Raw genomic sequence first — 71,821 nt, forward strand, 5'->3', positions numbered from 1 at the left:
TCTCAGGCTTTGATTGTTACATGTAGGCCCAAAAGTTTATGGATAAAGTGTAGGCCTTTGTTAGAAATCCTTGTACGGCACAACATCCCCCCCTTTGATCTGAAGAGTGGGGGTGACGGTCACAGTCTTTGGATCAACGTAGGGCCGGACGGTTCCTAAATTGGATGTTAATTGAGTTCACAGTCCATGTGTTCCTGGGAACCAAAAGATGATTAGTCCGTACAGTTCATAGAGCATTGAGGACTTTAGCATCTGGGCAATTACTTGAGGCTATCTCTGGGCAGACTTCTTACTAACTCTAAACATTTCTTACAACCAAAAGAAAAGAAAGAAAGGAGAGAAAAAAAACATCACTTCAAAACTTCACAATGAACCACATTCTTTGCTGCTTTTCAGCTTATCTTCACAACATCGGAATAGTTGGAAAAGGAAGGAGAAGGAAAGGAAGCAGGAAGTGGTCAGGGGTTAGTGACCTACTCTTGGAGAGGGCTGGAGCTAACCCGTGATGTGGATACAGACTGGTGTGCAAATCGTGGTTGAACAACTCGGAGGGTGTCCAGTCTGGTCTGTAGTGTTTGTATGTGTCTGTACATGATGTGTGCAATAATTGCGGTGATGACCCAGCCACTAAGGAGGAGCCCGAGGGCAACCAGGCTGACGTGGTGTTCTTGGTAAGATGACGGCCTGCTTAGGCGACTATTAAATGTGGTGGCCAGTCCAGTTGGTTTTAGACTAAGCTGTACCAATTTAGTCCCTTCAGCCAGAAGCTGCTGTTGAAGGGTGTCATCTATAGTGAGGTTGTGCCCTTGGAAGGCGTCCATAACCTCAATCTCCACTTTGTGTCTGTCGGGGTTGAGGTGATGGAGGACAACTTCCTTGATGTGCACGGTGGCTCCCTGAGGAACCGTCAAGAACACTGTCTGATTGGGTAGGGTTAGTTGAGTGGCTGTGTCATGGCGGTCGTAGGACATTAAGGCTTCGGTGGCGGGTGTGCTCACGAGCCATCGATTACCAGCTCGTTCTACTTTTGTCCCTGTCTGTTCGTCTTTGACCAACATTTTAGCTTGGCACTTTTGTTCGGGGGATGACATCTCTGACAAAAGGGTTGCCTGGGCAAACCCAGTGGGTGTCTTTTGTTTTAGTGCACATGTCTAGGTTTGGGATGAGGTAGAGTGAGGGGTGATCGTCATGATATGCGAGTGAGGTAGGTGTCTTTAAATGAATATGAGTGTTGCCCTTCCAGAAACTGACATTCAATACTGACTTAAGTCTGTATATGTTCTGTCTTTCTATGATGGGCAGGTTGAGGAGGAATCCGATTTCTAAGCTTTGAGGGTTTACAGAGATCGGGATGGCGCTGCCAAGATTATATGCCAGGTGTACCTGCGATGGACGCACAACAGTGGTGGTAGCAGATTTCAAGATCTGAGTCGCTAGGTCTATGGGGACCAGATAAGCTGGAATCCTTCCGCTGCTCAGGCTGTTAACTGAGGAGCTAATCTCCCTGAGGAGGTCCTGCATTAGATCTCTGACTACCTGCACATATGTTACATCCTCTCTAACAATTTCTGACAAGGTTCCCAAGGCATGCAAAGTGTTATTTAGGATGGTGGAGTGCAGATTGACAGTCACTACGGTGCCCTGGAGGGTTTTACCAAGTCCCTGCAATTGTTCCTGTTGGAGGCGAAGCCTCTGTTGGATTTCTGGCATCTCCTCATCGAGTTCGCCCATATGTTTCTGGAGTGCCCCAATGCTGATAGAGTTAGCAGCTGAGAGGCCAATGGAAAACAGGGACCCGACCGCTGACGCTGCGGCAAGCAGACCACCCAGGAACCGTTTCGGTCTTCTTTCACCATTAAGGTCTTTTTCAGTGACCAGGAACTTTTGCAGCTGTTCAAGGGTGTGGATGGTCATCTGCTTCGCGTGTTCGACGGTGTCATGGGTTTGGGTCCTGCTTAGCCTGCCCTCGGTCAACTGCGGGGGGAGGCGGATGTGTCTTCGATACACAATCCAGGGGTCCAGGCGTACGTAGATTCTCTAGGTGTAGAGATCGCAATGGGTGATCAAGAGCCCTGGGGTTTCTTGGAGGACGATAATGGTCGGTGGGCCGGGTTCGACTATCACCAAGGGTGTGGTGACATGTAGGTTGAGGAGGATGCCGAAAAGCCAAGGGAGGCCCATCTGTAACGAGACCAGAGTGTGATTACTGCCGGCGTGGGTGAGTTGGGCATGCAGTTAGTCTATGGAGCTACTGTGTAGGGTCTCCTTCCCTCTGGGGTGGAGCTGGCTCCGCTCTTTCAGGAAGAGTGAACGGCTCAAAGGGTTTGATTTGGTTCACGTGAACCCACTTATAAGCCGGTGTCTGACTGGTCTTTGAGGTCCGAATCCGATAGGCAACCGGAGAGAGTTTCCCCACTATCTCGAAGGGACCTGACCAGCGGGGTAGGAACTTCTTTGAAATGCCTACCGGTGTGGCGAACTTGAAAAGGAAGACTTTATCGCCCACCTGGTACTCGCGGTGGGATGCTTTCCTGTCATAGTAGGCCTTGGACCCTTTCACACTAGCCTCTAGATTTTCTTGGGCCCATGCAAACGTGGTCTGAAGGTGCTCGCGCAGATCTGTCATGTACTGATGTGCCGTGTAGGCGGTTGCGACACTGACATCTTCTGGGCGGTACAGAAGATGCAGTGGAAGGGTCATCTCTCTCCCAGTCATCATTTTGAAGGGCGTGACTCCGGTGGTGCAGTGTGGGGTGGACCGAATGGCCATCAGCACCAGCGGGAGCTTCATGTCCCAGTCCTTGCCACCGCTGCTCACATACTTCTTTAGCATGTTGACGATAGTGCGGTTGGCAAGTTCGACCTGACCAGATGACTGGGGATGATGCGGAATGTGGAAACTGACTTCCACTCCAAGAATTCCAAACATGGTGGTCATTACACTTGAAGTGAAATGGGTGCCTCGATCTGAATCTACCGATAGGGGTAACCCCCAGCGTCTGAACACGTGGTTCAGCAAAAGGACTGCGGTTTTTGCGGCTGTGTCGTTGGGCGCTGGAAGGCATTCGACCCACTTGGTAAAGGCACATGTGACGGTAAGGAGGTATTTGTTGCCACAAGAGGATTTGGGGACTGGTCCGATCCAGTCAATCTGGAGGTGGGACCATGGAAATGCAATTCCTCTGTTTTGAAGTGGGGCGCGGTTCAGCGGTTGAGACGGCTGGAACTGGCAGCAGGTCAGGCACCCCTTGACGTATGACTGGACATCGCGAGCCATTGTCGGCCAGTAGGCAACCTGCTGAAGGGTGTGGAGGGTTGCATTGTAGCCCCGGTGGCCACTAGTTGGAGAGTCGTGGGCGTGAGCCAGCATGACCCCCCTATGATCGGTTGGAACGACCCAGCGGGTCGGTCCTTGGCCATTGTGAGTGTGGACCAACAAACCTTTGTCAAACCTGAGATGTGGCAGCTCTTTGTGTAGAGCACGTAGCTCTTTGGACTCAATGGAGGAGGTCTGTAGCACACCCTGAGCAGGGGGGTTCAAGATGAGCTGCCGAATGGTTTGAATGGTCAGGTCTCATTCCTGCATGGTCACCAAGTCTGCATCACCGGGTTTACGGCCCAGGTGCAAGGTCTGCGTGCAGGTTTGGGGGTCTTCTCGTCTTTCTCTCGCCTGCCGGCGGGTGATGGCGTTCACCGCGCAGGTTTTGGCCGTCGGAAGCCATTCTTCTCTGAACTCCCAGGGTGTGCCCTGTTCAGCCCCTAGCTTAGCTAGGCGGTCGGCTTCATCGTTACCGTCCTTGGCAGGACCAGAGGTTTGGGAATGACCCTTGACTTTCTTCCAGTATACGGTCATTCCCCGGTCTGTGACGAGCCGGTCGCATGCCAGGAAGAGTTCAGAGTTCTTGACTTCCTTATTCCTGGCATTTCTCATGTTGTTTTCCTTCCACACAGGGAGATGAGAAACGAAGCTGTGCCGAGCATAGTTGGAGTCAGAGCAGATCACTAGTTGTTCCATAGCTGCCTTGGCGGCTTGTTGCAGCGCGATGAGCACTGCGGCAATCTCTGCATACTGGCTCGTCTTGGGACCCAGCCAGTAGTTGTTTGGTTCGTCAACCATGAAGTTGACCCAGACGATTCTGACCCCTGCCTGAAGTTGGTGCTCATGTTGGTACGCACAGCCATCAACATAGACCCTTGGGAGGTCTAAGCAGATGTTCTCATCATAATAGTGGTGGTTAGAAGGAAGCGACGGAGTAGTGACGAGTGGAGGCTGGAGGTTTGGCTGCCCTTGGCAGTCACAATGCTGGCAATCTGCCAAACCTTGGCTTAAAGCCATTTTGTGGTTCTGGGCGTATTTAACCTCAATGTCATAGCCTTGCAATGCCATCATCCAAGAGGCAATGCGGCTGTTTGATACCCGTCCTTCCCGCAGGCGTTGGCTGTTTAGGAAGGTGACAGGTTGGTGGGAAGTTTCAGTGAGCACCTTCTGGCCTCCAATGTAGCTACGGAAATGTTCCACAGCCCATACGGTGGCGAGGAGGGCCTTTTCGCAGTCAGAGAACTTCATCTCGACACTGCTCAGGGGTCGGCTCGCGTAGACGACAACCCATTTGTCTGTATCGTGCTTTTGTGCCAGAGCGGCACTGAGGCAGTGGAGGGAGAAGCTCGCCTCCAGATGAAACTCCTTGTCCTTGTCAGGATAGGCCAGACAGGGTGCGGCACAGAGTTTCTCTTTCATCTGCCGAAAGGACTGTTCTTGGGGTTCTCTCCACTCGAACAGCTTGTCCTTACGGAGGAGCTCTGTGAGTGGCCTAGCTATCTCCGCGTAGTCTTCGACAAACTGTCGGGAGTAGTTACAAACCCCCAGGAAGCTCCTGAGCTCCGACACATTTGTTGGGGCGGCTATGTTCTGAATGGCTCGAATTCTCCCGGATTGGGGCTCGATGCCGTTAGCGCCCACCGTGAGACCCACGTACTCTACCCTAGTGCGGCACCACTGGCCCTTGGCGAGCGCCAGTTTGGCTCCTGCAGTGGCGAGCTGGTTGAGCACGTGTCGGATCTTGGTCAGATGCTCCTCAAAGGTTCTGCTCCTCATGAGGATGTCGTCCACATAGATGAGGTTACCGCGAGCGGCGGCGTCGCTCATGGCTTTGTGGAGAAAAATGTTGAACTCGGCTGGGGAGTTCGAATACCCAAACAGGCAATGGTTCCAGGTGTACTGGCGGTTGCCGAAGGAAAACACCAGCTTGTACTGGTCGGCTGGGTCAACTCTCATGGTCCAGAAGCCATTTGCCACATCCACTGTGGAAAAGAAGCGAGCGGTTGTCACCTTGGCCAGCTCTTGGTCCAAGTGGATCATGGGCCAACGGGAAAGTGGGACCTGCTTGTTCAGCAGGCAGTAGTCAATGGTGAGCCGCCACTTGCCGGTTGGTTTCAACACCGGCCAGATTGGAGATTTGTACGTGGAATTGCATTCCTGGATGATTTGTTTCTCAAGCAGCTTATTGAGGATCTCCTGGATCGACTCATAAGCTGGGGATCTTATATTGACGTACAAACGTTGGAGGTGCATTCGGATCGGTTGGAATGCGGACTGTGTGGAAGTTCATGACTCCACAGTCATGAGAGTCTTTTGAGAAAATGTGCTGGAAGTCACGGAACAAATTCCGCAGCGCATCTCTCTGCTCGTCTGATGTCAGTGCGTCTGCCTTCGCGAGCTGTTGATCAATCTCTGACTCAAAGTTGTGGTCAGATGCCTCCGGTGGCGAGTGCACCGCGGCATCGCTCAAAGGTGCACCATCTAACTGAGTCACGAGGGCATACTTGACCAGATCACCTCCAGTACCCACGGATGCGCTGCAGATTGCTTCACTCTGCAGCGTCTCATGACGGGTGACAGCGATCATTTTGGTCGGGAATGTGAAGAAGGCGTCGCCTGGACTGTCATTAGTGATCAAGGATGGAGGCAGCTCTCCTATGACTGGTATCATCAGCTCAAAGTCATGGAAGGAGCTGTCGATCAACATCCCTAGCGGTTGTCGCGCAGTGACTCGAATCGGGCTGTTTGTTAGATTCTGGACCAGCAGGTAGGTTGAACAGTTGTTCAGTTCCAGAAGGGGTGTGCCATAGACTAACAAGTCCAGCTCACCGAAGCGGGGCAAGGGTTGAAAGAATGCCCGTGAACTAGGGATCTTCTGCCCCTTAAGGATCACCAGGCGAATGGGGGCACCCGCTGTGCATGCCGGGATAGTCAAATCGACTTCGCTGGCCACCTGACATGCTTGAGGTACAGTCTGCCCTGATGTCATGTACTCTAATTCAAGAGATGGAGGGTGTTTTTCGGCACTGGCCTGTGACCACAGGACTTGGTTCACTGTGTCCAGCTGGGCGCCAAGCCTGACCAGAAGGTCTGCCCCCACAAGGAATGATGGGAAGAGTTTGTAGGAGAAGGGTTGAGCAGGCACAGATCATTATAGAAGTCCTGACTGATGGCGGATTTCTCGGACCAGAGTGCCAGGAGGGCGTCAGGGGCTGAGATGCCATTGATTATCAGGGGACTGTACAAAGCTGGGTTTGTATTCTTTAACGCACAAAGAAATGATTCATGGCTGTGCAGAGAATCGCGGTTACCGGCCGGCGCTGGCTGAATGGTTGCCAGCAGTGGCGGAAGAAGGTCAGAACCAGGATCGGGCTCTGAAAGAGGCATGAGCTTCGGCCGGGGTCCGAAGGTTCCCCGGATGGCGGCGACATGTCCGCCTAAGGCTGACTGACTGAGTGGTTTGGGGGTGTCGACCTGAGCCCAAATGTGTCCACGGTGGCAGTCAATGAGCGGAGCGAGTCGATCTAGCAGGTCTTGACCAATGAGCAGCGGCTCCGTGTCAATGGTGCAGATGTGTAAGGGGTGGACAAGCGTCATCTCTTGGAACGTGAGGTCGACCCAGGCACGCCTAGTGATGGGTGAACTGTCTTGGGTGCAGCTGGTGATGCTCACATTACAGGCCTCGATCTGCAGGGGTTTGCCAAGGGTGGCCACTGCCCTGGCAACTTCTGAAAAGGTGTTGAAGTTTATCAGGCTGATTTCAGAGCCAGAATCAAGGAGGGCAAGGGCGTTGGTGCAACCCCCTACCACCACTTGGGTGTAGATACGTCGAGCATTACCTCTTCGGACCAGATCGCCCAAGAATGATAGGAAAGGAGGGCGTGGAGTGGTGTGTATGGTAGTTGATGGGAGTGCTTTCGGTTCCCCTGGCTCCGTACCCCAACCTACAAGGTAAACCTTGGCGGTAGAGGGTACAGTTGCCCAGCCTAGTCATGCTGACGGAGGGCCAGTGCCAGCTCCCTTCTGGGAGTCTGGTGGGCCTGGTGGACGGCGGGGTATGTCCAGCTGCTTCACTGCTTCTGACACGCATTTTCGGATCAAGTCCTCCATCTCAGGCTTCATGCCCTTCTCTCTGGAGGGGCTCGGGGTGCCATTACGCCACTTACCTCTTTGGTTTCCCTGCTTGGTGTTCTGTTCTAACCGGCCTCTCCCTCTATGCTGAGAGGTGTCTGGCCGTGACGCTCTCGTTTGGCTCTGGGGTTGGGGATGGCTGCCACCCCCCTGGTTTCGCCGCCCACCCTGTTGGGTAGGCGGTCGCTGCTTCGGGGGTCTACCTCTGACGTCCATTCTAGCATGAGAAACCTCGCTTCCTTCCAGTGCTAAGTCGGCGTCCTCCGAAGCTTGGATCCCCAGGACCCTGGCGTCGACCTCGCGACCTCTAGAGGGACGCATGTGCGTTTCCCATGCCAGCTGTGCATATTTCTTTATTTCTTGCATGGTGAGCCCACATGTTCTGCAGTGCATCGTGACGTCGTAACGCAGGCTCTCGTGGAGGTTGTGGAGGAACAAGGACTTGAAAGCATGATCTTCTTCCAGGCCTGGTGCGTTACGACCCCGGAAATAGGCAGTTCTCAGTCGCCTGAAGTATTCTCGAGGGGGCTCATGTTTCTTCTGCAAGATGGCAAAGGCGCCGAGGGTGGCAGAGGCTTCGTCGGTGTACAGCGAATACTCCTCGCGCAGCGCTTTCCGAAGCGTTGCATAGCGGTCTCGGGTGTTAGGTGGAAGCGTTTCCATGAACACATGGATGCTCCTTGCCGTGGTCTTCCAGACCAACTTAAGTTTTCCCTTGACGTGGCATCAGGTAAGTCAACAAGGAAGCGTTCGACTTCCCGGAAGTAGTCCTCGATGTTGGCGTCGGGGCTATTCGGGTCGAAGCACTCTATGTCCTTGGCAAGAGACTCAAGCTGTTGGGTACGCAGGCCCCGACTGTGGTACGACTGTTGACCGTCCGATTCTGAGCTTCCTGAGTCGCTCGGATCGCTGTAGCGATAAGCACGGCTCCTTCCCCGCGGCCGCGGGGAGGGGGTGCGGTCGACGTGCCGGCGTGGGTTTTTTTTGAAGTTATTAATTTGGTATTATTATGCGTGAATACTGTAATAAATCTGGTATCTTCAAAGCCTCACACGGGACACCAAATGTTGGGAAGAGGAGGAGCTAAATATGATCATTGGCAATAATTCATAATTATTAATTGTTTAATTAATTAATGACTAATTAATTATTAATTAATTAATTAATAACTAATCAATTATTACATAAGCATAATAATCAAATTAGCTTACAGTGGGGCACCACCGAGAAAACCCGGACCAATGATCAGACGTAAATTCAGTCTCAAGAGTGTTCACTTAGGAAGCTAATTCTAGGGAGATATCAGCAACTATAAGATGAACAGGAAGGAGTGGAGCTCAGGCACTGACTTTGTCAACCAGCTTCATCACAGTATACAATGAAAGACCAGAGCAACCTCTCTTTGCAGTATAACAGGGTATATTCACACTGATGACATTAATTTACAACCAACATCAACATTGCTCTATAAACCCTATCAACTATAAAACATTACCGAATCAACCAGCAAGCATCAAGAAGGGTGTGTGTGTGTGTGTGTGTGGGTGTGTATGAGGGTGTGGGAGAAAGTGGGTGAGTGAGCGAGAATGTGTGTGTGTGTGTATGTGTATGTATGTGTGTGTGTGAGAGAGGGCGTGGAAGAAAGTGGGTGAGTGAGCGAGAATGTGTGAGTGTGTGTGTGTGTGTGTGTGTGTGTGTGTGTGTGTGTGTGTGTGTGTCTGAGCGAGTGGGTGTGTGAGAGAGAGGGAGGTGTGTGAGCGTAGCAAGATGGCGGCTGTGACGCTGCAAGCTACGTTACGCAATGGTGGCTCGCCAAGAAAGCACGTGACTCAAGATAAAAGGAGGGGAACCGGTAGAGAGGGAAGTTCAAATTGCTCGGCTCCAAGTGTAGGTTAGTGGAAAAGAGGAAGAGAGAAAGGGGAGCACTCAGAAGTGTGGTCACGCAGGCGGTATTGAGATGCAGTAACCCGTCTGTGTTATGCAGAGACGCGCTCGGCTCAGCTGGTGAGCGGCGTGAATCTGGACATTGAACCAACACAGCCGAAGTACTGATCAATCCCGCGTGCGGGGCGACACAATAGCGGCCCGACAAGGTCGGATCACTACGTATTACAAGCAGACGCAAACGGGCAGAAGAATAACAGACAGCAGCAACACAAGCAATATTTTTACAATATCAATGCAGCCAAAATCGGACGCGGCAGTCCGTATCAACAAGCCCTTACAAAACTTAAAAAGAAAACACACACTAACTAATATCTGCCCAGAGCTAAAGCCTCTTACTGTTGCAGAAGGTGGAGTGATGTGTCGGTCGTTCCTCGTGCGTCCTTTGTTGCGGCAGAGGTGGTGGTTAGCGGCTCACAGCGGCTAACGGGTCCTCGGCGAGGGGGCGAGTCTCTGGCGAGGCGAGTTAATTCCGGCTCGTAGCGGGGAATCACTCGGGGAAAGAAGGGGGTCCTTGTCCTTCTTCTTGAAGCAGGCAGTCCTTGTTATCTACCAAAATTCGCATCCGTGGGCATCCGGGTGAGAGGGTCAATCCGTGGTCTCGTACCGGGCTACTCTGTGTTCCTCGGCGCACAGAGTGAGGGAGAGGAGAGGAGATCAGCTCGACCAGCGAGGGAAATCCGTAGGCCTAAAACGCGTCTAACTGTGCACAGTAATAACTCTTTCTAAAGCGTTCGCCGTGTGGGACGAGTTGCTAAGCTTTAGGAACAGTTGTGGGTACTTCTATTGGCTATGAGGATCGCAGCCAGAAGCGTTTCCCTCAGGCACGCTTTGTGATGATATACCCCGGCGTGACGTCATCGGTGCGGGGTTGGCCATGGCGGATTTCACCCAATGGGAGCTGTGTATTTCAAGGGATCTCTGCTGGTCAGCTGGGGTGCTGTGTTGGGGGTTGAATGAGCTGATTCACACAGAGAAAGGGGGTTGACTGATTCCTTTGTTCTTTTGGGCGCCAACATGTGGTCTCAGGCTTTGATTGTTACATGTAGGCCCAAAAGTTTATAGATAAAGTGTAGGCCTTTGTTAGAAATCCTTGTACGGCACAACATAGCCCTAGAAAAAATGTAATTTGTATTCAAAAAAGTTCAAAGTTATTAAGTGTATTGTTATTTTCTGTATTTCCGAACTTAATTTATTTATGTACATTTAAGCATAACCAATATCTTTCCATCATATTTTTTCAGTTGCCCGGCTCCTACCAAAAATGTTAACTTTGGCTAAGGATTTGTGACATTTTTTATTTGACAAAAAATATGAAATAGCATGTTCAGTTTATCATATTGTCATTTAAACCAGTGTATGGTGAGGCAACATACAGTCATTCATGTTGTCTGCATTATGAGAATCCATTCTATTAAGCATCCTGGGAACATTAGACATGTGGCCATAATATTCTTATACTTGTTTTATATGACATCTTTTATGTCTGTAATCTGATCTTTATTCTCTTTTAGCTTTATTGTCAGAGTTAATTGTCAGATGCCTTAATGCACTATTAGTAGCTTCTGCAGACTACTGTGTTCCCACAAGTCTTTGTTTATATAATCCTAATCATACAATGTGCTGTGTTAACAGATTGTTTTAAGAGATTTTACTCCATGACATCATCCTTTGAATCTGTCTTCTAATTTCTGGTAATTTAAGGCCATACACGAGAGGATTCAGAACTGGAGGGATGATAACAAACTCCAGCGACAGAATAACAGCCACAAATGGATTTATCTCTTCAAGATTATACCGGCTCAAGGTAATATCACAAAATGCTGTGATAGAATAGATCACAAACGAAACAACATGTGGCAGACAGCTCTGTAATACTTTGCCTTTGAACTCTGCTGAGCTTTTCCAGCAAACAAACACAATTCGTGAATAGGTGTACAGGACATAAAAAAGGGGAAGGAAAGCTGTAGTTATAGTCAAAAACATACCGACCACGTTGTTGACAACAGTGGTAACACATGATAATTTTACAATATTCCAGTTGGCACAAAACACTTTCTGTATCTCATTACCACATAGGGGAAGCCTGGCAGACAGACAAATGCATCCTGCCATACCAAAGGCTGGAAAAATCCAAGCCAATGCTGCCAACTTAAAAACTGTTTTAGACGTCATCTTTCTGTGATAATGTAAAGGATGACAAACAGCAACATATCTATCATATGCCATAATTCCAAGAATGGTCAGTTCATAGGAAGCATATGTGTAAATAACATAAATCTGAATGAAACAAGCAAAATGTGAGATCCTGTGAGTGTCAGACAGAAGGTCCATGAGGAATCTGGGGAAGAAACCAGTGGAGCCATACAGAGAGTTGACAGATAAACATGCAATGAAAACATACATGGGCTCATGTAGTGTTTTCTCTCGAGATATCACCACTATTATGACAAGATTAGCAGACACAACAAAGCTGTAGAGCAGGAGGCAAACAACAAAGGCTGGATAACGATAGTGTCCAATGTTCACAAACATGGTAAGGTTAAAGTAAAAGGAAACTGTACTGTTTTCCATTCCACTTACAATAAATCAGTGACTAATAAATGAGTATTTTTGTCCTTGTTGGAAAACTCTCAATTCTCCACTTTGCAGCATCTGTGTAAACAAAAAAAATTAAGCAGTTGTGAGAGCAGATAAAATGCTTCATCACAGGCGCTGTCACATAATGTCATATAATATTGGTTATACCTAGTTTCACCATACTTACTGAACTCGTAATCAACACTCCTCAGGTGTGTTCTACATTTTGTTCACCAGTTAGACCTATAGACACACCACTGGTGTGGGTAATGGGAGGAGTTCACTGTCTTTTATGATGTCTGACCTCACTTTGTCCTACTCTGGAGAATTGTGATGGTAACATAATCATTCAAAATATTAATGTAGTGTCTTGTGAGATAATTTCCTACCTATAAATCCAAAAGACTGAAAGGACACCTTTTGGGATAAAATACATTGTCCATACTTGCAGATCCACCTTCAGTGTTCAGCACTGTCACCAGTATCTGTCATACACTGTCTCAAAATATGAATTGTAATAACTTTGTGGATCCCTGGGCCCTGACTTCTAATCGAATCTTCTCTAATTTCCGATCTGTCCAGTATTTTTTTTCTCTTATGACCAAATACTTGTAAAGCGAATGACCTTTCCATCAGCCTGTGCGGTGCTCTGTGTTTCATGTGAATTAACAAATGTTAGTGTGCTAACATGCTAAAATAAAATGTTAAACATGGTAAACCTTCTGCCTGTTATAACAGTATCCAGCACTTTGCCTGTATTCAGCTCTTGTCAGTTAGCATGTTGGATCTGCATTGAAGGCAGTTAGTAAGAGCTGTTTGAATAGCTGCGCAGACTCGGAAAACAGAATTTTCACCCACTTCTTTTGTTATACTATTTATTTATTTATTTCACATATTTAGGCCTACCATTTGGTGACAATGCGGGTGCAACAAAAAGCAAACATTACACTGCACATTTACATTCACAGCATACAGTGGTATGAAAATGGTTGGCAGCTTTGTGTCTCTTGTCTGTGACTGTGATCTTTGACACACAGACAATCTTTAACCTTAAATACAGACAACATATTAGTTTTTTCATCTGATGCAGAGCACAAGGTGCATGCATTATGGCAACCAGCTTTTCACTGGCTGTGTGCTCAAGTGCAACTATTAAGCTTATATAAACTAGTGATGTGACGTTCGCGAACAAGCTGAGTCTTTGAACCGGCTCTTTGAAGTGAACGAGTGAACCGGCTCTTTAGAGTGAACGAGCCAGTTCCTAATTTCTTTGTTTTTTGCTTTAATTTACTCTGGGCATGACACCAGCCAGCTAGTTTGCATGTTATCCAGCATGCAGGTCGGACACGCTATTTAGACTATAAACTTGTAACTGAGAGCCCTTTTGGCCGTGTTTTGGGATGGGGGGGGGGGGGTGTTGTTGGTTATTCCGGTACAAACGGGACATGTTCTGGACTGTTTTGTGAATGTTTTTGTGTGCGCAACCACGACACTTTATTCACGTCGTGTTGATGACCCCCCTCTGTTAGAAACGAACGCTAGAAAGCTAACTCATTCTCCGCTAGCTATCTAGCTCACGTGATGCGATAAATCCGCAATGAAATTCACTGTGAACCCACTAACAACTTTCTCAGATCAGAAAACCAAAAGTCCCGCGATCCAGACTTAAAACAAAGCGCGATCGTGCTTTTACTGTTTTAGCACCAAGGATATGGAATAAACTCACCCCTTAACATCAGATCAGCTGACTCAGTTCCTCAGTTTAAAAAGTTGTTAAAGACCCACCTGTACGGACTAGCATTTATTTAACATTATATGACTTTGAAGGTGTGTATTTGTGCTTATGTATACATATATACATATGTGTGTATACTGGTATGTGTGTTTATCAGTATGTGTGCATGCTGTGCATATGTGAAGCCTTTATGTGTATGTATGCACATAGACGTGTATGTATGGATGTATGTATGAAAGAGTATGTGTGTTTGTATGGACATATGTGTATAAGTTTATGTATATTTTATATTTCATATACATATACAAATCTTAAATTGCAATTTGCTGCGGATGATGTTCTTTTACTTCTTTGGTGCAACCTTAAATAGAACTAAAGGATGCACATTTAACAATTCAGGTCATAAGCAATGGTTGCATTTTCAGCACACATTTCACTTTGAGCCATTAGTCTATTATCACAATACTGTAGTTAAACTACAGACAATCTCAATTTGTCTAGTCCTGGTTGTTGTGCAAGATAGTTGATAAGGACAGCAGATGCTTTTATCATTTTGCTTTGACATGATTCATATATTTTGTGTATGATTTATTTCCAACTACACACAGCATTCACATGATCAGAGTAGACTCTGGTAATGTGCAGGAAATCTTTTTTGTTTGAGGTTTTAAGCATAATATCTTGAAGATGTGTTTTCTTATTTCTGGTAATTTAAGGCCATAAACAAGAGGATTTACAACTGGAGGAATAATAACAAATTCTAGTGACAAAATTATAGCCACAAATGGATTAATCTTTTTAAGATTTTGTCGACTCAGGGCAGCATCACTGAATGATGTGAAGAGATAGATCAGAAATGAAATAACATGTGGAAGACAGCTCTGTAATACTTTTCCTCTGACCTCTGATGACTTCCAACAAGCAATCACAATTCTCAGATAAGTATACAAGATAAAACCAAAGGGAAGACATGCTATAATTATGGCCCCCAACAAAGCAACAATATTGAGAACAGCATTGGTAACACATGATAATTTTACAATATTCCAGCTGGCACAGTATACCCTCTGTATATTGTTACCACATAGAGGAAGCCTGACAACCATAATAATGCACACTGTAAGGTAACAGGTTGGACAGACCCAAGCAAAAAATGTCAAAGTGTAGACAGTTTTAGAGTTCATCTTTCTGTGATAATGTAAAGGATGACAAACAGCAACATATCTATCATATGCCATAATGCTCAGAATGGTCAGTTCATACAAAGCATATGTGTAAATAATAAAGATCTGAGTAAAACAAGCAGGACGAGAGATGAAATGAGTATCAGACAGAAGGTCCATGAGGAATCTGGGGAAGAAACCAGTGGAACCATACAGAGCATTGACAGATAAAAATGCAATGAAAATGTACAAGGGCTCATGTAGTGTTTTCTCCCGTAATATTATAATTATCATGGCAAGATTAGCAGACACAATAAAGCTGTAGAGCAGGAGGCAAAAGACAAAGGCTGGATAACGGTGATGTCCAATGTTCATGAACATGGTTAGGTTAAAGTAAAAAGAGACAGTGCTGTTTTCCATTCTTTAAATTAGAGGGTATCTCATTTTCAAGAAAAAAGTAAGTATTAATGTCTGCTCAAGTGCAACCTGTTTTTGAAAAATCAACAGTCTTACTAAACTGTACCATCAGCTCCATTGAGCGTTTTGAAAAAAGATATACCCATAAACCCATTTGGCGATATATGGCATATAGTGAGATCTGTGCACAGATAAACCACTACTGTGTGTTCTCGAAGGTGTTCAACATCTTTTATCTTGTCTAGTCTGGTAGATGTCACCACATTATTTCACCTCTGGAGAATTTGGAAAGTTTCCTACTATGCATATTAAACTTTCTGATAGAACTTTTGTTCTTGGCCATAAAAAACCCAGGTATGCGTCTTCCACCTGCACAACTGGAAAGCCACATGTAAATTGCTACTAACGTAGTCTGGAGCAAACCTGGAACATTGTGAACATAAGGCTTACTAAAGCATCACTCTAGACAAAAGGTTTATTAAAGTTTTGGTGACTGAGTTACAATTTAGGGAGCCAGCATATGATTGAGGGCCACTCAGGAAAAATGTGCACATCTCACTTCCACATTAAACTGCTGAGATGTCCATCAACATCCCTATCTATAGCTTTCATAATTCCCACTAGTTGCCATGCAACCAGAGGCTTTCTACAAGTTATCATTCCTAATCTGACAGATACTTGTTTGATACTTGTCCAAAGTTTGACTTTGTAGTCGAATAATGTGTTAAATGTAGGCGATTGAAAGTGACAGTACTGAAGTAGATTGGGGATGATTAAAATAAAATCATGTTCCAGGGCTCCAAAAAATGTTTCTGAGGGCTGCCATTGGCCTGCAGACTGCACTTCAATCAACAATGCTCTAAACCCTTAAGCCATCCCACATGATGCCACCAAGCCAGTCAAATCTCTGCATTCCAGGTAATTAACATTGCAATTCTGTACAGTCAGATGAGAGAGGTGAGAGATGAGTGACAAGTGGAAAGGCGATAAGAAAAATAGAAAGATAGAAATATAGAAGGATAGAATATAGAAAAAGAAAGAAAGTGATACAAGGAGAGAAGACGGAGAGGCGAGTGAGCGGGAGACAGGGAGAAACACAGAGGAAGAGGAAGTGAGCGAGAGACGGGGAGAGAAATAGAGGAAGCTTTCTCAGGTCTCAGGAAAGTAGCCCTGTACATCTTGCCATGTTTGGCTCCACATACAGGTGCGAGGCAGCTTTATCCACAATGAACATAATAAAAACTAAATATCGTTCCAGGCTCACCAATGAGCACCTGCACATATGTATGAGAATGGCCCTAACACCATTCCAGTCCAGATTTAAAATCCTGGCAGGACAAGCTCGAGCTCTGTTCTCTCACTGAACAACAAAACGTGGGCAGAGTGGGAAAAGAGGGAAAGAAAAGCAGTGGGAGTGACGTGGAGATTGTGGAGCAGTACAAGTACCTGGGTGTCCTACTGGACAATAAACTTGAATGGTCCACACACACAGAGGCAGTGTACAAGAAGGGCCTGAGTTGGCTGTATTTTTTGAGAAGGCTCAGGTCCTTTAATGTATGCAACAAGATGCTGCAAATGTTTTACCAGACTGTTGTAGCTAGCACTCTTTTCTTTGCCGTGGTGTGCTGGGGGGCGGGTGTTAAGAAAAAGGATGCCAACAGGCTCAACAAGCTGGTTAAGAAGGCCCAGTCCGTTGTTGGCCTGAAGCTGAGCACTTTTGAGGAGGTGGTGAGGACAGAATCCAGGCCAAATTCAATAGGATCATATACAACACCACCCATCCTCTCCATAAAACACTGGACACACTCAAGAGCACATTCAGCACCAGATACAGACTCCCCCGCTGTTCAAAAGAGCGCTACAAAAAATCATTCATACCCACAGCAATACAACTGTACAACTCCTCCCTCCGATCAAACTCATATGCACTTTGAGCCATTCTTCCTTTTTTTTTTTGTATCTATTGTACTGTTTTTATACACCTTTTTATACCTTTTATTCACACCTTGTGATCTTATGTACTTTTAGGATTTTTCTTGTGTCATTATGTGTGCTGTGTTCTTGTGATTTGTCTATGATCTATCTATCTATCTATCTATCTAAAGAGAAACTGTAAAACTGTTCAATAGTTATTTACTTATAAAATTGGTTGAGACTGTTAAGTCAAGATGTGAAAAAGTTAAAGAAAAAGGAAAATTCAAGCTATTGCTACACTTTATTTTATTTATTCTAAAATTAAGCACTTTATGTTAAGATGCACAATTTTTCAAAAACTATTTCATTTATTTTCTCCATTTTATTTTTCAATGCATATCTGTATAGTTCAATGTTAAGTGTCAATTAATACTGTTGAAAAGTTTTTGAATCATACTTTTTTTTACTTGATTTGACAGTCAGATGTTGATTACATGCAGATGTTGATACAACTACTAGGCTACTTCAGTATATATATCACAATGAATCATATCACATTTTAGAACTTATGATGTTCCAGACCTTTGCTGTAGGAAATTTTCTCTAACTGGACCTTTTTGAATTTTAGTTGAATACCCCTGCTCTAGACTGATTCAGTATGTCTCAATAAAACGCATATTGAGAAGAAAAAAGCTTAAATACTTGCACAAACAACATTATCTCCATCTCACGGGCACCAATTGAGGTGCCACTCACAAACCTTGTGATCCCTCTCCTACTTAACTGTTGAGTGTGGATGTCCAGTATGGGAAATACTTTCAGTATACTTGCCACATAATAACAGGGTGCTTCAGACCATCATGACAGACAGTCTGGACATGCTATCAGACATAGCCCCGTTTGAAACCAGACGCAGTGCAGCAAGCACAAAAGAATGCCCGCATCAGCCCTGCGACGTTCTGTATTCGCTTCCAGAGAGAGCTTCATTTAGACCATAAGACCTACCAAAGCCAAATGCATGGTAGGAGTTACTGCGTGAAAGAAAAGGCCTCTGTCAGCTTACCTCTGACCTGCACTAAAGTAAGCTAGTCTCTGGCTTGCCAGCCTCCAGACCTGGCCTGCTTCTCAGCCAGTTAGTCTTGGAATCGTTTGCCTCTGGCCTGCCTGTCCTGTGCCAGCTAGTCCACCACCTGCCTGCCATGAAAATGCCTTCCCTGAACTCTTCAAGTTGCCACTGAACTAGTTGAGGAGCTACCCTGATATCTAGTAGCTCACCTTGCCATTTTCAGGGGATAACCCTGTGGAGCCCTCAGAGCAAAGCATGGTCCCAATGGCGTCTGATACAATTGGCTTTCTCAGCTGTCGAGTACCTCTGTGGTTCAGCTGCCCAGTGCCACTAAGACAACGAATGCCCTGCCAGATCTTTTACATCTCCAATACTCCATCTCAGCTGATGTGCTGCCAGATCTACCAGACCTTCAGTTGACATTTCAGTCAATTCCCAGCCAGGCCATCAGTTGGGCATCTCCACTGGTGTGCGGCTAGGTCATCAGTCAGTAGTCTCCACTGTCTTGCTGGCAGTCTCCTCATCTGGTTTCTTCAAGTGGTCCATCTGTCAAGCACATCTACAGTCAGACCGTCAGTTGCCAGCCACCTTTCTCAACATCCATCACAACGTCACAATGTCCATGATGTCCGAAAATAATTTGAAATTTGGACTCATCAGACCACAGCACACTTTTCTACTTTGTGTCAGTCCATCTCAGATGGGATGAACTCGGGCTCAGAGAGGTCTGCAGCATTTCTGGATGTTGTTAATATATGTTTTTTACTTTGAATGGTAGAGTTTTAACTTGCATTTGTATATGAAGTGTGTTTACTGACAATGATTTTCCAAAGTGTTCCTGAGTCCATGGTGTACTATCCTTTATACAGTCAAGTCAGTTTTTAATACAGTGCCCTCTGAGGGGTCAAAGGTCACAGCCATTCCGTGTTGTTTTTGAGCCTTGTCCCTTAAATGCAGATAATTGTCTGGGTTCTCCAGATCTTTTGATGATATTACAGATTGTTGATGGTGAAATCCCTAAATTGTTTGCAATTGTGCATTGAGAATAGTTGTTCTCAAACTGTTGGACTGTTTGCCCCCACAGTTTTTCAAAAGGTGCCCATACCATTCTTGCTTGTGAACACCTGAGCCTTTCTAAGATGCCCCTTTCACACCTATTGATGATACTATCATTTGTCACCAATTAACCTGTTTACCTGTGGAATGTCCCAACTTTTTTGGAACGTGTTGCAGGAATCAAATTTAGAATTAAGTACATTTTACAAAAAACAATAAAATTTATCAGTTTGAACGTTAAATATCTTTTCTTTGGACTGGATTCATTTGAATATAAGTGGGAAAAAGGACTTACAAGCAATTGCATTTTAATTGATTTAATTTACATTTTACACAATGTCCCACCTTTTTTGAAATTGGGGTTGTAGTATCTGAAAAAGAAAAGAAAAGAAAGTAAATACAGTTGATGTGGGGAATGTAAATGAAGCATTATGTGGCCTGATTGCCCGTAATAGATTATCTGGTGTTATGGGGATGAATTTAAAAAATAAATTCACTAGATTGTTATTAATAATATAGAATATTAAATAATGACATACATTTTAATTTATATACATGATTATTCTAAGTTAGTTACAAGTCACATCAACCTCAAATGAAACCCAAGAAAGCACATTTAAAAATTCATGCTATAAGCAATGGTTGCATTTTCAGCAGACATTTCACTTTGTGCCATTAGTCTATTATCACAATACTGTAGTTAAACTACTTTAAAGGAGACAATCTCAATTTGTCTAGTCCTGGTTGTCGTGCAAGATAGTTGATAAGGACAGCAGAAACTTTATCATTTTGCTTTGACGTGATTCATATATTTTGTGTATGATTTATTCCCTACTACACACAGCATTCACATGATCAGAGTAGACTCTGGTAATGTACAGGAAATCTTTTTTGTTTGAGGTTTTAAGCATAATATCTTGAAGATGTGTTTTCTAAGTTCTGGTAATTTAAGGCCATAAACAAGAGGATTTACAACTGGAGGAATAATAACAAATTCTAGTGACACAATTATAACCACAAATGGATTAATCTTTTTAAGATTTTGTCGACTCAGAGCAGCATCACTTAATGATGTGAAGAGATAGATCAGAAATGAAATAACATGTGGAAGACAGCTCTGTAATACTTTTCCTCTGACCTCTGATGACTTCCAACAAGCAATCACAATTCTCAGATGAGTATACAAGATAAAACCACAAAAAAAAGAGGCTAGAATTGTGGTCGCCACAGAAATAACAATAAGGTAAAGAGCATTGGTAACACATGATAATTTTACAATATTCCAGCTGGCACAGTATACCTTCTGTATATTGTTACCACATAGAGGAAGCCTGACAACCATAATAATGCACACTGTAAGGTAACAGGTTGGACAGACCCAAGCAAAAAATGTCAAAGTGTAGACAGTTTTAGAGTTCATCTTTCTGTGATAATGTAAAGGATGACAAACAGCAACATATCTATCATATGCCATAATGCTCAGAATGGTCAGTTCGTAAAAAACATATGTGTAAATAACATAAATCTGAGTAAAACAAGCAGGACGAGAGATGAAATGAGTATCAGACAGAAGGTCCATGAGGAATCTGGGGAAGAAACCAGTGGAACCATACAGAGCATTGACAGATAAAAATGCAGTGAAAATGTACAAGGGCTCATGTAGTGTTTTCTCCCGTAATATTATAATTATCATGGCAAGATTAGCAGACACAATAAAGCTGTAGAGCAGGAGGCAAAAGACAAAGGCTGGATAATGGTAATGTCCAATGTTCATGAACATGGTTAGGTTAAAGTAAAAAGAGACAGTGTTGTTTTCCATTCTCTGAATCAAAAAGACATTGATACATTTAAACCTATTTACCAACACTGGGTGTTCTGGGAGATGTACAACATCTTTTATGGTGTCTAGCCTAGTAGACGTCACAAAATTATTTCACCTCTGGAGAATTTGGAAAGTTTCCTACTATGCATGTTAAACTTTCTGATAGGGCTGTGACGGTAGGTATTTTTTCTCACAGCGGTGACAGAGTGACGTATCACCGTGGTATGGCGGTGATACGTCACGTTAATTCAAAAAACAAGAGTCCGTTTTAGTCGTTTCAGAAGAGGTTTGATACATGAACTACAGTGTGTTTACGTCCTGCGCGGAGGGATACAACAGCTGCAGCTGGCTCTGGGACAGGTACGCTAGGTCACTCGGTAAAAGCAAACAAAGAGACGACACGGAAGATATTACTCATTCGACTGAAAGTTGTCCATCAGCTCCTGCAGGCCTGGGCGTTTTTTCCAGTTTAACTCAGTGATTGCTGCAAAGTTTTCACTCCTTGTGATGCACTCTCTGCGGCAGTTTTCCTCCTGATGATATATCTCCCCAATGATGGTAGCACCGAATCCCATTCTGTGCAGCAAAATGATTCCACCTCCGTAGGAATATGTTAGCTAGCCCCGCAGCTACACCACCAGTCCTCCCCTGACCTCTGTCTCCCCTCGGCCCGTTGCTGCTCCGCCGCTCCGGAGGATTCAGCCTCTCTTCTCGCCCGCTCAGCATCCAACACCTGGGAGTTCCTCATCTGTATGCTCCGGCTCAAACAGGTATGGCTCTGGGTCTGTGTCCGCTACAAGAAACTCCTCAAAATCACATTCAAAGTCGTCCATTGCAGCTACTACAATCCGGAGATATCGCTAGGCTAAATAAACAGCTGAGTTTTGTTTACAAGCTACGTTTGTGCCTGCTCAACGGTGTATCCCTCCGCGGATCACAGGGCCGGACGTCCTGACCCCAATGCTAACCGCTGAGACCCAGCCACTGGACCTACAGACACAAGAACGATATCCATCATGTTGTCTCAATATGAAAATGATAGCGAAAGGGCATAACTCCCAAATCGTCAGAGTATTCTTTTAACATTTGGCTTGGGAACCAGATCCGCTGCCATGATGAATCAGCTTTTTTTTTTTTTCTTTTCTTTTTTTTTTTTTTGTGCGGTGATGACCTCTTCACCGCGGTAGGCATCACGTGACCGCGGTATTGCGGTGATGCGGTTATTGACACAGCCCTACTTTCTGATAAAACTTTGTTGTTCTTGGCCATAAAAACCCAGGTATGCGTCTTCCACCTGCACAACCAAGGAGCCACATGTAAATTGCTACTAACGCAGTCTGGAGCAAACCTGGAACATTGTGAACATCGAACTTCCTAAAGCATCACTCTAGACCAATGTCTCTCATTCAAAATGCATACTGAGAGGACAGGATCCAAAGTTTTTCCAAGAAACAACATCCTCTCCAAACTCAGCAGCACCAGCTGGGACACAAATCCACAGACATTGTGATTCACTACACTAGCCCTCTGCTACTCAACAGTCAAATGTGGATGTCCAGTATAGGAAAGATCAGTCCATGTGAAGAAACTCAACCCTACAATCAGCGTTACTGGCTGTTAAATAAGATGGTGCTCAGACCAACACTGAACAGCAGCCTGTACATGCTATCAGGCATAGCAAGTTTTGAGATCAGATACAGCGCAGCAAGCAGAAAAAAATGACAGCATCAGACCTCCCAACATCTGGTCATGGACCCATCAAGGACAAACCCAAACCTATGAGGAGCACCCATCAAAGCCAAAGGCGCAGTAATTACAATGTGGAAAGAAAGGCCACCATCAGCAAGCCTCCAGCATGCACCCCAGTCAACTAACCTGTGGCCTGCTAGCCTTCGGGCAGCCTGTTGGCCTGTCCAGCCTGCACACCAACTGGCTCCTCATGTGGTTGGCCTCAGGATTAGCCTCCAACCTGTACCGACCTACTTGCCACCACCAGGACTTTCTCAGTTTCCCACAGATGAAGTTGTTCATTTGTGACTAAAACTGGACTTACATTGGGAAATGTAAACATGTCCTATAACTGTAACCTTAGCCTTACAGTACATGAACTTACTTACCCAGAAATCCTCAGGTTTTCACACCTATGTGTGAAACCCTACCCATGGACACAGTTTCAGCTACCATTGGTTGAGCTGCAAATGACCCATAATGGCATCTCTCAACAAAACCCCAGCTCCTCCATTTTTCCTTTACCTCTTAGCAATGGCCCTCTTCCTCAACTCCCTACTGCCTGGAGCAGCAGTAAAGGCTCTAATTTCTCTTATCTCCACAATGCTAATTATATGTTTATGTCAATGTCTACTTTCAGACATATCTTATCTTATTATCTTAATATGTCTTATCTTACTATATAATGACGAAAACTGTGTGTGTGTATGTGTGTGTGTGTGTGTGTGTGTGTGTGTGTGTGGGTGTGTCTGTTCCATGTTTTTCTCCTCACTGACTTGGTCAATCCATGTGAAATTTGGCACAGTGGTAGAGGGTCATGGGAGGATGCGAATGAAGCAATATTACATCAATCGGCCAAAGGGGGGCGCTATAGCAACCGATTGAAATTGCAACTTTGAATGGGCATATCTCATGCCCCGTATGTTGTAGAGACATGAAACTTTGCACAGAGATGCCTCTCCTCATGAGGAACAAATTTGCCTCAAGAACCCATAACTTCCGGTGATATGGATTTTTCTGCCATTTTGAATTTTTTGAAAAACACTTAAAATCGGTCTCTTCCTAGGAAGTTTTATCGATCTGCATGAAACTCGGTGAACATAATCAAGGGACCAATATCTAAAGTTCCCTCTTGGCAAAAGTTGGAAAACTTACTAAAACTGAGCTTCTATAAGGCAATGAATATTGTGGAGGGTGTGGCTCATCACATAAAGGTGTATAACATCTCAAGGGTTTCACCAATCACCACGCAGCTCTGTAGGCATATGACCACACATAATCTGAAGGGACCCCTCCATTATTGACCTGATCAAACAAACTGGGGTCGCTAGAGAGGTAATTTCTTATCTAGGCCTAACCGCCATATCAATTTCTGTTATGTACTTCATGGAATTGGCGGTGGTTAGTTTACATTACATACAATGCTTTAAAGTTTAAGATGGGTTTTTTTGGGGGGTTGGGGGGTGGGGAGGGGGGAGCATTTCTTCCCTATATTTGACAGGACAGTGAAGCATGACAGGAAGGATGGGGGAGAGAGAGAGAGAGCAAGGAAGACATGCAGCAAAGAACGAAGGCTGGATTCCAACCCACACCGCTGTAACAAGGACTAGCCGCACCTTTCCCATGTGAACTACCAGTGCGCCCCACTTTTAAGTCAATACAACATGTAAACACTTTAACTATCTGCCTTTCAACGTGCTACCTCAACTACTAATGTACAGTTTTAGCCCACTAACTATCCCACTATTGGCAATGGTACTACTGTACTTTCAATAAAGCAATCGTACTATCAAATCCACAAAACCTCTGTCTGAATACATTGCTCTAATTAATGGGTTCAGTTGACTATTTAATCTGCAATTTCCTATGACCTGTATCCCAAAGACACACCATGTCAAACTGTACGTGGGCAACTGTGCACTCAATGGGTATGGACTAGTTTTATTTTATTTTATTTTGTTAAAAAAAGAAAATAACAAACTTAAGAAAAAAAACAAAATTAAACAATAATTTGGTGGCCCCTCTGCAGTAACTCTGAGGATGCCACAACCCATGCTGTGGTACAAACGTTCACCATATTGGATACTTCTTGCAATTATTGGGTTGGGTTCACATAGTAAATGTACATATTGTGAATGGCTTTGGATAAAAGTAATGGAATGTAATATCACCAAGTAAATAGTAAGTAAACATAGTTAATGTGGGGGATATAAACGCAGCATGATATGAGCTGATTCTGCTGATGCTATGGGGAATAATATTAAGGAATACATCTACAAGATGGAGTCTTATTAGTGAGATATAATATTTGATTATGACACACAATTTAATTTACAATAGATGATAAACAATTGTATTCTAATCCCACCTCCATCTCTGCTGTAATCCCCATTTATGTTATAAGATACGGTTGCACCACACCACACATTTCACTTAATGTCATGAAGTATTAATACTGTATCACAACACTGCAGTCAAAAATTAAGGAAACATTTTCAATTTGTCCAGTCCTGGAAATAGTGTAAAAAAGTTGAATAGGACACCAGATATTTTTTTTCTTTTTACTTTGACATAATTCATGAATTCTGTATGCGATTTATTCCCAACACACAACATTCACATGATCAGTGTAGACTCATAATGTACAGCAGTTTTTCTTAGACTGGGGTTTTAGGCATATAGAAATATCTTGAAGATGTGTTTTCTAATTTCTGGTAATTTAAGGCCATACACAAGAGGATTTACAACTGGAGGAATGATAATAAATTCTACTGACAGAATTGCAGCCAAAAATGGATTTATCTCATCAAGATTTTGTCGGTTCAGGGCAGTATCGCTAAATGATGTGATGGAATATATAACAAATGAAATAACATGTGGAAGACAGCTCTGTAATACTTTTTCTCTGACCTCTGATGACTTCCAACAAGCAATCACAATTTTCAGATAAGTGTACAAGATACAACTAAAGGGAAGGAAGGCTATAATTATGGCCCCCAACAAAGCGACAATATTGTTAACAGCATTGGTAACACATGATAATTTTACAATATTCCAGCTGGCACAGTATACCTTCTGTATATTGTTACCACACAGAGGAAGCCTGACAACCATAATAATGCTCATTGTAAGGTAACAGGCCGGACAGACCCAAGCAAAAAATGTCAAAGTGTAGACAGTTTTAGAGTTCATCTTTCTGTGATAATGTAAAGGATGACACACAGCAACATATCTATCATATGCCATAATGCTCAGAATGGTCAGTTCGTAAAAAGCATATGTGTGAACAACATAAATCTGAGTAAAACAAGCAGGATGAGAGATGAAATGAGTATCAGACAGAAGGTCCATGAGGAATCTGGGGAAAAAACCAGTGGAACCATACAGAGCATTGACAGATAAAAATGCAATGAAAATGTACATGGGCTCATGTAGTGTTTTCTCCCGTAATATTATAATTATCATGGCAAGATTAGCAGACACAATAAAGCTGTAGAGCAGGAGGCAAAAGACAAAGGCTGGATAATGGTAATGTCCAATGTTCATGAACATGGTTAGGTTAAAGTAAAAAGAGACAGTGCTGTTTTCCATTCTCTGAATCAAAAAGACATTGACACATTTAAACCTATTTACCAACACTGGGTGTTCTGGGAGATGTACACCGTTTATCTTGTCTAGCCTGGAAGATGTCACCACCTTTGTTCACCTCTGGAGAATCTGGAAAGTTCTCATCAAAGCATGTCAACCTTTCTGATAGAGCTCCTATTTTTGGCCACACGAGTGGCATGGCTCTAGTGATGTCGGTCTGTTAGATGGTCATATATATGCCACTTTGGTCCAGACTGAAATATCTCAACAACTATTCAATGAATTGTCATGACATTTTGTACAGACATGCCCCCCAGAGGATAAGATAAGATAGGATAAGCTTTATTGTCTGTCCCAAAGGTGACAGAAATTCTCCTTTGACAAGGCTCAAATTCACATTTAAAACACACGTCACATTCAAAACACACAAGGGGACTGAAAAACGGTATATGACTGTGCATGTGTCTATTTAATATTGTTTAGAATAGTTACTGCAGTGGGAATGAAAGATTTTGTTGTGTTTTTCCGGGCCAGTGGGACTTTATACCGTTTTCCTGATGGCAGTAACTGGAAGGAGTGGTGGAGGGGGTGAGTGGGGTCCTCTGTGATCAGGGTGGCTTTCTTGATCACTGAGCGGCTGTACAGTTCAGACAGTGGAGTTTGAGGTGAGGCGATTATTTTTGCTGGAATGCTTTATTATGCGGGAGAGTTTTGTTTTGTGTTTGAAGGTGAGCAGGTTGTACCAGGATGAAATATTGAAGGTGAGAATGGATTCGATGAGTGAACGGTAAACCAACGTTAAAATGTCCTTGCTGTCATGAAAAGTCCTGAGTTTCCTCAGCAGGTAGAGGTGTATACTGTGTATACTGAGCCAGTTTGCTGTGCAAAAGACAGGCAGGTGTCTATCTCTGTTCCCAGGTATTTAAAAGACTGAACCTGCTCCACCAGCTGACCCTGGATGCTGAGTGGTTGGAAAAGGGGCGATGCTTTTCGTCTCTGCCCCCACAGCACAACTCCTTGGTCTTTGTGATGTTGAGCTCCAGTGAGTGCTCAACAAATGTTTGTACCAGGTTGTGACCGCCTGCTAGTAAAGGGGCAGAGCATCAGTGCCAGGCAGGTGTGCCCCCAGGGCCATGTCATCTACGTATTTAAAAAGTGTCATTCCTTCACTGCTACAGGTGATGCTGGTAGTGTAAACAGAGAAAAGAATGGGGGATAAAACACAGCCTTGGGGAAGTCCCGTGTTTAAAACCAGGTTACTGGATTTAAAACCATTTAAAAGCACCTGCTGTGGTTTGCCCAATAAAAAACTCTTAATACATAAAATCAGTGTTGGGTGAACCTGAAGGTCAGAGAGGCGGTGCAGCAAGTTGTTAGTGTTTACAGTATTAAAAGCAGAGGAGAAATCCATGAATAAAATCCTAATGTGTAGATGTGCAGAGTCCACATTTTTAGCAACAGTGTCCATAAGTATGAGACTTGCATCCTCTACACTGCATTTTGGTTTATAGGCAAACTGAAGTGGATCCAGTTTGTCTGACAGCATGTCGATAGCTGGTCACACACTACTCTCTCCATGCATTTACATAAAACAGATGTCAAAGCTACTGGTCTGTAGTCCTTCAGGTCCTTAGCAGGTGTCTTCTTTGGGGACTGGGATTATAGTAGATTCCTTCCACTGGTTGGGGACACAGCCAGAATCCAGAAGGTGTTAGAACAGTCTGGTGAGAACTCCACCAGACTTTGGTAAGCCCATTTACCCTGTAAAATATCTACATGATGTATTAAAAAAACATATAGGCCTACAGACATTCATGGTTCCCAAACAATGAATCCTAACAACTTTGGTGATCTCCCTACTTTTCCTCTAGCACCATGAGGTTGACATTATGGTTTTCACAGAGATTTGGCTCAACCCTTTCACAATGAACCATTGTCCCAGGGGGGCACTACATTCACTGCCAGGACTGGCTAATAGAATCATAGAGGAACAAGGGGGGAAATGTCTGCTTCATGTTCAACAACCAGTTATGCTTAGATGTGGAGATCAGTTCAACAGGCTGTTGTCCAAATCTTGAGCACCTTTTGATCAGTTGCCATCTTTATTATCTCCAGAGGGAGTTTACATCAATCCTTCCCACAACTGTGTACATCCCACCACATGCCAACATCACCTAAGCCCCGGACAAGTTGTACAGATTGATAGGACCGTGACCTCACAGCCGCAAATGAACTGAAGACCTTCTATGCATTCCTTGACATGCTGAAGAGGCACAAACGGCCCAGACATCTGCCCATTAGCAACCCAGGACAGATGCGTGCAGACCTTTTAAAGGAAGTAAGAGTCCCTGGACCTGATTGCATCCCTGGTCAAGATGCTCACTGCTTCAGCCTGCAGCCCCCAAATGTTTCAAAGACCACTATTGTCCCTGTTCTCAAAAAGACCAAAGCTTCTGCGTAAACTATCGCCCATCATGAAGTGCTTTGAGCGGTTAGTCGAAATCAACATCACCTCCTTGCCTCCTTACTCACTAGACCCACTACAAACTCCATAGGGGAGACTGGGGTAAGTTGAGCCAAAGGGTAAGTTGAGCCACCCCTTGTTACTAGGAAACTGTAAATAAAATTGAGCATGTGACCAAATATTTAGGAGGAAGACATAATTTCATGGAGTCTGTGAAGGTAAGAACCACATGAGTTAAGTGGTTAGAGATTCATGTCCAAAAAAGCATTTTTCACTCATGAAAGTGAATTTAGTCTATCATAAGTTTCATGGGGATTGTGTTTAGACCAAAATAGATCATTTTTAATTTGTTTTATACATCAATTGTGGTATCTATTAACTACAAAACGAGGTAGTACAGCTAGCATGAAAGTGCACCATTTTAGCTGCGGGGGCTAATAAAGTCAATATGGTAGCTATGGGGTAAGTTGAGCAATTTGAACAGAGGTAAGTTGAGCCGTAAGTTTCTGAGAAGAGGCAAAGCTGGATATGGTAAACCAAGCTTTACTTTCAAGGAGAAAGATGAGGGATTCTTCCCAAGAAGAGATGTAATTGCAAAACTCCCCAAACCTCAGAGTCCCAGCAGTTTGTATTCACCTGCAACCTGGACAGGTGGGATATTGAGTAAAGGGGCAGGTGGGATATGGATGGAAGGAGGGAGGGGGGTGGATGGAACGAGAGTACGATGGAGGGAGGAGTTTAGAGAGGATGAAGGAGGACATATAGAGAAAGGATGATGAGAGAATGAGAGTTTCGGTTCAGAATGCTCAAATGTGTTAATAAACAAGTTCAAATTATTATAATACCTTAATTTCCACAATTGGCCCTCCTGTTAGCAAGGACACCAAACTAGGATTCACGTCTACGGATTTAGTTCAATGTTTTCTTTCCAAAAACACAGCTGTTAAGGTTCTCTTGCTAAGCGCACTTTAAGGCATTCTCTTGTTGTTATATGCAATAATAATTTAAAAAAAGTTTTGTACCTGTTGAATTGTGTATTATAAATAAAAGTACACATGGATTTGAAGAAGCGTCTTATTTAATTCAGTACAGACATGTATAACTGGAATATCTTAACCCAGGGAGGGAGGGAGAGAGAAAGGGGGAGGAGAGAAGGTGAGGTGGGGGGAAGGGGGGTAGGAGGGAGGGAAGGAGGGAGATGGCTCAACTTACCCCACTCCTATGCTCAACTTTTTTGGACATGCTATATTATCAAAACAGTTATGTTTACACTCCTTCTGTTTGTTTGTAGGGATGCAAACATCCTGAAATATATGCACATATATTAATTAGCAACAAAGCTATAATAGCCTTGATGTAGTGATCCTGAATATGAAAAGTGGCTCATCTTACCCCAGTCTCCTACAGGTCAAACAGATCAATGAACGGTGCCATTGCCCTGGCCCCCCACTCTGCCCTCTCCCACCTGGACCATAAGAACATATTTGTGAGGATGCTGTTCATTGACTGTAGTTCAGCATTCGGTATCATTGTATCCTCCAAGATCATCATCAAACTTTTGAGACCTGGGACTTGATCCTGAACTTCCTGATGGGCAGACCTCAGGAACCACTGCATCCTTTACCCTGATTCTCAACACTGAAATCCCTCAGCCTAGCTCTCTCCTGCACTCCTTGTTCATTTATAACTGTGTGGCCACTCACAGCTCCAACACCATCATTAAAGGGATAGTGCACCCAAAAATGAAAATTCAGCCATTATCTACTCACCCATATGCCGACGGAGGCCCTGGTGAAGTTTTAGAGTCCTCACATCCCTTGCAGAGATCAGCGGGTGGAACGGCTAGCATACCTAATGGCAGACGGCGCCCCAGACTAACGTCCAAGAACACAAAATTGAATCCACAGAGTATGTCCATACTGCTCATCCATAGTGATCCAAGTGTCCTGAAGCCCCAACATAAAAAGTTGTTTCGAAAAACGCCAAATGAACTTTTTAGCCTCACTGTAGCCTGTAGCTCTGACTGCTTCTCTGTGCTCCGTGCTCACGTGTGCGCGCTCAGGGTGGTCGGTGATGCATGGTCTCTGAAGAACAGCAGTCTCGTCAGTACTGATGTCCAGATTCTCAATTGCAGGCATCGCCAATTCCCAGTCTGAGCAGCAAAGACTTTCCTCATCCGTTGGCATTGCTTTGCATTTGAAACAACTACACCACCAGGTTTCCAGTGCTCGACTCCGGGATTCTGTGGATTCAAGTTTGTGTTCTTGGACAATAATCTGGGACGCCGTCTGCCATTAGGTGTGCTAGCCGCTCCCCCCGCCGATCTCTGCAAGAGATGTGAGGACTCTAAAACTTCACCAGGGCCTCCGTCGGCATATGGGTGAGTAGATAATGGCTGAATTTTCATTTTTGGGTGCACTATCCCTTTAAGTTCACTGATGAAGTGACTGTCATGTCAATGAGACATCCTACAGAGAAGAGGTCAGACCTCTGACTTCTTGGTGCCTTGACAACAGCCTCCATCTCAACGTCAGCAAAACAATGGAGCTGATTGTGGACTACGGGAAATGATGGAGTAGAACATGCCCCCATCAACATCAATGGGACTACAGGGGAGAAACTCAGAACCTTCAAGTTCCTCTGGATTCACATCAGCCAAATGATACCCGAATCCACTGCACCAACATCATTACAAAGACAACAAGACAATGGCTCTTCTTCCTTGGTATGCTTAGGAGACTCAACATAGCCTCCAGGATACCAGGCAACCTCTACACGTGCACCATCGAGAGTATCCTCATTGGCTGCATCACCCTAACTTGTAGCGTGTTTTGATTGGCAAACAATAACATTACAGAAAGTGATGTGGAAACAAGAGGGCTAAAACATTTGATATACAGCAACATACAGACAATATAGAGAATAATACTGTGTAATATATTATGTTTTATCCTTGGTCACATATTACATACTGAAATTACAGTTACGCTCAAAGACATATATTGAACCCTTGATGGACATTCACCCTTTGCAAAGTGAAAATATATTTCTTTTCAATCTTTGTTTTATTTACAGATTTCCACCATATCACACTTCTTCCCCCAACTAGAGGGACAAACCAAAGGGACCCTGCATCAGTTATGTATTTTTCTATTTCATTGTAATTGTATTTATGTGTGTGTGACTAAGTATGTAATTTGTATGCCAACTTGACACTGATTAAAGTGACATTACCAGAAGTTGTCTTTGTCATGACATGTTGACATTAAATTTGTTTGGGATGTCTTTATAATGACAATTTGACATTAACATAAAGACAACTTCTGGTAATGTCACTTTGATTAATGTCAAGTTTTCATAATCAAGACAACCCAAACAATGTCAACTTGTCATTACAAAAACCGAATGACACTTAATGACAACAGTTATAAACATTTATGACATGTTCATAATGTTCATGACAAGTTCATGACCGTGTCATGTCATAGTTATGACAGTGTCATGTCACTCTTATGTTGATACCCTCAAGTAATAGTGTTACCGTTTTTTCTTTCAGATGAGAAATTTGGATGTGATTTCCTAGTAAGGCTCCAAAATAAAGATATACTATTATTTGCACACTGAAGAGGATGATATCTCTATTGCAAATCTTATATATAAATATGGTCTAAATGTGAACTTTCAATCAACATCTGCAGGTAGTTGGTGAAAGAACATTCACTTTTGAACCATTTCTGTGTCTTTTCACCGGTGACCACAGTCGTTTTTTTAAACATCTGTTCAAGAGAAAAATGTTCACTGGGTCCCCTTAAAGAATCAATTTACGAGATGGAGTCATATTACTGAGATACAATATTTGTGTTTGAAGTAATTTAATTTAATATGGGAAAAACATTAGTAGCCTTAAAAATCACAATTTACATTAATCCGAAGTAATACCAAAGCATGCACATTTGTCTAATCATGTTATAAGCAATAGTTGGATGCTCACCACACATTTCACTTCACAGTCTGTTATCACAATATTCCAATCAAACTAAATTAAAGGAGACATTTTAAATTAGCTCAGTTTTGATTTTGTATTGCAGGATAGTTGATAAGGACACCAAATACTTTGTGTTTTTGCTTAGATATTATTCATGGTTTCTGTATATTGTTTAAAACACATGATTTATATGATCAGTGTTGACTCTAGCAATGTTCTACAAAGGTTCTTTTAGTGTGGGGTTTTAAACATAATGTCTTAAATATTTGTTTTCTAATTTCTGGTAATTTAAGGCCATACACAAGAGGATTCAGAACTGGAGGAATAATAACAAATTCTAGTGACAAAATTATAGCCGCAAATGGATTTATCTCTTCAAGATTTTGTCGGCTCAGGGCAGTATCACTAAGTGATGTGATGGAATATATCACAAATGAAATAACGTGTGGAAGACAGCTCTGTAATACTTTTCCTCTGACCTCTGATGACTTCCAACAAGCAATCACAATTCTCAGATACGTGTACAAGATACAACTAAAGGGAAGGGAGGCTACGGCTATGGCCCCCAACAAAGCGACAATACTGTTAACAGCATTGGAAACACATGATAATTTTACAATATTCCAGCTGGCACAGTATACCTTCTGTATATTGTTACCACATAGAGGAAGCCTGACAACCATAATAATGCACACTGTAAGGTTACAGGCTGGACAGACCCAAGCAAAAAATGTCAAAGTGTAGACAGTTGTAGAGTTCATCTTTCTGTGATAATGTAAAGGATGACAAACAGCAACATATCTATCATATGCCATAATGCACAGAATGGTCACTTCATAAGAAGCATATGTGTAAATAATAAAGATCTGAGTAAAACAAGCAGGACGAGAGATCAAATGAGTATCAGACAGAAGGTCCATGAGGAATCTGGGGAAGAAACCAGTGGAACCATACAGAGCATTGACAGATAAAAATGCAGTGAAAATGTACATGGGCTCATGTAGTGTTTTCTCCCGTAATATTATAATTATCATGGCAAGATTAGCAGACACAATAAAGCTGTAGAGCAGGAGGCAAAAGACGAAGGCTGGATAACGGTAATGCCCAATGTTCATGAACATGGTTAGGTTAAAGTAAAAAGAGACAGTGCTGTTTTCCATTCTCTGAATCAAAAAGGATATTTATGTCTGTTCTTGTACAATCCTTCTGTCTCTCTTATGAAAAATCAGCTGTCTTACTAAACTGTACAGGAATTGAACATCTTGAACACCCTATTTAGAAATCTATATTTTGCACTATGTTTCTGATGAGATCTGTGCACAGATCAAATACAACTGAGGTGTTCAGCGTCTTTTATCTTGTCTAGCCTGGTAGATGTCACCACATCATTTCACCTCTGGAGAATTTAGAGTTCCCCACAGTGCATGTTCAACTTTATGATAGAACTTTTGTTTTTGGGCTTGCTAGTGGCATGGCTCTGGTGATGGTCTTTTGGTCAGCCTGTCCAACACTGAAATATCTCAATGTCTATGCGACAGATTGCCATGGAATTTTGTGAAGACATTTATGGCCCCCAGAAGATGAATCCTCCTGACTTTGGTAATCTCTTGATTTTCCTGCAGTGCCAAAAGCAGGCGAAGGTTTTCACTTACCCTGTGTAATATCTCTACATCCACAAGATGTATTGGCAAAAAGTTAAAAAGTGCATTCATGGTTCCCTGATGATCGATGCTGATGATATTTATGCCTCCATGCCAGCATTAGCCGGTGGGTTGTCCATTTGTGCCATTCTCATGAACACAATATCTTACGAACACCTTGAAGGAATTTCCTCAAATTTGGCACAAATGCCCCCTTGGATTCAAAGATGAATTATTTAGATTTTGGTGGTCATAGGTCGAAGGCCAAGGTTACTGTGACCTTGTCTGTCTCATTCTTGTGAACATGATATCTCAAGGACACCTTGAGAGAATTTCTACAAATTTGGTCTCACCTAGACTCAACGATGAACTGATTAGATTTTAGTGGTCAAAGGCCAAGGTCAAAGTGACCTTGCATCCTTCTAATTTTCATGAACGTGATATCTCAAGAATACCTTGATGGAATTTCTTTAAATATGGCACCAATGGCCATTTGTTCTCAACCATGAACTGATTGGATTTCGGTGGTTAAAGGTTGAGGTCAATGTGACCTTGCATCTGTCTCATTCTTGTAAATACAGTATCTCAAGAACACCTTAAGGGAACTTCCTAAAATTTGACACAAACGTCCACTTAAAGTGAAGAATAAACTCATTAGAATTTGGTGGAACAGTCAAAGGTCAAGGTCTGTGTGACCTCACAAAACATGTTTTTGGCAGTAACTCAATAATTCATATGCTAATTATAACAACATTTCACACAAATGTCCAATAGGACAAAATATAAAGTGATGACATTTTATATCCAAAAGGTCAAAGGTCAGCTTCAATGTGACATCATAATGTTCTGCGAAAACACTTTCCTTTAACTAAGTAACACAAAGGGATGGGGGGATATTTGGTCAGACACTGAAATGGTGTGTAACTACACATTGCAGTGACGCAGACCTCCTGAACCGAAACCATTTGCCTCAGTGGAGAGGAAGCTTTATTTACTTTTATTTAACAGATAAGAAACAATAAATTGTGAAGAAAATATAGCCTCCACAAAAATGGCATTTTAAGTCTTGTATGCAATTTATCCATCGGGGATTTATACCTCGGGATTTATCCTGGCTTCATATGAGTAGAGGAAATCTCCGCTCATCCCTAGGCTAATTTATACAATGTAAAATGCCATAGGCTTGTGCTAATGAGGTTAGCATGTTACATTTCTTTGGAAAACGTGTTTAGTATAAGACAGTTGTTTTGTCAGTGAACCTTGTGAGTTGTAATGGAGAAAAATTTTGTAACGTTACTTTTGTTAAATGTTGCTGTTGTCCCTGGCTTCACATGAGTAGAGAAAAAAGTCTGCCAGCTGCTAGGTTAATTTATACAATGTACAATGCCACAGACTTGTGCTAAAAACATTAGCATGTTGTAGGGAAAATGTGTCCAGATAAAGACAAGTGTTTGTCTGTGAATGCTGCAAGTTATAGTGAAGCCAATTTATTTACTTGTGCTTGAAATTGTCTCTATTAAGCCAATCTTTTAAGTGTGTTATGGGTGTGTTTTGAATCAACTAAACTTTACGGCACTTCACAAACTGTGCTGCTGACTAGTGTTTTTGAGGTGTAACTGCAGAGTGACACAGACACACCACCGCACAAGTATAAATGCTCACAACGGTGTAGACCACACGCGTTGGCTATGGTGTAGGGTCTGCTAAAAGAAACTTGATTGGTGCACGCAAGCATACAACTGTGGGGCAGTAGTTCTTCACACCCACTGCATGTAATTTTGTCTCAACCAAAACAGTAGGCTCATTCGAGATGACCTGCGCCTCACCTGGAAGGTGGATAAGATCAGGCAGCAGCAGGGGCCAGTGGCAACTACAGCACCTGCCTCTAAAACTGCAGCTGCCTCAATCTTGTGAGAATATTGCTGTCCATTTTTGTATGACGTGAGAGTTGGGATGTTGGAGATGAAGTCGAACACAAAACTAACTGCCATGCATCATGCAGTGATCGCTGGTGATCAATTCTGGGCAGGCCTGGCTAATCTCAAATGAGTCCAATAACAAAAGACGGACTTTGATGGCATCATTAAGTAACATGAGGTCAGTTATTGCCAATTGGATTTTTTTGACATGACTGAGGCAGAAATCATGTTTACAGATGAGAAAATGTGTTTAGGTTATATTCAGGTTATAGTAAGTCATGTTGTGTCAAATCATTCTAATGAAAGAGCCGGTTAGTCAGTCACATTAACTTGCTAACTCACCATTAGCATTAAATGAGTCGACCCATAAAGCTGCTGTAGCTAGTGTTATGTGGCAAATTCAATAGTAGGGTAGCACTGCGCTATTATTCATTCATTCATCTTCTAACTGCTTCATCCTCTTAAGGGTCGCGGGGGGTCTGGAGCCTATCCCAGCTGCCATCGGGCGAGAGGCAGGGTACACCCTGGACAGGTTGCCAGACTATCACCACTCACGCTCACATTCACACCTACGGACAATTTAGAGTTATCAATTAACCTAATCCCCAATCTGCATGTCTTTGGACTGTGGGAGGAAGCCGGAGTACCCGGAGAGAACCCACGCTGACACGGGGAGAACATGCAAACTCCCCACAGAAGGGCTCCCACGCCCGGGATCGAACCGGGAACCCTCTTGCTGTGAGGCGACAGTGCTAACCACCACACCACCGTGCCGCTCCACTGTGCTATTATCTGTGCTCAAAATACTCATACTGAAAATAACTTTATGAGCTTGTTGAATGTTGTTCTAATGTTATAACGTTACTGTATGCGTTATAAATCTATGATTAGTGGCTGCTGTCATTGTCTTCTTCTTCTGCTGCTACTGCAGCTGCTCCTTCTTCTTCTGGTTAATGGTGGGTGGAAACTGGTGTTCAGAATGCATCACCACCTCCATCTATGTGCATAAGGGTGGTTTAATTATATGAAGGATTTATTTAACATTTATCATATCTCTATCGAGGAAAATTGTGTGGAGATAATTATTGTTATTTTTCTATCGATTTGCCTTACATTATACATATAATGCTGTTGCAAATAATTGTTGATGGGTTTTGCACTATTTAATCTGCCAGACCAATGAGGACTGATAAGAACAATAGAAATATTGAGTTCAATAAACCAAACTGTATAGAAGTCAAACAGAACCTAAATTTGGTTTAATGTATTTATTTTTGTTTTCAGTGGTAAAGTAAAACTGAAGAGACACTGGCTACTGAGCCTGTTTGTGTGAATTAGCTACCGGACTGGGTCTCCAGAGTGGTGTTGTTTTATTAATTGCTCTCAAGGGAGAGTGGAGTTAATGACCTGTTGACCAGTTCTATCATAATTACTGCATATACTCTATGGAGCGCCCTAAAATAACAGCTACAGTTTCCCCTCTGAGGTACTCATGATTGAAGGGAAGCTATTTCACAGCTTTTGCTGTCAACAGGTGAAGTCAGTTTTGAATGAGAATAACTATATTTTCAGACTCTAAAACATGACATTCTGAATCATTTCAATGATCCTTCCTCTAATCGTACAAAGCATCAAAGCATTTCCTCAGTACACCATCCCATGAGACCAGCATAAACTGACCATTGGATGATAATTAGCTGGCTGTAGCCATCCCTGTTCCCTGTGGCCTGATGTTTTCCACTGAATCTCACCAGGGAGGTCACAGTAATTATACCCATTACAGCAGCCTTTCATCAGCTACGGTAACAATATGCAAGTCAATCTGCAGATTGGTAATTATATCACTTGAATTTCATCACTGTGATTGTCATTTGCTGTCCATTCATCCCCATGAGGTGTAAGATACACACACCCACATGCACACACAAATCAAAACAATCTTGTCTATCAGGACACAATTACTTTGAACTTTACAGCCACGTTATGACTTTTTAAACTAAAAGTCTAAATGACAACTAACAGGCAGAGGTCAAGGCCAAGGAGAACAGTCTTTTCTTAAGTTTCTCCTATGAACTCATCTAATCTAATGTGACAAATATGACACTGTAGTTACAGTTGAATTTTTCTCCTCACTTTCCCTCTTCCCTTGTAAGACAGTCTCATACAGCGCGCAGACACAATAACAGAAAATCCTGAACAATACCCTGCGGTGTGCTATGTGTTGACCCTGTGTTAGAGAGGTATTGGCTCAGTTGTATAGCAGGCCACATAGTGCTGTATTGGATACTGTAAGGTAGAAGAAAACATGACTAAACAAACATACTTAAATTTTGTAAAGCAAAGCTGTAAGCAAATACTGGGCAGTATAATTAAAGAATAATATCCACTAGTCTACATGTGCCCTAATGTCTATAGTAAAGGTTACCAAAATAACATAGAGATGATAAAAGCTTGTTGCTCCTAGTATTTGATATATAGAAACAGACAGAGGAAAGTGGCAAGTGTAATTTTAATGGACCTTTGACTGCTGTCAGCACAAGGACAGAGGAGACAGTGAAAGGCTGTTTCCACACATTGCGTAAGTAACAGTTAGTAAAAACAAATGTTAATTGTGTCCAGTATTTTATCAGAGGACTAAAACTAAATCAATATCAGGTGTCAGAATTAAAATAGGATTCATCGGTAACACATCTCAACCCTATGCAGTTTGCTTATTACAAATATTTTAGACTGCCATTAGTTAATTAGTCTTAAAATCTCCCATGACCCTGTTTGATTCTTGACAGTGGTATGTATATACAGTACAGGCCAAAAGTTTGGACACACCTTCTCATTCAATGCGTTTTCTTTATTTTCATGACTATTTACATTGTAGATTCTCACTGAAGGCATCAAAACTATGAATGAACACATGTGGAGTTATGTACTTAACAAAAAAAGGTGAAATAACTGAAAACATGTTTTATATTCTAGTTTCTTCAAAATAGCCACCCTTTGCTCTGATTACTGCTTTGCACACTCTTGGCATTCTCTCCATGAGCTTCAAGAGGTAGTCACCTGAAATGGTTTTCCAACAGTCTTGAAGGAGTTCCCAGAGGTGTTTAGCACTTGTTGGCCCCTTTGCCTTCACTCTGCGGTCCAGCTCACCCCAAACCATCTCGATTGGGTTCAGGTCCGGTGACTGTGGAGGCCAGGTCATCTGCCGCAGCACTCCATCACTCTCCTTCTTGGTCAAATAGCCCTTACACAGCCTGGAGGTGTGTTTGGGGTCATTGTCCTGTTGAAAAATAAATGATCGTCCAACTAAACGCAAACCGGATGGGATGGCATGTCGCTGCAGGATGCTGTGGTAGCCATGCTGGTTCAGTGTGCCTTCAATTTTGAATAAATCCCCAACAGTGTCACCAGCAAAACACCCCCACACCATCACACCTCCTCCTCCATGCTTCACAGTGGGAACCAGGCATGTGGAATCCATCCGTTCACCTTTTCTGCGTCTCACAAAGACACGGCGGTTGGAACCAAAGATCTCAAATTTGGACTCATCAGACCAAAGCACGGATTTCCACTGGTCTAATGTCCATTCCTTGTGTTTCTTGGCCCAAACAAATCTCTTCTGCTTGTTGCCTCTCCTTAGCAGTGGTTTCCTAGCAGCTATTTGACCATGAAGGCCTGATTGGCACAGTCTCCTCTTAACAGTTGTTCTAGAGATGGGTCTGCTGCTAGAACTCTGTGTGGCATTCATCTGGTCTCTGATCTGAGCTGCTGTTAACTTGCCATTTCTGAGGCTGGTGACTCGGATGAACTTATCCTCAGAAGCAGAGGTGACTCTTGGTCTTCCTTTCCTGGGTCGGTCCTCATGTGTGCCAGTTTCGTTGTAGCGCTTGATGGTTTTTGCGACTCCACTTGGGGACACATTTAAAGTTTTTGCAATTTTCCGGACTGACTGACCTTCATTTCTTAAAGTAATGATGGCCACTCGTTTTTCTTTAGTTAGCTGATTGGTTCTTGCCATAATATGAATTTTAACAGTTGTCCAATAGGGCTGTCGGCTGTGTATTAACCTGACTTCTGCACAACACAACTGATGGTCCCAACCCCATTGATAAAGCAAGAAATTCCACTAATTAACCCTGATAAGGCACACCTGTGAAGTGGAAACCATTTCAGGTGACTACCTCTTGAAGCTCATGGAGAGAATGCCAAGAGTGTGCAAAGCAGTAATCAGAGCAAAGGGTGGCTATTTTGAAGAAACTAGAATATAAAACATGTTTTCAGTTATTTCACCTTTTTTTGTTAAGTACATAACTCCACATGTGTTCATTCATAGTTTTGATGCCTTCAGTGAGAATCTACAATGTAAATAGTCATGAAAATAAAGAAAACGCATTGAATGAGAAGGTGTGTCCAAACTTTTGGCCTGTACTGTATATAAAAAAAGGTCACACATATTGACTCTCTTATTTTACCTTTATTATCATCATTTTTCATAACCAATACACAGTGGAAGCAGATTGAGTAAGGTGCTGTACACAAAGGGTTTGGATTTATATTTGCCTGAGTTAGAGTATTCAAACACTGCATAAACTATTCATACAGCAGAGTCTGATTTATAGCCCTATGGATGCTTTCAGCTTAAGAGAAAGTGTTCAGTCTGGTCAGGGGACAACATAACACCAGTTGAGAATGAGAGCATTTTGATGGAGCTTGAAAACTGTTCTGGAGCCAGAGATTAACATGAAGTTTATAAAACAGTTTTCCATTGCGCTCTGCTCCTAGGAAAGAAAAATAGTGATATCCCTGTTTGGAATAGTCCCAAGTATTACACTCATTTCAGGTGCTTGCGTACTGTAAGCTTCATGTATTGCTTCATGCATTTCATGTTTAAAATCCGGGTGTTTGATGATAATATATACAGGATGGATGATAGAAACTGCCGACTCACTCTGTATACAGACCACTATGGTGTTACAGACAGGACATCACGCTAATTCTACAAATCAGGCCTTCAGTCTCAACCTTAATCTTTGACCTGCCATCATACACAGAGTTGCCATTCTGTTTCGAATTTTAGTCAGGATTAGTCCATAGATAATCGGGTTGAGAATAGGGGGCATCACAAGAAAATGTAAGGCCATGAAGTTCCTTAAATTCTGTGGTATAGCTGCTGATCCATACCTCGAGTACATTGTATCAAAGAGTAAAGCAGCTGTGACATTAAACAGACATAACAGATGTGGCACACATGTCTGTGTGAACTTTCTCCTCCCCTCTTTGGATTTTAAAGATGACTGTACCAACTGCACATACGAACATACAATCAAGAGGACATGAGCACAATAGAAAGCAATAACAATCAATCCAACTATGCTATTTGTTCTGGTTGAGCCACAGGCAAGTTTAACAATTGACCAGTTCTCACAATAGAGTTTATCTATGCGGGAGCCACATAATTTCAGTGTGGATGTCAAAGTTACAACCATACACTGACACATTAGAGGTACAACCCAGGTAAAAGCTATTAACGCAGCAGTCCTTCGCACAGACATCACAGAGTGATACTCCAGGGGTCGACATATGGCCACATATCTGTCATAGGCCATAAGAGCTAAAATAGAGAAATCACCTGTTGCATAGGAGTATATAACAAAGACTTGCAAAAGGCATGCTGTATATGATATTACTTGAACGTCAGACAGCAGATCAAAGACAAATTTAGGATAAAAGCCAGCAGCTCCATAGAGTCCATTGAAGCACAGATTACACAAAAAAACATACATGGGTTCATGTAAGTTGTGATCCAAGATTATGGTTAAAATGAGAGACACATTTACCACCAGGATTAGACAATAACACAGTAAACTGAAAGAGAAAAGTAAGATTCTATAGTTGACTGTCACACTATAGCCAGAAAGTGTAAATAGAACTACACCAGACATATTCATTTTGCAGTAATCCTCAAAAATCAGAGCAGTCAAAGTTATAAACAGTATTCAATAGACAGATTGTAATGCTGTAAAAAAAAAAGGTTAAACACTCATTGTTAGTTAGGAATATATACTGTGCATGTTGGACATTACATGTCCAGACATCTCACTGTTGTACAGTGGCATTTATGGTAGATGTTAGAGGGAGCTCCCTCCCTACAGCAGACGTATCATCAGCTGGCAGCAAATCATTGTACAGTGTTACGTTATTGAAGGTTTTCTTGATTGAAATATATTGGTGGAGAAAAAAAGACGTTACTAATTCAACTGTCATTCATAACTTAAAGATATTTAACCCTTTTATTAGAATTGTTAATGGTGAAATGTTTTAGGCTAAACTGATTATAAAAACACTCATGACCACATTAGGGGCTCTAGTTTCGCAGACCGGGCGAGGCAGGGGCACAGCGCACCTGCGCTTCGCCAACTGGGTGTGGCCAGGCGGATTTTGCAAGTTTGGCACACCGTGCGCCCTGGCGCAGCTACTCCTCTTTCCCACCTCCGTCCCTCCTACCTGCTCAAGTCAGAAAGAGGGAGGAGAGAAGGTGTGGAGTGGGTTTTACACACATCACACCAATCAAATGAGCCCCTCTCTTCGCCCTTAAATGCGCCGCGCGAAGGCGTAATGAGAGTTTACTAAATTCGCCATGGCAGAAGAGAGCAGCAGCGTCAGACGGCCAAATTTCTCCCAGGAGGAAACTGATGTTTTGGTCCAAGCTCGCAGTGTCCGAATATACGGAACTGCGAGCAGACCTCCATGGGCTGATAATGCAAAGGTAGCCTGGGAGGAGGTCACCACAATTGTAAATCAATGTTGCGTTTCTCTCGTGCGCGCGCGCTCTCTCTTTCTCTCTCGCAGTCTCACTCTGTTTCTTTTCTTTTGACTTTTCTAAGATGACAGATGCTGAATATATACTCCCTATCTGATGCTGTGGCTGTTTGTGGTTGGCTGAGAGGGATGTGAACTCATTAATTTGCAGCTGTGTTAATCAAATCAGGTTCGGTTTCCATTACGCGTGCCAAACGTGCCAAACGGTGCCAATCCCCTTTGACCTGACATCAAATATGATGGGACAGTCGATATAAAGATACATTTATGTGCTGATTGCAGATAGTTGCATTGAATAGTGGTTTTGTGGCTATTTATTGCATCGTTAATGTGCCTGATATTCTGGAAACCTGCCTGTGAGGTTTTGGTGACGTGTGCGCACTGTCCGCCGGTCAGCCAAACTTTGGCTTACACCGGCTGCGCTCCCCCTGCGCTGACAGTAGACGTGGTTTCAGCTGGTGAGCTTTTAGCGCACCTTCAGCGAAGCCTTTTGGCACGAAACTGTCACTGCGCCAAGCTGGATCTATCAACACCTCCCCCTGCTGCGCCGCCACACCCATCTCAGCGCACCTCGGTCTGCCAAACTACCAAACTGAGCGTGCCTCGGGTTGCACTGCTCAAAACTAGCTCTGCGCGGTGTTCGCCACCCTGCGCCACCCTGCACTGCGCCGGGAAACTAGAGCCCTAGGTGGCCCAGAGAATGTCAACATCTGCTCACAAGTTATGTGCCATTTGTTGTACGCCATTGTCTGCCCTCAACAACCATGCAAGCCAAGGCTTTTGGTGCCTTGGCTGGCTGCACCAGATCAAGCCAGGTGTTGGAGCATGCAGCAGTTCTCCTATTCACACAGAACCAGTAGTACCAGTAGTATTGTATTGTCTGAGGATGACTCATTTTAGTAACTATCTACAGTAAAAAAGAAAAAAACAAGCAAAGAAACAAACAAAAATCATTTTATACACGGGGCCTTCAAAGTGCTCTCTGAAACTAGACCTGGCATGGCTTGTGTCCAAAAGATGAAACAATCTAAACTTTGTCGTAGAGCTAAACCAAATACATCATTGGAAAGGTCTCAACCTGGAGAGTAACATATGTCAGTATGAAGATTCTACATGGCTCCTGCTTTCAGCTATTCACCTTAGAACTTTGGCCTCAGTGCATATTTGAGGGCTTATAACTCAGCAACAAAAGGGGGTACAGACATGGGACCAACTGTTATAGAGAGCTCTTGACCTCAGCTATCATGTGAGTGTAGTCAACAACTGGGGGTGCTGTCAGATATGGGTAAAATATGGATTAAAAATAATTTTCACCCATTTAGAAATTAGATATTTAAAATCTGATTACACAAGTGTGTTTACGACCCCCTTTAAGTCCACAGTGTACTCTCAATTCAGTATTTACAACTTCCAAATCTGGGAACAACACTTATCTTTTTAAAAAACTACAATTCCCTGGGACCATGCCATGCAGCTTGATACATATCAGCAACATAGTTGTAGTTCTTCTGATTTGCAAAGTAGGGTTCTAAATAGGGTTGTAAAAAGATATATCTAATATCTAGTAAAGCCGAACTAGTAAACACACTACACCTAGATTATTAACTATGTTAAGAAAAAGTAAAGATGTCGGCTAATTTTCGATATTTAAGCTAATATGCTAGAAACAGCGTTTTTGGGACGGTAGGTTTATTGTGGCTTGTAAAATAGAGTTGTAAAAAGATAGATGTACTGAATATATCTAATATCTAGTAAAGCCTAACTAGTAATGAAACTGCACCTAGATGAAATATGTCAAGAAAAAGTAAGGATGATGGTTAATTTTAGATATTTTAGGAAGTTCTCTAGAAACAGCGTTTTGGGACTGAATATTTGAATATATCAAATATCTAGTACAGCCGAACTATCATGTTATTATTATTATTATTATTATTATTATTATTATTATTATTATCATTATTATTATTATTATTATTATTATTGTTGTTGTTGGGAAATTATAACAGAGGAATATATTTGCCGTTTTAATATCAAGAACACTTTCGTGTTTTTGTGTGTATACGGAATGTTGTTGAATCAGGGAATCCGTGTGTCCACCACGAAAAAGGATCCTAATTGACTTTACATTGGCATTGTTTCCGTGGTACCGGCACGTAATTTCAACCCATTACACGCTGCCACCACGGAATTCGGTGTTAAGAGGTCGTGGTCATTTCACGTATTTAATGCTAGTTTCCGGGGATTCCTGTTTTTCTCCCATTTTAAGGACAACTTTTCTCTCCTTTCCACTGCCATCACCTCTCAGTCACTATTAACTCTTCACATAGTGATGAGTTTTACACCTGTCAGAGAGTAAGAACACTTCCAATTGTCAGGACTGAGCACCATCTTCCATTCTGAACCCACCACATGACTAAAAGTTGACCAACTTGACAACACATGCAGCATTAAGAAAAAAAATTCACCAGTATGCTGACACACAAAAACACCAATTTGATGATGTGCAGCATTTAGAAAAGGCGCTGCAAGAAGCTCATAACACAAAACAGAAACTGTTTCCTGAGGGGGAACTAACAAGTGATGCATATAGCTGGGACACACTTGTTGCCATGGGTCATGGACTTTAAGGTAGCGACTGTAGCAACTAGAATTCAGCCAGCACAAACCCCAGCACCAAGTATACACCCCAACTCTCCGTGGGATCAGCAAACTTTCTGTTGCTGCTGTTACATCGGTTAGACTCAGAAACCAGCCCGCTGTTACCCCCGGTGCCGGGTGTGCACTGGCTGACTTCAAGTCACTATAGCTGTTAACTTAAGTTAACAGTTTAGTTATGTAAACTCAAAAGGTCGGAAAGGATTTATATAATTTGATATGCCCATTCCACTTTAAAATGTTCAAGGCTACTTCCATTCTTTAAACTACTTCTTCTTCATCTTCTTCTCTTTTTAATACAATCAAAAAAAAGGTGTAAACAGGGCTAAAATATTGTCAAGGCCTCTGCGCACCAAAGCACAAGCCACGACAAACCAACTTACACAGCAGTCCTTTGCACAGACATTACTAAGTGTTAGGCCCACTCCAGGGGTCGACACATCTGTCATAGGTCATAAGAGCTAAAACAGAATGGTCAACCATTGAATGAACACATTTGCAAAAGGCATCCTGCATTTGATGTAACACAAATATCTGACAAGGGATTGAAACAAATTTACGGTAAAGGGCTGCAGTCCCATAAAGTCCACTGATGCACAGATTACACAAACCAGTACATGGGTTTTGATCCAATATTATGGTTAAAATAAGAGACACATTTACCACCACAATATCAGTATAAAGTGAGAGAAAAAAAGTGTGCATGCCACCTAGGTAGTCATAGTGGTTGAGAGAAGAGCCAAGGCCTGCAGAGCATTCTGGAGGCTTCAAATCCAGGGGTGTGTGGACTTCTGCACTCCCTCTGGGTCTCCAACATGCTCTATAGGCCCTAGCTCTCCTCTCACCTTCAGCGAGCTCCTCCAACTTTTGTCTGTTTTCTCGTTCCAGCGAGCACAGACCCTGAAAAGGAGCTGGACATGTCCAAGAGATAGAACCATATGAACAGGCAGGGAATGGACCATGATGCTGCCGTACATATGTCCTCAGTCTCACCCTGCTGATGAAGGCTGCCAACACTGTCACTCCACGTGTAGAGTGTGCATGCACCACAGACAGAGGGTCCCTGCCCACCTGCCTGTAGGCTTGGGATATGCACTCACATAGCTACTCAAGGTGTTTCTTGGATAGGGCCTTACCGGTCATCTGATGGGTGTGATCAACATAACATGCCAACACATGAAATGGGCAGAACAGATGCAATTTTGCCTTCTTGTCCCCCTCATGGGGTGAAGGACAAAAAACATCTAACTGTATTACTCTCAATCTGAATGAACTCCTTATGTTCTTCGGTACCAAGGAAAGATTTGGTCTGAGACAAGCCCCACTGCAGTCACCACAAAGCAGTGAGCAACTGGGGTGCACCGATAGGGCAGTTAGTTTACATGCTCTATTAGATAAGGTCAACACAAGCAGCAAAGGTATCATGAATGACAACGCCCTCACAGTGGAGCGCTCCAGAGGCTCAAAGGACTCCTTCATGATATGTTGCACAAATGCAGTCATTATTTTCTGCAGTCATTCCTGAACTTCTTTTTTTCATGAAAAATACAATATAGCAATGTGATGTTTGGTCATGCAGCCGTGTTGCTGGAAAAATATGATTCTGAAAATTGCTCTGCCACCCGAAAGCCTTTTCCCACTTCTTACAGAGCATAGTCCTTTTACCATATTAATGTGAACACAGACTGTGGAAGGCCTGTATTGTCCCCCTGCCTAAGAAAGGACATCCTAGCACTCTCCGTAATTATAGGCCTGTTGCATGAACTGCACATGTCATGAAAACCTCTGAGAGACTAGTTTTGCAGCACCTGAGGACCCTGGCAACTAATTTTCTAAACCTTGTGCAATTTGAATACCTGGCATACGTGGGGGATGGCAGGGTCTTGGGTGATGCTGGTGCTACTGATAAGCAGTAACTCACTCTACTGGCATAATTTGTCTTACTCTCTACATCCTGGACCTATTTAGTAGAGTGTCCACACACCTTCTCATATACATATACATAGAGGTATACCGGTGGCTTTACGGCCTACATTTTATTTAATTTAGCGAGTCTAATAGAGCCATATCATTGATTATCTCTGATTCCCACGGTCAGTTTGGTCATTGCGACAGTCCGACGCAACACCACTGACGCTAGGTGGCGCCAAGCTGAAAAAAGTAAAGGACTGTTTTCATCTCACTTGATAGTGTGGTACTTGTAAAAAGTAAAGGACTGTTTTCATCTTAGTTGATAGTGTGGTACTTGTAAAAAGTAAAGCTTAATTTTCCAAAAACCTACCTGACACCTGAAAATGTTGGAGTCATCTGAGAAGTTTTGGAGATGAAATGTTTCCAAATTGAACTGAAAGTCCAGGTTGTAGAGAGTGAAGAGAAATTATGCCAGTAGAGTCAGTTGCTGCTTATCAGTAGCACCAGCATCACCCAAGAACCTGCCATCCACCACATGTGCCAGGTATTCTAGAAAATTAGTCGCCAGGGTCCCCAGGTGCTGCAAAACCAGTCTCTCAGAGGTTTTCATGACATGTGCAGTTAGTGCGACAGGCCTATAATTACTGAGAGTGCTGAGATGTCCTTTCTTTGGCTAGTGGGACAATGCAGGCCTTCCATAGCCTGGGGTCATATCAATATGTTAAAAAGACTAAAGACAGTGAGCCTTGCTCTGTCAGAAGTGAAAAATAAACCTTTTCCAACATCACTAAAGCTGTCTTATGTACATGTTATCAAAGTCAGGTGTATTTCCAGAGGCTTTCAGGTGGCAGAGCAATTTTCAAAATCATATAATGTGTCTAGTAGCAGGGCAGCATGACCAAACATCAGATTGCTATATTGTATTTTTCATGATGAAAAAGAGGTTCAGGAATGGCTGCAGAAAACAATGACTGCATTTGTGCAATTTAATACTTCATTCTTCATCAAAGTTATGAGTGTGTTGCTTTCCCTTTTGTTTATATCTGCCTGCAAGCCAGCACCTGACTAGAAGTATGTATTATCCTCTCACGTTTTTATTATATTTATTAACAATAGATGTTTCTTGATGAGAAATACATTCAGTGTGTTTAACTACTAGTAGTGTAGCTTGCTCATGTCAAGAAAAGCATAGATGTCGAAGCCAAAACCTAGGGCCCATTGACATAATTACTACATTACAGTATGCTACTATGCTTTTTCAAATTATTGTGTAATAGGTAGCATTAATAACTGTAATGTGCTAAAACAGAGGAGGGTCATGTAATATCAAATGCTCCACTATCTCTCACCATCAAAACCCTGATTTGATTTTATACTTTATTTCCGTTGATGACACAATGTGCCTATCTGAAAACACAGCACTTCTTTTATCTCACAGTAATCCTTTATCCTGTTTGTTGTCCATCAACAACTTAAATGCTTTTGCAAAGTGAAGTCTGTCACGGCTCTCTTGACATTAAAGCAGAGTTTATCAACTGCACATATGAACACACAATGACAAGGCACTGCCCAAATGTGAATATTTGAAAAATTATAATTATAGGTCCAACAACATCATCCTTCAGCAATATATACAAGCACAAAATTAAACAATCACATCCAAAATAATGGATTCATTTTTCCATGTGAGATGATTCAGTCATATCTTGGAGATCATTAACATTACAAAGGCCTAATTGAGGTACAACAGGAGAATTACACTAACAACCATGGGTTGAGCCACATAGTGATTTTTGGAATGTTTACACAATCTAAACCTTGAATCTCAATTTAAATCTTTGACCTGCCATCATACACAAATATATCATTCTGTTTCGAATTCTAGTCAGAATCAGTCCATAAATAATAGGGTTTATAATCGGTGGAATTATGAGAAATTGTAAGGCCATGAAGTTCCTTAAATTCTGTGGTATAGCTGCTGATCCATACCTTGAGTACATAATATCAAAAAGCAAAGCAGCTGTGACATTGAACAGACATAACAGATGTGGCACACATGTCTGTGTGAACTTTCTCCTCCCCTCTTTGGATTTTAAAGATGACTGTACCAACTGCACATATGAACATGCAATCAAGAGGACATGAGCACAATAGAAAGCAATAAATATCAATCCAACTATGTAATTTGCTCTTGTTGAGCCACAGGCAAGTTTAACGATTGACCAGTTCTCACAATAGAGTTTATCTATGTGGGAGCCACATAATTTCAGTGTGGATGTCAAAGTTACAACCATAACTTCAGAGCAGAAAGGTACAAGCCAGGACAAACCAATTAACACAGCAATCCTTTGCACAGACATCACAGAGTGATACTCCAGAGGTCGACATATGGCCACATATCTGTCATAGGCCATGAGAACTAGAATAGAGTAGTCGATTTGTGAACTGGAGTATATAACAAAGACTTGCAAAAGGCATGCTGTATATGATATTACTTGAACGTCAGACAGCAGATCAAAGACAAATTTAGGATAAAAGCCAGCAGCTCCATAGAGTCCATTGATGCACAAAGAACACAAAAAAACATACATGGGTTTATGTAAATTTTGATCCAAAATTATGGTTAAAATGAGAGACACATTTACCACCATGATTAGACAATAACACAGTAAAGTGAGAGAGAAAAATGTAACTTTGTAGTTGACAGTGGCACTGAAGCCAGACAGAGAAAATATAACTAAATTGGATGTATTACTCATTTTGCAGTAATGCTCCAAGATCAAAACTGTCAAAGTTATAAACCATATTTAGAAAACAGGATGCAATGCTGTACAAAGGTTAAAACAGTTATGTCAGGAATATGTTCTGTATACGTTGAGCACTACATGTCCAAACATCTGACTGTTGTACAGTGTTAGCGCTGGAAATTTATGGTTGGTTGTTAAAGGGAGCTCCCTCTCTACAGCTGGCGTGTCATTGGCTGGCAGCCCAGAGGTTAAAAAAAAGACGGAAACAAAAGAAATAATCAATGTACAGTGTTATATTGTTGATGATTTTCTCAACTGAAATATACTGATGGAGACGAGTATACAGATGGAACCAATGTTAACTAAAATCACAGTCCATAAGAATTTATAATGCAAAATAACAAATACATTGTTGAGTATCAGCTTTAATATCAACTGGTCCATTTTATACTGTAGTAATAGAGTGAGTACTTTAACTTAGGCACTGTTTTTTTAACACAGAGCCATTTAACCATTGGAAACTGTTTGGAAAATGCAGAACTTTTAAAATAAATAATTGGCAGGTGATTCGATGAACCATCTGTCTATCACCGTCTATGACAGGCTAAATTCCTGCCAAGGAGGAGTGAGTAGTAGTACATACTAAGTTCAATGATGACGCCCTTCTTGGCATCTGTGGACCCCATCACAGCATCTGCCGTGATTTCAAGTGGGAAAACGGGCTGCTAGCTCACGTCAACAAGTATTCCCCATGCTTGTCCAGGAGTAACCCGAGATGTTGTCTTTCCTGCCTCTGGCCACTGTCTGGTTCGAGTGATGGATGATGACTTGAGAAGTTGTTTGCCCCCACTCTGTACTCGTGCTGCCACCTGAGGCACCCCTGTGCCAGCACAACCTTGCACTAGACATCATGTTGTAACTAAGACATCCGCTGGAAAAAATTTTTTTTTTCACGGACCGTTTAGAGTTAATGAGTCATTACAGACACCGCTAACGGGGCTAACAGCTAACGGTTAGCCCAGCTAATCTATGATAACCATGTTATTAATTTCAGAACGTGATAGTAATGTTTGTTCAATCATTGTGTTTATAGACTTTACAAACACCAGATTAGTCTAAACGGTGATATAGTGACGTGAAAAATGTGAAATATTCATATATATATGTAGCTAAACTCCGCTGGTTTTCTACCCCCAAGTATTTGTAAACAAGGTGATTCCCTCTGAAGGGACACTAACAACTCAAAGTACACATCATCATCATCACCCCCGATAAGTTGGTTTTAATTCCTTATTTGATTCTATAAACACAGTCTGACCGTCTCAAGCTTTTATTTTGGTACTTCCGGTGACCGGCAGTGTGCATATTAGCTAAATATTTAGTTTTGCCCAGAACATTTAGATTTAACATTTAGATTTAGATTTAGATTTAGCATTTAGATTTAACATTTAGATTTATATTTAGCATTTAGATTTAATATTTAGATTTAACATTTAGATTTAGATTTTACATTTAGATTTAACATTTAGATTTAGCATTTAGATTTAGATTTAATATTTAAATTTAACATTTAGATTTAGATTTAAAATTTAGACTTAACATTTAACATTTAGGTGCCACATTTAATAATTACATTTAACTATTTAGTATATTTCTAAGTTAACAAATATTGCTGTAAATGTGGTAAAAGGTGACATTAAAAAATTCACAACACTTTTTTAAACATTGTTTTAAGCTAAATGTGGCAAAATGTTGATGTTATTTTCAGCGTGAGCCACTTCACAGATGGCACCCCATAGGTCATGCTTCACCAGATGTCTACCCAGATGAATACCTATGCTTGTGGTGGCCTCGCATTTTATTCATGCTACTTGCTGGCCCTGAAACTTTTTTGTGCTGCAACCTGCTGATGGCCTGATTCACCACTGTCTGTGCCCTCCACTCTCATCCTGTGTGGACATCCACTTTTGCATTCCTTATTAGTTGGTGCTTGGATTCCCTTCGCTCAAGTAGAAGATGGGTTTTCTCCTGCCTGTATCCAAGGCTGACGGGATTCAACAGAAGCGGTAGTGTGGTCTTTCCAAAGAGGCCTGAGTTGGAGAAGCAGTTAGGGAGGCCCAGCCACTTCCTGATCTATGTGTTGGAGATGCCATCCACTCTGCTGGTTGCAGATGATGGAATTTGCTCACTTTTCTCACCTTTTCAGGCCTCTCGCTACTTGACTGGCTTTGATGAGAATCATCTCTAAGATGGCCACAAAAAGAATGGGAGGGATAGAATATCCCATGGGAATGCTAATTTCCAAGCATTGCCATCCTGTCCTATAAGGCCTTGTACTGAAATACTTGACTGTGGTGTTGGTGACACTGGTTTATATGTGGAAAAATTCCAAAGAAAACCTAATGAGCTTATGTGGCACTGAGCCATTGGCATTTGCCAAGTCAAGCTACACCTAATCTCTCAAGACAGATTCTGCAATTTACATTGTAGAATCTGTCGGCAGCCCTGTGTGAAAGACGACTGGGGGGGGGCTTTGAGTTTGAACGATGCTGCGCTTTAGCCAATCACAATGGAGGGGGCGTGGCCGAGACGTGCAGGTGTCCCCAGGAAATGTGTACCTACAGAAATAGCAAGCTCCGCGTCCATAGCGACCGCTCCACCCAAAACGCCGTCTCGTCAACGTGAAATAAAACTATTTTTTCCAGCGGATGTCTGAGTTACAACATGATTGAGCTAACTGGAGTAGTTTCATGTCGTATCCGACAACGGGAGGCTTTAAACAGATGACGTCCTGATGTTAGCTTTGCTAACTGTCCCTGTCAGCTGCAGCCACTGATGCTTTCTAGACATCGTGATTTCCCATAACTAAATAAATACCACACATAGCAACACAAAACTGCTTTACTAGCTCAATCATGTTGTAACTAAGATATCCGCTGGAAAAAATATTTTATTCACGGATCGTTTATTGAGTTATTACCTTATTTTTATACAGTCTATGGTTATTACAGACAAACGGTTAGCCCAGCTAATCTACGATAACCATGTTATTAATTACAAAACGTGCACACAGAAATAGTAACGTTTGTTCAATCATTGTGTTTATAGACTTTACAAACATCAGATTAGTCTACACGGTGATATAGTGACGTGAAAAATGTGATATGCAGCTAAACTCTGCTGGTTTTCTACCCTAAGTATTTGTAAACAACACGGCGATTCCCTGGGGGCACCGCCGGAAGTGATGGCCGTGAGCGATGGCCGAGGCCCCTGCACTTCCGTTAGTCGAAAAACTCCGGGCTGTGCCTCCAGAGGTAAAGGAAGAAAAAAAAGTGGGTTTTTTTTATTTTTATTTTTATTTTTTTTTTACCGATGGATTTCCAGATTGAGCTACACCAAATATAAGTCACCCCTCTCATCACCCCTCTCTTTTGGCATGCTGTATTTGCTCCCAGATCATGGAAGAGAGTTCAATGCATCCTAAGAAGGGTTGGAGTGCAGTCTTTTGGCAACTTGTATAAGTGTACCCATTGCCCCTAAGGAAGCTGGTAATACTTCTGAACTGGCTGATAGAGGTGGAGGAATAGCTCTTTGGGAATGAAGACCCCAATTTGCTGTTGCCATCCTGATGGAATGGTCTGGTTCTTCCATGCAGTCCTCATAAGCTTCCAAATGATCTTTACTACTTGGGGGCAGTTCTAAAGCTGATTTGGCCCCTTTGATAACCTCTTCAGTCCTGCATATGAGGGAAGGTGTCAAAAGGGATGCTTGGGGGCTTTGGCATGTGCCCTGGTGAGCTGAGTGGTGTATCTTTGGTTGCGTCTTTGTATTGGCTATTGATGTACTGCACTAGTTCATCCTTGGAGATGTGTAGCCTTCCACTTTGCTTTTCATCATGCAAATGGCAGGCATTTTTGAAAAATCTTTTCTTTCCTTTTCTTTCCTTTTCTGTCAATTATAGATCCAGTCTTTTTTACATTGCTTGGCAAGCTTTTTTTTAGAACATATCCCACAGCACCTTCAGAGAAGCTTTGTCCACTGGGGCTGTTTCCCTCCATCTCTTGTGCAGCTGGCATCTGTGTTAACAAGCTTCTCAGTGTCCTCCTGCCTTTTTGTCTCAGGGCTGTGACTAGCTTTACTGTAGTTTTGCCAAACCTTTTCTTGCACTTTTTGTATACCATGTTGCCAAACATGTTTGGTTTGTGCTCAGCTTTCCCTTGCAAGGATTGCTCCAGGACTCCACTCATGTGTTTGTCGAGTCTGTACCATTCCTCTTGGCTATCTGCCTTTGGCCATTTGATTCTGCTGTGCCTCTCTGGTTGTTTATGACTGGCTTGCTATTTGTGTTTTCAAAGAGGGGCTGAAGTGCTTATTGGTCTGGTGGAGTGACTCCATGTCTTGGCCTGTTTGCTCTGCTGGCTAACTCCTTGAACTGCTGGTCCTGACCCTGTAGCTCTCTACCTGGCTTTGGGTCCTTTGGTCCTTTTTTGTACACCCTCCAGGAAATTTGAGAAGAGGGGCCCCTGATGGTCACTATTATTGGCACATTTTGCAATGACAACTACTAACCCCCATAAGGCCCCCTAAAGGCACTACACAGTACACTAAAACTTTCCCCAAAACCCTTTAAGTGGGGCCCCTTCTAGCTTGCATATGACAGCAGGATACAGTCAGCCAGCTACCTGTCACTGTAATACACACAACATTAGGTGTATCTGTCAGTGAGACCGTTGGGGTCTTGATGGACTTCTTTTCTCAGGGCCCCTCCAGAATCTAGGTTCACCACTGCCTACCTCAGTGTAAAAATGCTGATCAGGCTTTCTTCCACACTTTATTCTTCCTCCCTCTGAGTGAAGTCACTTTCGCTTCTTTTCCAAGGGAGCGAGGGGAGATTGAAACAGGAATGTTAGCTATACTTGTTGTTGCTGAAGTTTTTAATTAATTTGTCATTCTGTGCAAGGATTTTTAAAGAGATTTCTGTATGAAATGAACACTATTAAAACAAAGCACACAACCTTACACTTTTTGTGCACTGGTATTTTCTGTTAAATATGATAACTGCTTAAATACAGCACAATTATAAAAACAGTTTTATTAGTACACCAGTCAATGGTAATGAACAAATGTTAGAAACACTTTTTAATAATACAAATTCATAGCAGCAGAAAGTCCAGCCTCCTGAATGATCTTAAATTTTAATCAACACCTATGTGAGACAGAGTCGACAAAAACTGAAGCATAGTTGACAACAGACACTGAAACCCCAATTCCAAAAAAGTTGGGACCCTGTGTAAAACACCAATAGAACCAGAATGCAATGATCTGCAAATCCTTTTTTGACATACGTACAGTACAGGCCAAAAGTTTGGACACACCTTCTCATTCAATGCGTTTTCTTTATTTTCATGACTATTTACATTGTAGATTCTCACTGAAGGCATCAAAACTATGAATGAACACATGTGGAGTTATGTACTTAACAAAAAAAGGTGAAATAACTGAAAACATGTTTTATATTCTAGTTTCTTCAAAATAGCCACCCTTTGCTCTGATTACTGCTTTGCACACTCTTGGCATTCTCTCCATGAGCTTCAAGAGGTAGTCACCTGAAATGGTTTTCCAACAGTCTTGAAGGAGTTCCCAGAGGTGTTTAGCACTTGTTGGCCCCTTTGCCTTCACTCTGCGGTCCAGCTCACCCCAAACCATCTCGATTGGGTTCAGGTCCGGTGACTGTGGAGGCCAGGTCATCTGCCGCAGCACTCCATCACTCTCCTTCTTGGTCAAATAGCCCTTACACAGCCTGGAGGTGTGTTTGGGGTCATTGTCCTGTTGAAAAATAAATGATCGTCCAGCTAAACGCAAACCGGATGGGATGGCATGTCGCTGCAGGATGCTGTGGTAGCCATGCTGGTTCAGTGTGCCTTCAATTTTGAATAAATCCCCAACAGTGTCACCAGCAAAACACCCCCACACCATCACACCTCCTCCTCCATGCTTCACAGTGGGAACCAGGCATGTGGAATCCATCCGTTCACCTTTTCTGCATCTCACAAAGACACGGCGGTTGGAACCAAAGATCTCAAATTTGGACTCATCAGACCAAAGCACAGATGTCCACTGGTCTAATGTCCATTCCTTGTGTTTCTTGGCCCAAACAAATCTCTTCTGCTTGTTGCCTCTCCTTAGCAGTGGTTTCCTAGCAGCTATTTGACCATGAAGGCCTGATTCGCACAGTCTCCTCTTAACAGTTGTTTTAGAGATGGGTCTGCTGCTAGAACTCTGTGTGGCATTCATCTGGTCTCTGATCTGAGCTGCTGTTAACTTGCGATTTCTGAGGCTGGTGACTCGGATGAACTTATCCTCAGAAGCAGAGGTGACTCTTGGTCTTCCTTTCCTGGGTCGGTCCTCATGTGTGCCAGTTTCGTTGTAGCGCTTGATGGTTTTTGCGACTCCACTTGGGGACACATTTAAAGTTTTTGCAATTTTCCGGACTGACTGACCTTCATTTCTTAAAGTAATGATGGCCACTCGTTTTTCTTTAGTTAGCTGATTGGTTCTTGCCATAATATGAATTTTAACAGTTGTCCAATAGGGCTGTCGGCTGTGTATTAACCTGACTTCTGCACAACACAACTGATGGTCCCAACCCCATTGATAAAGCAAGAAATTCCACTAATTAACCCTGATAAGGCACACCTGTGAAGTGGAAACCATTTCAGGTGACTACCTCTTGAAGCTCATGGAGAGAATGCCAAGAGTGTGCAAAGCAGTAATCAGAGCAAAGGGTGGCTATTTTGAAGAAACTAGAATATAAAACATGTTTTCAGTTATTTCACCTTTTTTTGTTAAGTACATAACTCCACATGTGTTCATTCATAGTTTTGATGCCTTCAGTGAGAATCTACAATGTAAATAGTCATGAAAATAAAGAAAACGCATTGAATGAGAAGGTGTGTCCAAACTTTTGGCCTGTACTGTATATTGCAGGCAAAAAGGATTTGCAAATCATTGCATACTGATTATATTACATAGCATCCTTAATTCTTTGAATTAGGAGTTCTTAACCTCTTCAGTTCTTACAACTATACATGTAAAATCTGCATCAGCCTGCATATCCCTTGTCACCTACAATGTTGTTGTTTTTCTAATGAATAAGTTACAAACAAGATCATGACATGTTTTAAGACCTATGATCTCAGGAAGTGCGCCTCAGAGCTCATATCTGATATCTAATCTGTGTTTTTCCTATGCATCACCCACATTCTGGAGGCAGAAATAGAAAGAGGTTTGATAGTATGGGTTGATACATTTCTGAGCTTCGAAAGAAGGGGCAGGCCACATTACTACTCCATATTATATTATGGGAACCTGATGATCAAATATTTCTGTTCATGAGAGAGAATGGCCGACCCAAAAACACAACTTCACAATGTATCAGCCCAATCCTTTAACCTGTTTGCTGACTTTACACAAACTTAATAAACTGTTGCGAACTTGAGTCAGTTGAAGTCCATAAATAATAGGGTTGAGAACAGGAGGAATCATGAGAAATTGTATGCCCATGAAGTCCTTTACACTCTGTGATACAGAGCTTGAACCATATCTAGCGTACATGAGGTCAAAAAGCAGAGCAACACTGATGGTAAGCAAACATAATAAATGTGGCACACATGTCTGCATGAACTTTCTTCTGCACTCTCTTGACTTTAAAGCAGATTTTACCAACTGCACATATGAGCATACAATGAAAAGGTCATGCCCAAAATAGAAAAATATCATGATAAATCCAACAATATTATTTGTTGTTATTGAACTGCAGGAAAGTTTAAGGATTGACCAGTTGTCACAATAAAGTTTTTCTATGTGGGAGCCACATAATTCCACTGTGGAGGTCATTGTCATTACAACAGTCTGACAGAGCAAAGGTACAAGTCTGGAGAAGAACACCAACAACACAGCCCTATGTTTAGTCATAACAGAGTGATACTCCAGTGGTCGACATATAGCCACATACCTGTCATAGGCCATTAGGGTCAGAACAGAAAAATCAGTTGCTGCATAGGAGTATATAACAAACACCTGCAACAGACAGCCTGTATAAGATATGACATGAGTGTTAGACAATAGATCAGAAAGGAATTTGGGGTAAAAGGCCGCTGTCCCATAAAGACTATTAATGCACAAATTACCCAGAAAAATGTACATGGGTTCATGAAGTTTTTCGTCCAATATGATAAGAACAGTAAGAGAACCATTTACAAGTAAAATCACAATGTAACACAATACGGCAAGAGAGAAAAGAGTGGCTCTGTGCTTTGTTGTCATGTCATTTAACCCCGATAAGGTAAATGCATTTAAAATGGTTGCATTGATCATTGTTTACCAGATAGTTATCTCTGTCCTGCCTTGATTACGATAACCTCAGCTGGCTATGTGCAAAAAGTAGTAATAAAAAAATGAAACCCAACAGTTGGAATAATTCACCACTTGTTCAGTAAACAGTGTAACTGCTTTTATCTTGTAAGTTTATCGTCACACTCCAATCAGCTGTCAGAACTAACTAGAGCTCCAGAGGTTCAATTACCTGCTCTAATTAAACAATGAAGATAATCTTTTTCTTGTTCATGTTTAGCCATATGTCATCCTTTGATATTATTTAATGGATTATGTGCTCTATAAATAAAAACCTGATTATCAATATCACTGGTAAAGTATTCATATTATTTTATAAGTGTAGATAAAGAAACAAATGGACTATCTCAAATATTAGATGGTAAATCTAAAAGTTTTTTTCTGATACTAAATAGGAACAGTGTGTATGATTTGGGGAGATTTAGTAGCATCTAGTGCTGAGGATTGCAAATTGCAACCAGCTGAAACTTCTCCAAGTTAGGATTCCTTCAGTGGTCATTGTTCACAAGGTTTTTTTTACCAGGAGCTGGATTATCCACAAAGGTCTCTTCATCTCCAAAACAACCAGACCCAGTGATCAAAACCTGTAAAAACACTGTATTAAGCAGTTTCATTTTTACAAATCAGTGTTTCTCCAATGCTGTTCAGCATGTAAGATACAGGCTGCTAGCCCAGCACCTGCTTATGTGTGCTGACCTTTTTTCTCTGCTATGTTGAGATCCAGATGTTCAGGGGATTTCCACCTGGAGCTGAATGATCCACAGAGGTCTCTTCCTCACCAAAACAAATGGACCCCATGATTTAAACCAGTAAAGACACTGAGAAAAAAAACAGTTTAACATTAAAAATCAGTGGTTTTCCAATGCTGTCATTGCAGAGGGGCTCTGCTGGTAACCATAGTGGCTGACACAAAAGTGTGAATGGCCAGAGCCAGTGTTTGGTTTGTCTGTTCTGGGCTGCTGTAGAAACATGGCACTGCAACAGGGTGGAGGACCCGCTCCCTTTGTAGATATAAATGCTTCATTCAAGGGTAAGGAAAACACAACAATTCTTATTTTCAGGTGATTCTACAATGAAGAAAACATACTTACCATACAATATTCCATTTCTGCTAAAATATCCTACACACTGAGCCTTTAACTGATTGCCAGATGCGTAATTCAGCATCCAACATCTCTGCGCCTGCTGGTTGGACCATTGTGGTGAGACGTGTTAAGCCTGATTTATGGTCCTGCAGCGTACCTACGATGTACCTACGTCGTTGCCGTGACGGCATCGTCAACCCTTCGAACTTCTCCGTCACTCCATTTCGTCGCGGTGCAATTCACCGCCAGAGCGGTAGGAGGCTGTGTTCCTTTCCTGAATGGTTATCGTCATCTCTAGTTGATTCTTTGTTTAGCTTCCTGCTTTTCCGGTCACAGAGAAATGAACGCGGAGCACGGACAGACGGCTCCGTCCATATCCGTATCCTTATTGAACGTTGAGCATAAAAGGGCCTTAATACTGCAACATCTACATCGCAACAGAAGATGTTTAAAGATGGCGGGGATGGCGCAATCTGGAAACACGGAACCGGAAATGCGTTGCTACCAAGCAAACCAATCACAGCCCTCTTGGTCTGCGCTGGGTCTGCGTCGCCTCGACGTGTAGTTACATTTTTGGGGAGGTGCACGTCAGGCTACGCCGGGGGCTATGGGGAGCCTTCTGCGTAGCCACGTACCCTACGACGTAGCGACGTCGTTGATTTAACGCAGGACCATAAATCAGGCTTTAGGCTCCTGCTATGGTTCTCCTTAGCGCCACAAGATGATTCCACCAGGGGGTGGACACATTTACGTATGCGCCATGGCCAAGAAAGCTGTTTTACACCTTTACACCCCCCTGTCTCATCCCTCCCTTGTTGAAGAGAGTAAAGCCCTATTCGGACAGGATTAGTTTTATATAGGAACGTGGGGTAAATATATAATTACCAGAGATTTTAGTCCCGTCCGAATGTGCCATGTCAGTAATCATTACCGCACGATGTCAGTAAAAATTACCGCGACTTTTACCTTCTGTAAATGGGTCCCGGACAATTACCTCAGGTAATACTAATCCCGTGCGAATAGACCAGCAGTAAATATGTGTGGTAGGGCTGTCAAAAAAAAAATCGAAGTTAGAAATATAATCAAATATATATTTTTTTTATAAGTTCGAACCTAAATTTGATAATTTGAATATCATTAATAATTAATTAATACTATCAATAATGTTGTATATCTCGGCGAATCCCGTTCGGGATGCAGAGGGAGGGAGAGGCGCCGACGGAGGAGCCCGCTGCGCCAACACCACCCACTGCACTGTCCGTGATGTGTGACCTGTTCGGGGAGACACACAGGGAGAGTGTTGCACCTGCTGCCTCCCTGCCTACCCTTTTTGAAGAAGAGATGAAACGTTACCAGAATGAGACACCACTACGAGCCGAACAGGATCCACTCTTGTGGTGGAAAACTACGCACTGAAGTATCCAAACATTGCTCAGATAGCGAGGCAAAAGTTGATCATACCTGGCACTATAGTGAGGTCAGAACGGATGTTTTCATCCGAGTGTCACGTTCATATTGCAATAAGCATCTTATTTTTTGTGGGTTTTTTTTGTAAAAAAAATAAATAAATAAAAAATACTAATACTAATAGCCTACTAATACTACTACTACTAATAATAATAAATTCTAATATTATTTGAACTCTACTAAATTAATTCGAAAATATTCAAACTCAATTTCATGGTGCTTTTGACAGTCCTATCATACGCACATGATGGCAGGAGGGGACGGCGGTGCGTGAATGGATTTACCCCTCCCACTTGTGGTAGTTTTACTGATATTTCTTATCCCCTGCGAATCGGCCATTAATGTTACTGACGTCCTGTGGTAAAGTGACATTACCCCACGTGCCCATGTAAAACTAATCCCGTCCGAATAGTGCTTTTGAAGCAGTTGTTGGTCATGCTGGTAGCCCCGGGTTGCTTGGCGCTGTGGTGCACAAAAATGACTCAAATTGCTTACCCTCTCTTGAAGCATTTCTTGCAGGGGGTCAGTGCCTGGTGATGTATGCCCCCTCCCCACAATGGGACCTGCCATTTGTGCTCAAGATCTTGGTAAAGGATTCCTTCAAGTGCTCCTCTCTGAAGGCGTTGTCAGTCAAGACAACTTTGCTGCTTGCACTGACTTAAGCTCAAAGAGCAAGTGAACTAACTGCCCTATTGGTGTGCCTCACTTGCTGCGTCATGATGACCACAGTGAAGCTTCTCTCAAACCCAATCCCTCCTTTTTTTCCCCAAGAACATAAGAAATTCATTCAGGTCTAGAGTCATACCGTTAGACTGTGGCCGGTAAGGTCCTATCCAAGAAACCAAGAAACTCTACACATGGTGTGGTAGTGTCGGCAACCTTGTTTAGCGGGGTGAGTGTCGAGGACATATGTATGGCAGTACCAGTACAAACTGTCCTATGCACAGCTGAGAGGTTGTATGTTTTAGCAACAATATATTGGGAAGTACTAAACATGACTGGATCAATGAGACTTGGATTATACTGCACAAGTTGTGTAAGAGTTTGTAAATGGATGTTTTGGTACAGTTGTGCTGTTGTTAAACATGGTCCCAATCACGTCATGCGTGAAGAATGTTTGCCTTTTTTAAGTCTATGTTCATTGTGGAGGCATGTTTTTGAGGGGGGGGGGGGGTCCTTTTTTTTGTTTCATCATCAAAGTTGATAGAGGAAATATATGCATTGTTTTTCAGGGCCTTTGTCATCCTGCATCTTACATTACCAGCCTTCTCTCACTGTGTAGGGAGTTTGTACACACTTACACATTTGTTCTACATGGAGACTGCTGGTCCCAGAGCATGACATTTGCAGCAGATTGATGTCCTGGGGATACAGAGATGTGGTGGACTAATGACCCTGAGGCTTAATCACCATGTTTACTCTGTATTTCTGTGTCCCTGTGACATTGCAACACAACAAAGGGGAGTTACATCAGTAGATCAATAACATGGTAATCTCATGTGAATGGACTGAACACATCAAGTTATCCAACAGGGAATGTGTTGGCTGATGTCCTCAGTGTCTCAGGCCAGTGTTTAGCCAAGTTAAACTTTAATTAAAGTGTTTGTCACATAAACACTTTAATTAAAGTACTAGAGAAAAAGACAGTGCATCTTTATTGGGTCTGATGCCAAAAAGTGTAACTTCTATACACAATATCTTTGGTATTATCTGTAGTATCTGGAAAATAAAACTATCTCAGTCAGGTTTTTCAGACTATATCTAAAATGTGTTTTTAATTAAATCCAAAGAAGCTGCACAGTGATCCTCATTCTTTACAATACCATTATTGTACTTTTTTTTCATGTACTCTAATGAAAGGGGCAGTTTACTGGTCATAAAGTGCATGACTCATCCTGTAAAATAGCTGTATGATCTCTTCAGTGGCTCTGCAGAAAGCTTTCCAAAAATCTGAAAAAAAAAAAATAACCCTGATGATGTCATCAGGGTATCTGGGCTTGGATAAAGCCTGTATTACAAACTGGGGGAGCTGAGTCTGAACAATGTTCACCAGACAGGGACAGTCTAACAAAAGATGCTATCACATTGCATTATGGGAAGTGTAGAATCCAGTGTTTTGGAGTTTGCTCCATCTTAAGGACTAAAAGTCAGGACATCTCTGGCCCTGGTGCTTTAAATTTTGAATATTCATTATTTAATATTTCTGTCAGAAGTCCACTAACTGTATGGATTTGCCATGAAAAAATCACTCTCATTCTGGTGTATGATTAATAATTCGGACTTCAGGATCTTTTAGCAAACACTAGTGTCCTTTTTACATGTGTTTTTTACATGCAGCTTGGATGATTGGCTCACCACATTTGGGGATGGTCTGGGGTGTATATGGCCACATTCTTTCAGAGGTGTGTGTGCTCATGTGTCCTGGGCCACAGTAAAGGACCCCCAGCTCAGCTAACAATCTTGACTATCAGAAAATCATAATCACGATTATTTTGGTCAATATTGAAATCACGATTATTTACACGATTATGTCTTTGAATTTGGAACAGCATTTATTGAACATGTTAAAAAACACTCTCCTGTTAAATATATAAAAATATCTTGTAATGTAGTAGCAGGGTCCGACGTTAAGGTTTTTTCCTACTTGCCCTGTCGGGCAAGTACTTCTTAAATCTACTTGCCCCATCTAAATTCTTACTTGCCCTGCTTAAGAGGTTCTTTTTCTGGCTGTGTGGTGCATATTTTCGCTCATAACTTATATCTTACATCAGCAGAGATGATCAGCCAATGGAGGCAGCAGCACATAAAAAAGCAGCACACTGCAACTGGCCCCTCCGAGGACAGAAACAGGAGAGGAAATACACAATTACAGGCCTGGAATTAAGTCATTTTAGGGCAAGGCCACTTTGACCTTTGATAAATACAAATTTATTGGGGCATCATGGCCAAAATGTGAGGCACCAAGGCCAAAACAAATGGCGCAATAACAATATGTGCTAACTACATTGAATGAAGACAAAACAATATATGTGTTGAAAAACAGTACTGAGTTTATTAAAACTGGGTGTGCATGACTGGGGATATATCTCGTTTCTTGTTGTTTTGATTCATGTCCCTCATTTTTTAAGTCTTTGAAAAATCTCTTTATTCTTTTGTTATCTCCTAGTCATTAAGAAATTATTATTAGAAGAAGATTCTTTATTGTCCTTTCTCAGCACATAACATACATTGAAACAAAATTTGACCTCTGTATTTGACCCATCCTACTGTATACACTAGGAGCAGTGGGCAGCTGCAGTGCCAACTCCAGTTCTTTTGCCAATGCCAGTGGTCAGGGTCACTGACAGGTGTATTCACCTAACATAGCCTACATATCTTTAATTATATAATTATTCATATGTCTGTATGTATATTTTTAAATAAATTCCCAATCTTTTATTTGCCTTTAAAAAATCCTCTTCCTTCATTTAATTTGACAATGTTTATTGTATTGTATTATATATATTAATTCTCTACAGAATCTTGTATGTTCTTTAATGTGTGTTCAATTTATTAAAAGAAAAAAACAAAAAAAAAACGTTTTGGTGAACCCTGCAGCAAAGTGAACCCTCTTCCTCAGAGAGGATCTTTGCCTCCCAGTTTGTTCCTGGCGGCAGAGCAGAGTGAACCATCTTCCTTTTCAGAGGATCTTTGTCCCATCTCCGTGTCCGCAGTGTAAACATCTTTCGCTGGCGATTTGACGGTCACTAGAAGCACATTATGACCTTTGGTAAAAGTTTCTGTGTGGTAACTGTGCTAACATGAGCTAACGTTAGCGGCTAAGGACTGAGAGGCTGTCCGGTAACGTTATGTGTGTGTGCATGTGTCTTGGAGTGTCAGTAATGTTATGTTAACTTAGCCGTAGCCTTGCTATGCTGTTTGTCATAAAAAACAGGGCATGCTACACTGGCCGTATGGGTAGGAGGGGCATTATGGCCACACACCGGGGACTCCACGGCACTGGCCGTTTGGCCGTGGTATAATTCCTGCCCTGCGATTAGAAATAATAAAAACAAAAAATCCGAGTTGGTGCTGCTTGCCCGATGCATGTCTGCGCAGGGACTGCTGGCCCGCCGGATATTTTTACTTGCCTCGGGCATTCGGGCAACCGTTAATATCGGACCCTAAACTGTTGTAGGCTACTGCACTCAATCTTTTGAAAACAAGAAATAAATAAAATACAATAAGAGACAGATACTTCAATAAATGAAGTGGTTCTACCTTTTTTATCAACCAAGCGACGCTGCTCAGCCTCACCCTCTGTCATCTTTACACGTGCTTAAATCGCCGGCTTGGATCTCCACTCTCCACACACGCGGGGGCGGGGGCATAGCGGTTGAATTGCGCATGCGCGTCTCAGAACGGAAACACCAAATAATCGTTTTTCCTCGATTATATGAATTTTGAGATCGTCTGGAGCCAAAATCGTAATCACGATTAAAATTTGATTAATTGAGCAGCCCTATATGAAGTTTGCACTGTTATCCCCTCCTTAGTGTCTAAGTACACTCTAGCTCTCCTGGAGGTACACGCTAATTACGGGGAACCGGGCTGTATTATGAAGTTTGCACTGTTATCCCCTCCTTAGTGTCTAAGTACAGTCTACTACCACTGTAACTAATGTGTAATTAGAGCCAGTGAGTTAGAACACAGTTACTTCAATGTTTCACAAGATAACATCATCTGAAAACAATCCAAAGACGAAACTAAGTGTCCCTGACAACATAAAATAACACATTTCTACTGGTTTTTGTTATTTACGTTCAGTTTTGTTCCTTCTGTTATAAACTGTTCAATTTAGTCTTGATCCTTTATTGTGATCCGTTTGGTTTTTCTAAGTCAAAAATAGTCAGTCAAGTCAGTTTCAGTTGACAAATGTACTTTCTAAGTCAAAAGTCAAGTGGAAAAGATCATTGTGGTACTACTATCATACTGGAGTGTGACACCCAGTGATGGAGATGGAAGAATGTATGAGCTCCTCCGTATAAAAGGTGATCTTAATCCAACTCCTTGGGTCAAGGCAGAGATCGGGGTCATGGGTGGCTAGCCATCTCCCTCGTCAGGTTGAATGTCAAATCCACATGTAATTTTCCACAGAATCTCTAAAAAAACATCACCTGTGCAGAAAGAGAGGTATTACTATGTGGCATCATCAACTTCAATTTCTTTTTGTGGTCATTATCATTATTACGTAAATACATCACAGTAACACAAAGTGAGCAAACTTTTAACTGTAAAGTTTTTCTCGGCATGGAATACTTTATCCTGTCTTTACATTTCACATCATGAATCATTAGCCTTTTAAACCATAACAAGTGGAACGTATTTCAAAAATGTAGGCTACATCAGTGCGCACACCGTATTACACTTGACTATTCATCGGTCAAATAGCATTCATGACCCATCTGTAATGGTGCAAATGTATACAGTACACTAACACAAATACAAACGGCAAGGGGCCACGAGGCAAAACAAGTGCAGCATTTTAGAGGTACAAGTAGGTCGCGAACAGTAATTGCAATGTCAAGTAAGTGTAGAGTAGAGGGGAAGCACACACACTATAGCTATGTCCCGATTCGGGGTCTGCGTGCTTGAAGGACGCGGCCGCGAAGGCTGCTTCAAGGATGCAGGAGCATCCTCCGAACGCCACCTCAACCATTGTGAAATGGGACGGTCTAGCCTTCGGAGGATTTCCTGGTTCCGCAAGCACGTCATGATTTGTGTCGCGTCACGACGCAAGGGGCAAAGGCAGTTAATATTTTGTAGTGTTTTTTTTATCATTGTATTTTATTTATTATATTTTCATGGAGGAGGAGTTGCGTCGGCAGGGGCGGAACCAGCTTATCCACCTTATTTTCAAACACGGAAGTAAATAGTGATCAACTTCCGTTTTTTTGTGCGTGACATCGGGTCAGCCGCTTTCGCTCATGCTTTCCCTTACCGGAGCTAACGGTGCAAGCTATTTTTTTTTTCAGTTTTCAGTTGTTTATGTTAGTCAATCAGTTAGTTAGTTAGTTAGTTAGTCTGTGTATTTTGTATAGATAACTGTGCCCACGTTTCCGTTATAACGGAAATTTATTCCCTCTAAACGCGAATAAATCGCGACACACAGACGGTGCTTCTGCATGCCAGCCGAACGTGTGCGCAACTGTGAGAAATAAATATGTGAGGTGTACACAGCTTTTCTATCTTTTTTTCCCTTTTCTTTCTTTCTTTCTGTCAGCGACATACACTCCTAACACAGGACGGGTTGTTTTAATTGACCGAGTTGATCATTAATCCATAGTGATGTGCGGATCAGCTCTGATAGCACCTGAATCAGCATGTACGCATCAACCATCCAGCCGTTACAACATGATTGAGCTAGCAAAGCAGTTTTGTGTTGCTATGTGTGGTATTTATTCAGTTTGGGGAAATCACGATGTCTAGAAAGCATCAGTGGCTGCAGCTGACAGGGACAGCTAACGTTAACAGCAGCAGCAAAGCTAGCATCAGGATCGTCATCTGTTAAAAGCCTCCCGTTGTCGGATATGACATGAAACTACTCCAGTTAGCTCAATCGTGTTGTAACTAAGACATCCGCTGGAGAAAATATTTTTTTCACGGGCCACTTTATGAGTTTAGTGAGTTATTACAGACACGGCTAACAGCTAACGGTTAGCCCAGCTAATCTACGATAACCATGTTATTAATTACACACAGAGAAAATACTAATGTTTGTTCAGTCATTGTGTTTATAGACTTTACAAACATCAGATTAGTCTAAACGGTGATATAGTGACGTGAAAAATGTGATATATACATATATATAGCTAAACTCAGCAAGGTAAACAACAAGGGGATTCCCATTTACACAGTGGTAAGAGTGCTGGACCGGAAGTGTCGCACAAAAAACGGAAGCTGGCTGCGTTCTGTTTTGCCTCCGTGTTTTTTTTTTTGTTTTTTTTTGTTTTTTTTCCTTCTTTATTAAATCTTTGGTATGTACAATTAAACAGAGCAAAACAGGAGCAAAATACAGATAAAGGTGAGACATTCCAAGAACATACTGGAAAAAGAAAAAGGACAAGAGACAAATGTAAAATATAATGGAAAAAAAAAAAGCAGAGAATAAGTAGGAAAGTAATTAAGTATGCGAGACCATATCTCATGTAAACAAATTTAGCGACTTGCAAATGTTGATGTTTTGCCTCCATGTTTCCGTGAAAAATAAGGTGGATATGACGGGCGTCTTCTGCAGCACAAGCTAACATCGCTAGCTGCATTAGCATCAACTCACCAAGACGTTGATAAACGCATTAACACTCCCACAGCGCAGGTCCTCGGTCCCTCCCTCACGTCTCCTGCGAGGATCTCGGAGTGTTATCGTTGTGTTTACAGCAACACTTCTCACCGCAGACATTGTGTAGTTTCACTTGATTCCCTCCGTCGTCTGATTCCTGTGCCTGCACAGTACAAGCTTGTCCCCTGTCTTAACCAATGGGAAATGTGCACCTCCCTGTTTGACCAATGACTGCAGGTCTAAGCAGAGTGGCTGTGATTGACACCTTGTTTGATCAATGAGACTATGCCAGAGCGATCTAGTAATTGACAGTTAACAACGTAAAACCTAACAAACAAACAAACAAACAAACATTAAAGCAACTTCAAGACAACTGAGGAATCATACGGGAATATTGTAAGAAAATAAACCCGGTACTTTCTCTGTTGACAATGTCAAGCAAACTATGTCCCTCTGATGTTACAGCAAGGAACCTGGGATTAGGTGTTCTGTTCAATTCACTTTTGTGTCACAAACTAATACCATACAACATGTCATCAGACAATTTTTGCATAAAATAAGAAAAAAAGAATTGATGAGATGTCAATCTCAATGGGACTCACCTGGTTAAAATAAATAAAAATTACTGTACTTACGGAGTATGGATGAGAGGAATAGTGTCTGTCATGTGTTTTCTGTGTAATCACATAATAAAAACATTTTATAACTCTGAATGACTCATTATTGTGGATTTATCACTGTATAGTTTGTGTTTTGCCCTTGGATGACAGTACGAGACTTCCATAGATGTGCATTTTAGAGAGGTAAGTTTGCTACCAGCCAGCCTGTTATTAGCCAATTTCCATACCGTATACCTATTTCCCAACATATTATTTTTCCAAACCATAATGAATAGTACATCTCTGGAATAGGGGTAAAATTTGCCTGCTGACACTTAGAAAAAACAAGATTGTAACAATTGCAAAGAGCGAAAGGTTGTGCTCATATTGTACAGCAGACTATTTAATTTAATATACCTGGTACTTAAAATGATTGGTGGGGAAAAAAAGACCAGGAGGAGTTACACTGTAAGTCCGGGCAAAGTAGGACATAATTGTACGGGAGTTACGCTCTAAGACGCAGCCTAGTTATACTGTAAAACACATGGAAAGTAGCGGGGGAAAGTGAGCAAGAGTTACTCTAAGTTGGTGTAAAGTAGGACGTAATTGTACGGGAGTTACGCTCTCAGACGCAGCCTAGTTATACTGTAAAACACATGGAAAGTAGCAGGGGAAAGTGAGCAAGAGTTACTCTAAGTTGGTGTAAAGTAGGACATAATTGTACGGGAGTTACGCTCTCAGATGCAGCCTAGTTATACTGTAAAACACGGGGGAAATAGTGGGGTGCAAAGTGAGCGGTAGGTACGCTCTAAGTGAGCGGTAGGTACGCTCTAAGTCACAAGCCGTATTATGTAGTGTTACCTAATGTTTTTGTTTCAGCAGCAGCTGTTTTTAGCAGCTTGGCCCTCTAGCGCAGCCCAACCCATCTCTTTGCACAAGAAAGTGTATAAAGTTCAGAGGAGGCTTTTGTGTTGTTCACTTGGGAGGGTTACAGCAGCCAGCCAGAGGCTTTCATATGTGTGAGATACCAGTGATCATGGAACAGATGTGTAAAATGTGAATTTGAATCGATGTTCATACACTGTATGCTTAATGTTGTTTTGTGAGTGGTGATATTCATTCTTACATTTTGTCACAGGATACTTGAACAGTTGTCTGCATCATAGTCCATTATCCAATGGACTGTTGCACACTGGTACACAGAGATAAGTGTTGTTCAGATCTTGTGATTCCTTGTTTTATACTCTTGAATTTATCAGCCAAAAAAGTGTCTCAATGTGTTTGCCTGCCTTATTCCAAAATTAATAGAAAATGTAAATGAAGGCAGAATATTGGGCTGAGGCATTATTCAAAAGGATAATAGGTAACACTATCACTGAGCCACTTTGCTGCTAGCCTATATGTTTCCCAGTGTGGCACCCATACTACACAAGAAAGAAATGGAGAACTCAACTGAAGTTATGTCTTTTGTGTTGGCTGCCTATGGTAACATTGGAGAGGTAAAATACCTGTATTTCAGCATAATGCTATTATGGTACATCTCCATATGTGTGGCCAACACAGTTCTAATTGTGGTCATATATATGGACAGGGGGTTGCATGAGCCAATGTATATGCTATTATGTAATTTATTTGTGAATGAAATAGGTGGCAGCACATCGATGTATCCTCTTCTGCTCTCACAGATGTTTTCAGATACCCATGAAGTGACCCTACCATGGTGTTTTCTGCAGATGGGTTGTATCTACACATCTGCTTCTGTTGAGTTTTGCAGTTTAGCAGCCATGGCCTACGACAGATACGTCTCTATCTGCTATCCTTTACGTTACAATGTCATTATGAACACAGGGAGAGTAGGTATGATCATTCTTCTTGTATGGATGTATTCATTTGGTAACTTTATATTCTCATTTTCAGTCGTCATCCGTTTGACATTTTGTGGAAATGTCATTGACAAAGTGTTTTGTGACTACCACTTAGTAATTAAACTTGCCTGTTCAGTTTCGATACTTAACAACATATCTGACCTGCTTTTTGCCTTTGTGACTGTGGTTATCCCATTTAGTTTAATTTCAGTCTCGTACATTAAGATTTTGACTGTTTGTCTGAATACCTCAAAAGAAAATACGCAAAAGGCCATCACCACCTGCACGCCTCAGATTGTCTCAGTGTCAAACTTGTTTATCGGCTGCATGTTTCACTTTGTGGATTCCAGGCTTGATGTGGCCCTAGTACCAGATAAAGTGCGCATTATCTTATCTGTATATCTCCTCATTTGCCAGCCAATGATCACGCCTTTTATGTATGGGTTTTACCTACTGAAAATAAGACAGTCATGTA

General features: G+C 42.2%; 9 protein-coding genes across 9 annotated transcripts in view; 1 reads left to right on the top strand and 8 right to left on the bottom strand.

The window, feature by feature from the left end:
- Nucleotides 1–11,035: 11,035 nt before the first annotated feature.
- LOC144466752 (olfactory receptor 4B13-like) lies at nucleotides 11,036–11,968 on the bottom strand. The gene has a single exon (XM_078174165.1). It carries the CDS (start codon nucleotides 11,966–11,968, stop codon nucleotides 11,036–11,038), a length of 933 nt encoding a protein of 310 aa, XP_078030291.1.
- A 2,352-nt stretch (nucleotides 11,969–14,320) lies between these two features.
- Nucleotides 14,321–15,292, bottom strand: LOC144466753 (olfactory receptor 10J4-like). The gene has a single exon (XM_078174166.1). It carries the CDS (start codon nucleotides 15,290–15,292, stop codon nucleotides 14,321–14,323), a length of 972 nt encoding a protein of 323 aa, XP_078030292.1.
- Nucleotides 15,293–20,172: 4,880 nt separating this feature from the next.
- Nucleotides 20,173–21,144, bottom strand: LOC117250781 (olfactory receptor 51E1-like). Its single transcript, XM_033616761.2, has one exon. It carries the CDS (start codon nucleotides 21,142–21,144, stop codon nucleotides 20,173–20,175), a length of 972 nt encoding a protein of 323 aa, XP_033472652.2.
- Nucleotides 21,145–25,545: 4,401 nt separating this feature from the next.
- LOC117250783 (olfactory receptor 10A6-like) lies at nucleotides 25,546–26,466 on the bottom strand. The gene has a single exon (XM_033616762.2). The coding sequence runs from the start codon at nucleotides 26,464–26,466 to the stop codon at nucleotides 25,546–25,548; it is 921 nt and encodes a 306-aa protein (XP_033472653.2).
- Nucleotides 26,467–33,118: 6,652 nt separating this feature from the next.
- LOC144466754 (olfactory receptor 10A3-like) lies at nucleotides 33,119–34,072 on the bottom strand. Its single transcript, XM_078174167.1, has one exon. The coding sequence runs from the start codon at nucleotides 34,070–34,072 to the stop codon at nucleotides 33,119–33,121; it is 954 nt and encodes a 317-aa protein (XP_078030293.1).
- Nucleotides 34,073–41,471: 7,399 nt separating this feature from the next.
- Nucleotides 41,472–42,416, bottom strand: LOC117251016 (olfactory receptor 4E1-like). The gene has a single exon (XM_033616965.2). The coding sequence runs from the start codon at nucleotides 42,414–42,416 to the stop codon at nucleotides 41,472–41,474; it is 945 nt and encodes a 314-aa protein (XP_033472856.2).
- Nucleotides 42,417–49,664: 7,248 nt separating this feature from the next.
- Nucleotides 49,665–50,612, bottom strand: LOC117250670 (olfactory receptor 4B13-like). The gene has a single exon (XM_033616670.2). It carries the CDS (start codon nucleotides 50,610–50,612, stop codon nucleotides 49,665–49,667), a length of 948 nt encoding a protein of 315 aa, XP_033472561.2.
- Nucleotides 50,613–58,034: 7,422 nt separating this feature from the next.
- On the bottom strand, nucleotides 58,035–58,976 carry LOC117251010 (olfactory receptor 6N1-like). Its single transcript, XM_033616963.2, has one exon. It carries the CDS (start codon nucleotides 58,974–58,976, stop codon nucleotides 58,035–58,037), a length of 942 nt encoding a protein of 313 aa, XP_033472854.1.
- Nucleotides 58,977–70,920: 11,944 nt separating this feature from the next.
- LOC117249758 (olfactory receptor 7G1-like) overlaps nucleotides 70,921–71,821 on the top strand; it is a 927-nt gene continuing 26 nt past the window's right edge. The window contains exon 1 of the mRNA XM_078174246.1: nucleotides 70,921–71,821. This exon is cut by the window's right edge and continues 26 nt beyond it. Coding sequence (XP_078030372.1) covers nucleotides 70,921–71,821 — 901 coding nt within the window.

This window comes from Epinephelus lanceolatus, chromosome 14 (genome assembly GCF_041903045.1).
Source record: "Epinephelus lanceolatus isolate andai-2023 chromosome 14, ASM4190304v1, whole genome shotgun sequence".
NCBI lineage: Eukaryota > Metazoa > Chordata > Actinopteri > Perciformes > Serranidae > Epinephelus > Epinephelus lanceolatus.

What these genes read in the sequence shown, in the direction of transcription:
- LOC144466754 (XM_078174167.1), bottom strand. Translation starts at nt 34,072, where the DNA reads ATGGAAAACAGCACTGTCTCTTTTTACTTTAACCTAACCATGTTCATG.
- LOC117250783 (XM_033616762.2), bottom strand. Translation starts at nt 26,466, where the DNA reads ATGGAAAACAGCACTGTCTCTTTTTACTTTAACCTAACCATGTTCATG.
- LOC117251016 (XM_033616965.2), bottom strand. Translation starts at nt 42,416, where the DNA reads ATGAATATGTCTGGTGTAGTTCTATTTACACTTTCTGGCTATAGTGTG.
- LOC144466753 (XM_078174166.1), bottom strand. Translation starts at nt 15,292, where the DNA reads ATGGAAAACAGCACTGTCTCTTTTTACTTTAACCTAACCATGTTCATG.
- LOC144466752 (XM_078174165.1), bottom strand. Translation starts at nt 11,968, where the DNA reads ATGGAAAACAGTACAGTTTCCTTTTACTTTAACCTTACCATGTTTGTG.
- LOC117250781 (XM_033616761.2), bottom strand. Translation starts at nt 21,144, where the DNA reads ATGGAAAACAACACTGTCTCTTTTTACTTTAACCTAACCATGTTCATG.
- LOC117250670 (XM_033616670.2), bottom strand. Translation starts at nt 50,612, where the DNA reads ATGAGTAATACATCCAATTTAGTTATATTTTCTCTGTCTGGCTTCAGT.
- LOC117251010 (XM_033616963.2), bottom strand. Translation starts at nt 58,976, where the DNA reads ATGATCAATGCAACCATTTTAAATGCATTTACCTTATCGGGGTTAAAT.